Here is a 72,089-nt window from a genome sequence, read left to right on the forward strand (position 1 = left end):
GTACATTGTGGAAAATAAAAAATATGTTGTTCCCCTTTATATTGCTAGCTGTGGTGACAATCTTCCTTACTCATACTGAGCCAAAGAAGTTTAAGGAGTTAAATTAGGGTTTAGTTAGAAAACTTAGATTTTAGTAGAATCTTTGATACTTATTTTCTACTTCAAAGGTCTTCAGTCTCTGGTAAATTATTTCAACTCTCTGTAAATGGGGGACACACCTATTACCTTATGTTTTTCACATGTAGTCTACAAAGGAAAATAATATATACTATATGTGAGAGCTGTTAGAGCCAAGAGATGTGGGGGATGGTAAGGATGGAGTTTGGAGGGACTTGGGGTTTGGGGAATCAGGAAGGAAATGGCAGATAGGGATGTATCTGTTGTTTATGGGGGAAAAGAAAGAAAGAAAGAAAAAAAAGAAAAATCTCACTGTGGATCTAAAAGAATAAATCAGATCACCTGCCAAGATCAAAGTAAAAGGTCCCAAAACAACACTGAGGAAGGAAACTGGAATTAAATTAAAAAAAAAAAAAAAACATACCGTGGTATTTCCCCAGTAAGATTTGCTTTACAAAAAAATTACCTATGTGAAACAAAATATTCATATTTGGGCAAGAGAAGTAGCTGGGACCTCTTTCTTTAAATAATCAGTATTTGGCATACATTTCTTCATTGCTGTCTCTAAGGAAATGATGATTATCACCGTCTTACTTTTTAAATTTAATACTAAGTCACCACAAGTGGATGTCTTCAATGATGTGTTGTTTTTTTTAATTAAATAAAAAATTTCCCCAGGAGGATACTTAGAATTAAATAACTCCTGGTAGATTGTTCACAAGTAACTGAACAAATAAATCATTTGATCCAAATTGTCTTAGTTGCTCAGTATATACCAATTCGCTTGATTTAGGCTGCACCACATCAGAAACAAGAAAGGTCCTGCACAGAGGTTACTGTACTGTGAAGACAAATAGGAAATCAGGAAGGAGGTGGGTCATGTCTGCCATTCACTTTTGTGGGAAGGAAGGTTTTTGGTCTATGGTCAGGGTTAGGACTCTGTCAAAGCAATTTGATTTTCTTTTGTTCTGATATCAAGTTGCTATTTTTTTCAAGATCATGAGATTTAATTGTAGAGCATCCAAGTCAATAATTAAATGATAAGAGCAAAAAAAAAGTTAAACAATAGAACCAAATTTAGAATAGTGTGTATCTTCTGGGCCTTCTGCTTAGAGGAACTTTCCATATTTTTTTTATCAAACAGATACTTTTTATTTCCTACTTCTGGTCTTATTTTCAGAGCATTCTCTGGTTTTAATTATTTATTATTTTTAGTTTTAGTTTTCATTTTTATGGGGGGATACCAGGGATTGAACTCAGGGGCACTTGACCACTGAGCCATATCTCCAGCCCTATTTTTTATATTTTATTTAGAGACAGGGTCTCACTGAGTTGCTTAGCACCTTACTTTTGCTAAGGCTGGCTTTGAACTTGCAATCCTCCTGACTCAGCCTCTGGAGCCTCTGGGATTATAGGTGTGTGCCACTGCATCAGGCCCATTCCCTGGTTTTAAATGTCTTACATTAAAGTTTTTATTCTGCATATTCTAGAACAAGGTACTGAAGTCATGCCTAGATATCCTCTTGAAAGTATACATGGTTACAGAACTAGAGGAATGCCATTTTTTCAGATGCCATTCAATGTCTGCATTCTACAGGTTGAAGTAATTAATAACACACTTATTTTAGTTCCCCTCCCCAAGTTATTGCAAAATTATTACTGCAATGGGGAGGCAATGATCAGGCTAGTAAAATTTGTAACTATGTAATCTAACACCAGTGTTAAAATCCTCTGCAACTGAGTTTCCCCAGGTACAATATTGATAGAACAGTGTGCATTTCAATATATTGTTGTAAGGATTCATTGAGATATTTATGAAAAGTTCTGTGATCACAGACTAGCAGGTCTTTCTTGGTGGCATGAGATCTATCATAGGTAACCTACTTGCTTTTGTAACTCTGACATATAATCTGGGGAAACAGGTTTAGAGTCTCACAAAATTAGCATACAATGTGATAAATACCATAATGGATACATATATGCAATTTGCTCTGGAGAAAATAAAAGGATGAATCTGTTCTTTCTTGAATGAAGATTGAAATGAAGACATCTATGCCAGTTCTAAAATAGTTAGAGGTATTCCAGAAGAGAAATGCCAAACACATAGTTCAAGCAGAGGATATTGAAGGTCATGTGCTATTTTGAGTTGTCATTATTATACTTGCTGCATAACTATTGTAGCACATGTTCACGCCATATGGTGTATTTCTCAATATAACCAGCTCTCCCTACATCTCTTTACTTCCTTAATGTAAGGATTATGTCTACTCATTTTTGCATTTTCAGAAACTCACCCAGTATATGGTAAATGGCATATATTGTTGACTACTTTGCTATAGTAATAACTCTCCCAAAACCACAGAGGTTGGAAGATACAATTTATATTCAGAAAATAGTGATGGTAAAGCTGGCAAAGTGGTTGGAGATTGAAAGAAAACTGGGGAGGGTCATCAGTGCCATGATAGAAATGAAAAATCAGTCTTGTACAGTATTGACTAACCTTTGGCAATTCTTAACCAGAGGGAATTAAAAGCTTCATCAAAGCAAAGAAAGTATAAAATGCAAACCTCCATTTGACCAAACTGCCACTTTATGGAATTTAAAGATATATTGGATCAATTTACAAAGCTCCACTTTTTATTTATTTTTAAAATAGCTCCACATTAAAGTGCCTAAACAATGTTAAATGGTTTTAACTTGTATCAGAAAGTAGGGTGGCTGGCTTGGACTAAATTGTTGGCATACACATATGATATTAATCTTTTATATAGGACAAGTTTAACTGAGGAAGGAGCACAAATCCAAATTGGACTCTAATTAGGAAGCAGGGAATATGGGACAAATGCACCTTTGCAATTATATCCAAGGTGTGCTTTAATTACACCCTTTGCTCATATCAGACCATGGTGGTGATAATTTTCCTCCTGCACTCCTAATCCTTCAGGTGTTCTCAGGGAGCACATAACTAACAAAACTAAAACACATCTATGAAAGATCTAGCACAGCTTTTCTAGGTCCAGAAGAGGGTTCTAATGATTTATCTTTTGTTTCCTATAGAAGAAAACATTGATAAAATGCTCCTTTGTAGGAAATATTATATTTTAATTCTTTTTTAGCAGAAAGAATGCTGATAGATTATAAAGTTATTCTTATATTGGTAGTACAATTTGTGCAGTTGCTTGATGTCTCTGACATTTTTAAACATCTATGCATTTACAGTGAATAGGTTAGTTTATAGTTGTTAGTGTCCATAATTAGACAAAGTTACATAGGAAACTAGGTCAAGTTGTTTATTTATAAGCAAATCAGTTACAGAGAATGACTTAGTGTCATTCAAAACCATCAGGTATTAACACACCCTGAAAGGGGTAAGCGTTAATGCTATAACACTTTTCTTCTGACTAGTCACTTGTAGGATTTTTAAACAATCAGACTATGAAGTGTTAGAATAAGACATTTCTGCAAGCTGGGATCCTTGAAAGACAAGGAAAGAATATTGCTAGGTGTTGCTTGAATATAGATATTTTTGTTTGTTTTATTTAAGCAGGTCTAAAGCTCTGAGAGTTTGGGTTTTAAATAGCTGTTCCAATTCTGAGGATGGCAACATTGACTAACTATACATATCTGCAGGTGTGGAAAGCTACAGTAACATAGTGATAGGCTCAGAAGCAATATTTGAGACCAAGTTCAGATCCCAAGTAGATCAGGCATTTCATTTAGAGTTTTTATAGCCTTTGGTCATTCAGTTTCTGACTATGATGGAGGAACTTGCTTCCACCACTTCATGGGGGAGCTTATTCCATCTTAGGAAATGTTGAACTGTGAACAGTGATTTTACAGTCTGGAGGGAAACACATTGAGCCCAAATAATTGCTACATTTGGCTAGATGAAATGAAAGTGCAGGGATTAGATATGATACTTAAAAGGGACTTTTGTTTTAAAAATAACGTTGAATATTTTGAATCCACTAATGTCATGTATTAATCATCTGATTAAAATGGATTTCCAAATAGGTTAATTCTTCTGTTGATCAAAATTATTCTCCATTTATGTCCTTATAGTTTGTATTTTAAAAATACACACACAAGTATATGGCCATTTCAAAATAACAGCTGTACAAGTATATAAAAATAATTACATAACACATTAAGAATATTTCCAGGACAGATATTTTCTTTCCATTTAGTTATTCTTTATATTTACTAAAACAAATATTCATATACTAGGCATAGAACATTGTTTAAATAAAAAAAATTGTGTCCAAAAAGATGGATATAAAATAGAAAGTTATAATAAATATTCTAAAATATTTAGGAAATAAATTTTTTATTATTTATAATAATAAATAAATATTAGTAAAATAATAAATACAAATATTTATTATTTTACATAGGAAAACTGTAAAAAAGGCAAAGACCAAAGACCCCCCCCACCCATCATCTGCTGGTTAATCAGAGAAGATGTCACCAAGAAGATGATACTTGCAGAAGTCACTGAACTAAGGCAAGAGCAGTAGCAACAGATTTAAAAGAAGGCTCTGAAAGTTGACAGGAATTTGCGACTGAATAAATACAGATAAATGAAAAGAAGAGAAAAGCATGATGGGTGGATGATACCAAAGGTAGTTTCTTATGTGGAAGAGCGTAGACCAAGTATTTAATTAATTGAACTTTGAATAGGAAAACCATTCGTATGGTTAAAATGCACAAGTTTTAAAAAGGACCACAGTAAAATCATCCTTTATCAGTGTGCCTCAATTCTCATTTTCGTAGGTGAGGGGAATGCTTTTACATTACTATGAAAACAGCTTGTTGAAATTAATTGGATAGAATAAACTGTAAGATTTAGCAAATTGTGCCATATGCATACATCCATGAAACCATCAACACAGTATTAGAAAATGTTGAGCTGTGAAGTGTTGAGTGATAACAAATATGTAAGGTAACAGGTAACAAATATGTAAGTCACCCTCAAAATTTCCTGGTTTACTCTATATTCCCTTCTGCTCCTCCTCCCTGCATTCTCCAAAACTCAGGGAATCCCTTATCTGCTTTCTATAACTTTGTATTAGCTTCCACTTTATATAGATTGGATCATCATACTCGAAGTATTCTTTTTTTTTGCCTGGCTTCTTTCACTTGCCATAAGAACTTATTCATCATGCCTTTGGACTTTCTCATTGCTGAATAATATCTCGTGGTATGAATATACCACTTATCCATTAAGTACTAGGTAAATAGGCACACACATTATTTATAAGTTTGGACATTAAAAATATAGTTGCTATAAGCTTCCCTATACACATTTTAATGAACATTTGTTTTTATATCTAAAATATATGTGTACAAGAGTGGAATGGCTGGGTTTGATAGATGTTATATGTATTATTTTTAAAGAAAGTGTCAAACATTTCAAGTTTTCAAAGTGGTTGTACCATATGACATCCCCATCAGTATGTACAGAGTCCTAGTCACTTCATATCTTTGCTACCATGCAAAGTGGTAAATCTTTTGAATTTTATGGTTTTAATAATGGTATTGCATTGTGGTTAGAATGTGCAGTTTCCTGATGAATAATTATGTTGAGTAACTCTTCCATATACTTTTTTTTGACACCTGCACATCCCCTTTGGTGAATTTATTGGTCATGTCTTGTGCCCTTTTCTTTCTTGAGTTTTGCACATTTATTATTGAGTTGTGAGATTTTTTCTTTCCCTTCTGAAAAATGTTCTGGATACAAAGCTTGTATCAGATATATAATTTTCAAGTAGTTTCTCCAAGTATATGGCTTGTCTTTTAATTTTCAAGTGTATTTTTGAGGATCAGATGATCCGTTCTGATGATATCTGGCTTATTAATTTTAAATAGATCTTTCTTTTGGTCTTTTAGTTAACAAATAATTTCCTAACAATTTTAGCCTTTGTTTTTCTTCTAGAAGCTTTACAGGTTTTTGTTCTTGAACTTAGGCATCTAACCTATTTTCAGTTAATTTTCATTTTAAAATTGTACTGTTTTACTTCAGTTTTAAAATAACTCCTGAAGTCAGCTAATACAAGAATTCTCAACTTCTTTTCTACATCAAATTCATTTTGACTGTTCTAGAGCCTTTCTGTTTCTACATGCATTTTGGAATTTAGCCTTTTCATATTTTACCAAAATGCCTCTTGGACTTTTAACTGGGATGACATAGATCAATCAGACAAAAATGACATTTTATAAATATGGAATTTTCCAGAAGATGAATGATCGTCTCTTTCTGCACTCTAGTTATTCATATTTCTATTAATTTTTTCTCAGTGATTTTTTTCCTTTTAGTTTTCAGTATGCAGGCAGGTCTTGCATATCTTTTACCAAATTTCTAGCATTTCTCTGATAATAGTGATAATGGCCAAGAAATTATGACTTTAAATTCCATCATCATTTCAAAAAGCAGTTTGTCAATGCTGGAATCCAAGGACTTGATTACAGTAGACATGTGACATCTTATGAATTCTCATCTTAGATGGAGCTAGAATCACCTCTTTCTAAGGCTTAATTTTTTCATTCCTGTTTTAAAAAGAAGAAGGAAAAAAGAAAGCTAGGTTGCATATCCTATACCTTGAAAGTTAAAGTACCAGCATGAATGCCATGTAAAACTTTATTTTAAATTAGATTTCATATTTCATTGAAGGCAGAGGATTTGAGGAAATGGGACACATTAAAGATAAATACATTTTATATGTGAATTACCTTCAACTGTAAATATCACAAGACAATTGTGAGAAATGTTGAAAGCAGTGAAACAGAATAAGCTCTTTGTTTTGATAAGTGTTTGCAAAATCAGGGAAGAGGCCCTAAGAACATAGAGAATAACATTAAAGGATTAATAACGACTCATTGATCAGGGAACACATTGATTAAATCCACAAGAATAATTAAGGGTGAATTACCTTGATAGAATTTTTCTAAGCAAAAAATTTCCTTTGAACTTGGGAAAATGTTCTCTTGATCAAGAATTTTCAATTGTGCATGGGAGATTTGTGTTGACAAAGAAAGAAAATACATATTAACAGATCAGCTATTATGAAACACAGCCCTCCTCCCTAAACAAAAAGCCTAGTGACTACAGATCATACCACACTGTGATTGGTAACACACAGAAAATGATTAAAAAGTGTTTTTATTAATGTTGTGCTTTTTATTCATTTAGCTATTTCTTACCTTAGCAATATCCACCATGAAGACTCTTTGGTATTTTGAGCACTAACCTCTATGATTTTTTGTGTGGTTATGAACAAAGTTCCTTAATTAAGAATTGAGTGTGCACAAGAATTCACCTCTGTATACAAAGGAAGCTTCGAAGGACAGACTTAAATATGATTAAAGTGTGGAGGATTTTTTCAAATTAAGTCCTAAGAAACTTTTTTTTATACTTTATTATGGTCTATATTTTAAGAAGTATTTTCCCCCTACATTTGCCTTTTAGTATTATGCACAAGAAATTTATGCTAGAATCTAAACATTACTATATTATCTGTTTATAACATTTTTCATGCTTATCTCCAAGTGAATTTGGCGAAGCTGAAGACATACGTAATAAAACTGCCAAATCAATCATAGATTATTAAAAAATGTGTAGAAAGGGAAGGAAATGCACTAAAACCTAAACAATAATTAAGGATTTAAATAAGTTACTGGTCTCCTGGAAGTCTTATGGAAAAATCTGTTCAACCTTGAGTCAGTTTTCACCCAATATTAAAATATCAATCACTTGGGAGGTTGAGGCGAAGAATTATAAGCAAAAATGACTGAACTGGGAATAGACCTCAATGGATCAGTGGTGCCTTCTGTTAAGCAGCAGAGTCAATCTATCAGGCACCAGAGGGGCACATTTTGGGGGGAGAACAAGGCAGGGGGTTGCAAAAAATGTCAGAGTTGTATAGGGCATTTCCAGAGCCGGCTACCTTTGTCAGACTTTTGGCAGGCTGGTGAATTTTGGCTGAGGCATAGCAGGAGAAATTTTGGCTGTGGCAGGGAGAGAGGCACTGAGTGAATGGAGGACTGATTACATATAAGGGAAATTGTATGTGCTTAGAGCCCGTTGTCCTTCCTAGGGGATGTGATTTTCCATATCCTTCAATGATCACAAGTTCAAAACGAGCCTTATGGCTGGGGATGTGGCTCAGTGGTTAAGCCCTTGGGTTCAGTCCCCTAAAAAACAAACAAACAAACAAACAAAACCAACAACAATAACAAAACAAACACAAAAAACCCCAAGATGCTTAAAACATTTGGATGTCTAGTGTTCATATGGGGTTTATATCAAACTAATAAATTGGTGCTGGTATTTCCTGAAAAATTCCTATAGAGAGGCTGCTTTATTATTGTGTGAGAATTTCCTGTTAATTTTTTCCATGTTCTGTGCCATACTTTTGTTGTTTTAAGCACATGTGCTCATACACATACCATACACTTGATGTGAACAATACTTATCTTCTTATCCTGTGCTACATATAATTTATTTTTCAATCAATCTGTAACTTTACTGTCATCTTCAGGAAAATGTGGCTGTAATCAATTAAGAGTTTGTAGAATTCCATCAACTGGAAGAAATGCCCATGTGGACAAATGATGCATTTTTAAACTGAAGTTTTTGTTGCTGCCATATTTTGGGGACAGTTCACTCATCTGATTTCTCTGCCAACTGCATTGGCCTGAATGGAGGAAAAAAAAACTTTATTGGTAACACTTTTAAATTCACTTTTCGAAGCTTTGATTACACCTAATTTCAAAACTGTCTTTATTGTTTGAAGATTGAAATAAAATACATCTACTTTAAAAAAAAAATTAATCTGCCCTGATTATGTACACGGGTTAACATCATGAGATAATCACCCTCCTACTTTTGCAGGGTTGAAAGAACCTTACTTTTTCTGTTGTTCCACTGTCTTCCTGTGGAGATGTCTCACTTTTTAGCCTCTGACCCTTGGGCTGCCTCTTAATGGAAAGGTTGACAAGGCTAAATCTTTAAAATAGAAAGAGGAGAAGGAGAATTTAACTCCACGATTTCAATATTGAAAACTCAATCTGGAGCATGAGAGAATAATTTGACAAGTTTCTTGGAAAGAATACCCTGCTAACATTTGAAAACAAAGCAGAAACAAGAACACACCCAGAAATAAATATAGTCCTGGATTTCCCAATTCTGTCCATAATAGAGTTCTGGAGAATGACATGCAGGCAAGAATGGAAGCCTGTGCTGTGACCAGCAGCATTGTGATGTTTCTCTGAGCTGCCTTATAGACAGCTTGTCACATTGTGACAGATTTTCATTATAGAGGGAATAATAAATGCTATCAACAGGAAGAGATAAGCAAAATCAGAAGACTCAAGAAAGTTGGCTGGCTCTGCATGTTAATTTCTTCCACTTGCATAGCATTTTATTTGCAAGATGCTTCTACATAAACATTTTCACTGTTGTTCTTTCTACATAGAGCCTGATTGAGCCTCTTTCTGAACCTAAATGTATCTGTGAGCCAGCTCTAAAAGCCACAGCTCTGTGCTACTTTGTTTAGATAGGATTTTTTTCAAAGTTATCTTTATTTATTTGTTTGTTTATTTTTTTGCAGAGGGGTTGGGGAGCAGTGAAGATTAAACCCATATTAAAAAGGGTGAGGATATTTTACCATCCTCAACCCTTTTAATTTTTATGTTTTTATTTTGAGACAAAGTCTGCTAAGTTATTGAGGGTCTTGATAAATTGCAAAGCCTTCAAGTCTACCTTCGATTCTTTACTTTGGGTCATTTTTCCCTAATCCAGACTATGGATCAGTGGAAAGACATTAGGACATTTTTAGGTAAAGAAAAAACAAAATCTACTTGAGAGTGCAGGCAAAGTACCAGGTAGTTTTCCAGATGCTGAGATGTAGTAGACAGAATTCTCAAAAACATCTCCAAGATTCCTTGACTAGTAGCTGGCCCATGCAAAGGAAATCTACGGATGGCTGGATGCATGGGTTGATATTCTTGCTTTGATATGATGCTGTGATTTCCATTGCAGACTTTGTATCTAGGTTGTCTCTTTTTTTCCTAGGCCACTAAGATGATCCTTTTAGATCAAGATATTGCCTCAATTTCTGCTGAGAAATTCTTTTCTCCATTGCCTTCTTTATATTAGCTCTTTGCTCTGAAGCTTAGCTCAGCATTTTCTGCATCATTACTCAATATAGACATTGTGATGGTTTAGCTGTGAGGGGGTCCCTCAAAAACTGACAATGTAAGAATTTCTAGTGCTGAAATGATCAGATTATGAGAAGTATAACCTAATCAGTGGGTTAATCCACTGTTATGGATTAATTGGGAGGTAACTCAAGACAGGTAAGGTGTGGCTAGAGGGCATAGTTCACCGGGATGTGCTTTTGGGGTTTATATTTTCTCCTTGGTGAGTGGAGCTCTCTCTCTCTCTCTGCTTCCTGGCTGTCATGTCCTGAGCTGCTTTTTCCTCTGCTGCCCCCTTCCCCATGATATTTTACCTCACTTTGGGTCTACCATCCATGAATTGAACCTCTGACACCATGAGCCAAAAATAAAATTTTCCTTCCCTATGTTGTTCTTGTCAAGTCTTTTAGTCACAGCAATGGAAAAACAGACTAAAACCGACACAGACCCTTGCTTCTACTTTATGGGAGGAATCTCTGGCCACCTCTGGATACAATCTGGTCTAGTGATGAGAGAAAGGATAGCTGGAGGAAAGGCAAAAGTGGAAGTTGAAGGTCCTTGGAAAAGCTAGAGAGGAAATTGCAGCATGAAATGGGAGGATTGGAAGTGTAAACCATGAAAAATGAGAAATTTGAGTAGAGCTCAGAGATGCAAAGCTTCAGAGAACCACGGAACATGGGAATAGAGTTGCTAGCAAGAGCTGGATCCTAAAAGTGGGAGAAAGTGTGATTGACATTGAAGTTGGCCCCAACAAGTAGGAATGTACCCACATGCTAGACAACCCTGAAGCCTTTTATCTTAAGGAGTTCTCCTGTCACGTAGGAAAGTTTAAAGTGAAATAAAGAAAAGTACTACGTAGGGAATTTCTTAATTCCACCAAAATGAAAAATTTCTTCCAGGCAATCTGCTATTTCTTCAAGATCCACTGAACGTTCTCCCCAGAGGCACGATCCTAAACCTGAGATGGCTCCTGCCTCTCCATTTTAGGATAGCTTCTCTAAGGTTTTTTAAATGTGACCTGAAAAAAAATGTCATCTAAAATGCCCATTTTTCTTTTCCCCTTTCATCCTTTTTCTGTGGGTCATGATACCTTTCCTACCGCAAGCATCTCCCATTTAATCCCATCAAAGTTGCATCTTTAATTACTTTGCGGTTCTTTAGTTTTATGTCACCCCTTGGTGCTATATTAATCTGCATGTGCTACAGAGTGCACTGTAAATGTGAAACACATAAATGGTGCTATAAATGAAGTTACCCTGTGGTTGCATTCTGAGCTGTCTGTGGAAATGTGTGCTATAAGGAAAAGACTGGTTTTGGATTCAAACTTTTCTGGAATAGAGTCTTTACTAAAACTGACTTAAGGTAAACCAGGTGTCCTCTCTGAGCCTTTGTTTTCTCATCTGCATGAAGGCCAGGTATGCATGCATGGGCTGTTAGGAGATAAGATAGCGTATCCAAATCCCAAGTCCTTCCCACATGAGCTGTGTCCCTTCCACCAGTTAATTTAATCTTTCAATTTTACACCTGTAAATTGAGAATTTTAATCATGCCTTTCTCACAGGAATTGTTGTGAGGCTTAAGTGAGATACTGCATGGTAAAGCATAAAACATTTCTAATATTTATTAAGATTGCTGTGGGGAATTTAATAACTATCTGAATGGATTTAGAGTCAGAAATACGGTGGGATTTTGAAAATTGAATGCTTCCCTTTAAACTTGTCCTCCCTTCTCAATCTCCAATGCTGTCTCTCATTGCTTTTAACCTATAATACCACAGAATTGATCCAGCAGTGTAGTCTACTTCCACAGTGAAATCTTTTAGGAAACAACATGTGGACATAGCGATAGCATGCCTTGCTTTGTTTTCATGTGAAAAACATTTATCGGTAGTGTAGAGTTACTGAAAACTCATGCAGGAAGTTCCATTTTCTTATTTCTTGATCACCATCGTTTCTTTTCTTTTTTTTTTAATTTTTATTTATTTATTTTTTATTATTTTATTATTGGTTGTTCAAAACATTACATAGTTCTTAATATACCATATTTCACAGATTGGTTCAAGTGGGTTATGAACTCCCATTTTTACCCCGTATACAGATTGCTGTGTCACATCAGTTACATTTCCATTGATTTACAAATTGCCTTTCTAGTGACTGATGTATTCATTGTTTCTTTTAAACCCAATTCTCCATATAAAATAGTGCTTATTCATGGCCTGAGTTCATAAGTTGCATTCCCACTAACTTCATGATATCTACCCTACCTGTCCTAACCTGGTACAGGTTAGAGGAAGGAAGACTACAGGCAGTGCTATAGGTCATCTGCTTCTGGCAACATATTCCCTTGGTCTCAGGGAAGTCCTCTTGTGGTCTCACCCCTGGAGGCTACAGGAAGACCTGTACTCAGACTTCTCATTGTTTTAGGATTTGAAAATTCCATTTTTTTTTTTTTTTTGAGACTGAACCATAACCAAACCTTTCTGAATTATCTGAGGACATTGTACTAGTTTTTCAGAAGCCAATGAATGAAGAGGAATCAGAGCCTCCAATCTGGATAGGTGGTGGCTGCCCATCTTTCCCTTGTAGAAAGCAAGGGGACCAGAAACAACTAGGCAGCTTTAGTGACGACCATCGTAATTCAAGGACAATGCTCTGAACATCTATTAATGCTGCTGGAACACACTTCAAAATCAAATCAAAAGTAAATATGATTGTGCTACCGAAAGCCTTAAAACCCATGAAATCTGCAGCATTCTCCTATATGAACCATTCTAGGCAACACAATTCAAATTATGCTGTTAACAAGAAATGTAAAAATGGGTTTATAAACTTATTAGCTGCCTTTGAAACTATAGCCTCAGAGAGCATTGCCAAGTTTCCTCTGAGGAGCACAGAGGGCCACCAGGGTGGTTTCCATCATTGTTTCAGGAGGCTGTCATCAAACAAGTCATGCAGTCCCACAGTCTACATTTTATTAACTTTGCCCAGGTTTGGCCTGCCATGCATACATAATTAGATAGCATGTATGAAATAATAGGCCACAAGGACTTCATCTTTGTATACTACTTAATTTTTTTAAAACTTTCACCATGGTTTTGGCTAGTAGACTTGGCTCAGTTGATAATTATAAGAAAAAGATAATGTTTTAACTAAACAGGCACTATAGCATAATTATTAATTACTGGTTAATGCTGTAGATTTTAGTGCCAGACAAACTAGCATTAAGATTAAGATTCCTATTAAAAACTGTGTTATCCTGTGAAAATCACTCAACATCTCTGCACTTTAATTTTTTCTATGTATAAACTGAGAATAAGACTACCTTTGTGGATTGCAAAACTTAAATAATCTTATGAGGCAGGGGCTCAGTAAACATTCATTGTTATTTAGTTACAATAGGATTTAAAGTCATGCCATTTGTTTCACTAAAACTACAGTAAGAAACTATGGCATTATGAGAAGTTATTGACAAAAGTAAAATTGGTCTGAAGTCTCAGGTTCCCATATTCTAAGCAATAGTAAGAATTTAAGTTTCTCAGCCGAAAAAGGAGATGTATGTTCTATAAAGGAGGTTACGTTCTGAATCTGATTTGGAAGTACCAGTGTGAATTTGTATTTCTGGTACATGTTAGGCTTATGGGGAAACATATTTCTTAACTCTGCTGAACAGATTTAGAGACATTTATCAGCTCAGTAGAAATGAGCAACCATGGTGCACATACTACAGTCTCCAAATGCCATCTCCCACTCAAAGGAACCAGGGCTCTTTGCAGGTGTGTCCCAAGAAATGCGCAAGATGAGCCTGGTTTATTTTGTAATGGCCAAAATGCAAATAGGTTATGACAGTGTGTTACGGTATCATGAAAAGAACACATGAACCCTGGGAGGCTTCTACTGGCCAACCATAGGGCAAAGTAAGCACACAAAGACTTATAGCCTGAAACATCTCCAGGACCTTAAGACCTGTGAGATTGCAATGATAGTAAAAAGGGGAGTGAAATTAGTTAATAGTAATTTATTACTTTAAAATTGACAGATATGGAAAAATGTCAAAATTTTCCCCCGAATAGTTATATGTACTCTTCTACTGCTAAGCAAAACAGCAGGCAAGGAGATTTTCCCCTTTAATGTTACATTATAGCTAATAAAGGAAGAAGGAATGATGTAATTAAAATACCATCTCACCACTCCAATGAGTGAATGAATCCAGGCATTTATCAGCCATGGCTGAAATCAAAGAAGACAATGTTTACCCTCTAGGCAGGTCTACCTTCCGACAGAGGCAAAAGCACCACCTATGAAATAAATATCTTTGCCCAAAAAAAGGAATTAATAAAACTCAAAACTGATCAATTTTCTATATTTAATTTATAAGAAATAGAGAACAGAGGCTCATGTTAAACAATACTGCAAGATGTTGGAAGCAAGGAAAAAAAGATTTTCCACAGTGTGGTTGGATCATGCTTCATTTCATTATATATATATATATATATATATATATATATATTATATATATATATATATATATAATATATATAATTATATTTTATATATATATATATATTATATATAATTATATTTTATATATATATATATACATATAATTTTAAGGGGAAGGGAAAGAAAATTCATTGAATGCTATCTATATGCCAAACCCTTGTATGCTTATCTTAATTCTCAGAGCAACAGGAGTGGTAAATGGCATTTTATGTATTTGACAGAGTGGACATAATGGTGTAGGGGTGAGGATGATGGACTCATTAAATGTACCTCAAATGTGGTGAGGTAGGCTTCACACTGAGCTACCAGACTCTGGGACTGTATATACTGTCTGTGTTCCTCCTTTCTAATAAAGAGGTCATATTACTGTTCTCATTCAGAGGCAGGTCAAAAGGATCTATTAACAGAGTTCTTCATGCCAAATTAGAAGTCTATGTGTGACAGAGAACCCAAGGACACTTGGGCTGTGTTTCAAAGAAAACTTCACCCAAAGAGGTGACTCTGTTTCAGGTAGTTTATAGCCACGGTTGACCATGATATCATTTTTTCTAATGTAATTTTTTTAAGAGAGAGAGAGAGAATTTTTTTAATATTTATTTTTTAGTTTTTCGGCGGACACAACATCTTTGTTTGTATGTGGTGCTGAGGATCAAACCCCGGCCGCACGCATGCCAGGCGAGCGCGCTACCGCTTGAGCCACATCCCCAGCCCAATCTAATGTAATTTTTTAAAAATCACAAATGGTGTTGCTATATGAATATACAACCAGTATAACTCCACATCATGTACAACCACAAGAATGGGATCCTAATTGGAATGGGTTGTACTCCATGTATGTATAGTATGTCCAAATATACTCTACTGTGATGTATATCTAAAGTAAAAATAAAATAAAAATCATGAATGGAACCAAGATATATATATATATATATATATATATATATATAGCCTTTCATGCAGGTAAGTGGATATATTGATCTCTTAAAGTCAACTTTTTCATGAACAAATTGGAAAAGTGACCTTATAGAGAGGCATATATTTTAAAAGTTTTGTTTTCTAACAAATATCTGACCTGTTCACAGCATACATGGTATTATTTGAACACACTCTCTAATTAATCATCTTGTCATTTATTAGTTTACCTAACTTCTTATTTCTCTGCCTTGTTTGCAGAGGATTTGGGATGTTTTTGTTAAATGCTACAGTACTCTCTCTATGGCAGATAAAACAGCTTCTGTTTTTATCGTCCTAAGGCAATGTTGATTGCTGTGAAGCTGTCTCTGTATTAAATTCCTTTCATACTAGAGAGCTCCATGGTCTATCGAAAGGCTTTATCTATACTCATTTTTGTCCTTTGTCCATTTCTCTATGGTGCCATTAGGAAATGCAATATGATTACAGTGTTTTCTCTATTTTAGTGTTTCTGCACAGGAAATATACTCGTTTCTTTTTAACATATGCTTAACAGTAATATTGTTAGTTGCTGAATGTCTCAGCTTGAGCAGGAAAATAAAGTTCATAGTGCAATAAAAGCAATATTCTTAATTTAAATCTGGGGTCCCTGGGGCTGTGTGTTATTGTTCTCAGTTCTGGATACAACTTTAAAGGCTATTTTTTTAAGCCTTGCTCCTTTGGTAAATATCCAAAGATTTGATCTTCCAGAACAAAACAATCCCACATTATGGCTCAAATAAGATAATGCATGCTGTGAAAAGTATCGTAATGAATAATTTGTAATCTCAAGTGTCTGCTCTGTCCTTAGAAAGGCTGCTTCTGTTTATCAACCTGTTTATGGATTGAGCTGTGGCTCAGGTAGAATTCTAAAAAGAAAATGCCATACTAAGCTGTCAAAGGAAGCAACGTTTAAAAGCTAGAACAAAATAAGCCTTTCCTAAGGGTTACTTAATCTTAAGTGACAAGTTAATTTGAAAGGGTTAATTATTTGACAGTGTGGACTTGTTTGACTTCAATTAAAATGTGATTATCTGCACCTTTGCATCTGGAGAGCAATCACCTTCCTTCTCAAAGATGAGATATCCTACCACCTTACCCTAATTACTTCTCAAGGTCAAGGCCACAGGGCTACATTGGAGGGCCACCAGCTTCCAGAGTATTTCTCTGGTAATTGTGACAATGTGCCTCACTGGGAAGATCAAGCTGATGTAGATCAAGATGTCTTCATTTGGTTTCAGAAACGTTCCCAGAATTCCTCATCCTACTGGTGTTCACTTGTGCAGCAACGTGTGTCTTAAATACTTGACACCAGCATTCCTCTCAGGGAGAGAACTGATGAGGGACATTCCTTGACCAGGCTTTGTAACTGTGAAGGCATGATGCGAAAGACGACAGCATTAAAAGGCATAGTAAAAACAGCTCTGCGTGATAAGCTAAGACGATCCCAGGATGCACGCAGTGGTCTGAGGAGTTTTCTGAGAGGGAGCCTCAACTTGGTATGAGTGGGGTTCTTGACAAATGTCACTGAAATGAATTTAAGGACAGGGCAGCTAGAGATTTATTTAGGAAAGAAGAGACACATTCAAGGGAGAAATGGGGACCATTTTGAGAGTGAAAGATGCTTTGGGGACTCTCAGGCTCCTCCTCTTTTAAAGGAAAGTTGGTGAGGGGTGGGCAAGGGAAGGCATGTGGGGATGACACCAATCTAGTGATCACAAGGTGGCTTCTGGTAATCAGGCAATTCTCAGGATTCTTAGGCTGATGTTTTCCTCATTTTCTGATCAATAGATAACATTGGGAAAGTGCCCTGTATTATAGGCTTCATGTCTCCCTTGGCTTCATCTATTCTAGAAGTGCATGTGTTGGGGGACTCATTAATAGTGAACAGGGTAATTTTCATCAGTGGGTAAATTTATGGTAACTCTGAGATTTACAGGTTTCCCAGAAATTTAGGAGTGCCAGGGCTGCGAGAGAGAATGAGTGACAGGCCTAGGAGAAATACTGGCTTAGGAGTGAAGGCATAAGGAACTTCAAGGTTGGCTTTCAGATTGAAGTGGTAGATTCCTGTCCTTCCATTTGTCTCTTTCCTATGTTTTATTTATTTGTTCATTTTCTATCCCACCTCAATGTCTCTGTCACCTTTTCCAATCTGAGGAGTTCTTTGGTTTTTCAATGTCATTCATGACCTTGACACATTTGAAGAGAAGGTTGTCTATAGCATTCCTCTCAATTTGGGTTTCTTCAATTTTCCTTCAGGATGTATTCCAGTTTTGCATTTTTTTGGCACAATATAAAGGCACTGATACTGTATCCTCTGTGCATCCTTTCAGTAAGCAAATGACGTTTGTGCATCTCATTATTAGTGCTAAATTCTTTCCTTTTTTTGTGTGTGTGGCGGGGTGAAGGTGGTGTGTACTAGGTTTCCTACAAAGCAAGTAATTTCCAATTTGAAAATGATAATTTTATGTTGGGGAAATAATTTGAGATTATTCAGGTGTACTGTTTCATTTCTTCCTACTAATTTTAGTATCATGTTTGATTCTCATTGGCAACAATCATAACTGTGGTGTTTGTCTTGGACATATTCTGAAGTTAGATCATGAATGTGCTCCTGGTGGATTTAGATGAAGAGTTTGAGCCACAGGAGACTCAAGGTCACCTTAAGATTTATGTTCTGAAAAAGAAGAGGGTGTGAATTATCATAAAGTGAGATATGGGAAGAAGTGGGACAGGTTTAAAGGTGCAGTTTATGGATAGAATCCTGGCTATGCTATCTTTGAGGTAACATAGGTATTAAGATAGAGATGTGAACAAGGCATTGGATAAATGATCCTGGAGTTCAAGAACAAAAGTGAGATAGAAACTGGGTGTGGTGGCGCATGCCTATAATCCTAGCAGCTTGGGAGGCCAAGGCAGGAGGACTGCAAGTTCAAAGCCAGCCTCAGCAACTTTACAAGACTCTGTATCTAAATAAAAAATAAAAATGGCTGGGGATGTGGCTCAGTGGTTAAACATCTCTGGGTTCAATTCCTGGTATAAGAAAAAAAGAGAAGAAAAATGAGGTAGAGATAAATTTGAGTACCTGCATAAACAGGGATATTTAAATGGTTGGGATTGTACCATATCTCAAAAGAGTATAAATGGAGACACAGTAAATCCAATGACTGAGCCATGGGGTGACTCAGGGTTAAGAGATGAAGAATTTTTGGAAAGTCAAAATAAGAAATGGACACAAGAATTTAAGATTCTTGGAAAAGAAACCTTGTCCAAAGCATTGGATTTCAAGAAAAAGAGGGTTGGAGCATTTAAGTCAAGTCTGTTAGACAGGTAACTTCATTTGATCTCTTGCCCCTATGAGAATGATACGTGAGGTCTGATTCGCGCGGCCTGCCCCGCGGCTACAGAAGGCGTGGCGCTGCAGAGAAGGGATTAACTGGTAAGCAAGAGATAAGTGGCTGCTACATGGTGGTATCCCAACAGCCAAGCCCGCACTGACCCCCGGGCTGAGTTCAGGATTGCAGACGGGGAAGGAAGCGGTACAGCCCCATCCCCCACAAGGGACACTCCACTAAGGCAACCAGCGGCCACCATCTTGGAGAGCTAAAGTATCCACCGCCACTCTCAGACAGATTGCAACAACAAAACAGGAGAAACCAAGACTAACAGGAGAAACCAGGAGACTAGAGGCAAGGCCCTCACGACTGGGCAGCTGTAAACTGCAGGCCCGCCGGCGAGAGTTCACCCACTGCCCGCGTAACTGGGCGGTAGGAGAACGCCCACCCGCTGGCGACTGATCACCTGCCCGCGGCCTGTGATACTGGGTGGCTGGAGACTGCCCGCCTGCCGCGACCGGGAGCTGACACCAAACAGAGACAGTCCAGTCACACCCCCCCATTAGGGCACCCCGGCAAGGAGACTGGGGCCCGTCATAGCAGAGTAGTGTCGTCACTGGAGCTCGGACGTCGGAATTCCTTCCCAGCAGAATCCACGTTAGCAGGCATAGTTCAACAACACAAAGGAGAGACATCAGAGTAATACAGAAACAAAACAAATCTATAGAAGAGAGCAGAAACACGACAATCAAAAAGAGCTGGAAAGTAACGTGGACAACATGAGAAAACAAGGGAAAAAAGGATTACAAACAATGCAAGACAACTCAATTCTACAGGAGGACATAGAAACATCAGAAACAGGGATAGGGAAAGAACTCAAGGCATACCTAACTCGAATGGAAAGGAATATTAGAGAAGACATGAGACAGCAAGTCCAAGAAATAAAAGTATATTTTGAAAATGAATTAAACAAACAAATTCAAATGGCAAAGAATGAGCTCTACCAGGAGATAGAGATCTTAAAAAAAATCAAACAATAATCCTAGAATTGCAGGAAACTATAAACCAAATTAAAAACTCAAACGAGAATATTACAAATAGACTTGATCAAGTAGAAGTCAGAACATCAGATAATGAAGACAAGGTTTATCAACTTGAAAAGAATATAGTCAACACAGAAAAGATGCTTAAATCCCACGAGCAATCTATTCAAGAGATATGGGATGTCATAAAAAAACCAAATCTGAGAGTCATAGGGATAGAAGAAGGCACAGAGATTCAAACCAAAGGAATGGACAGCATATTAAATGAAATAATTCTAGAAAACTTCCCAGAGATGAAAGATGGAATGGATTGCCAAATCCTGGAAGCGTACAGGACCCCAAACATTCAAAACCATAATAGACCAACTCCAAGACATATCATTATGAAGATAGCCAACGTACAGAACAAGGAGAGAATACTAAAAGCTACGAGAGAAAAGAGGCAGATTACATTCAGGGGTAAACCAATTAGGTTAACGACTGATTTCTCATCACAAACTTTGAAAGCGAGAAGATCCTGGAATAATGTATTTCAAATGCTGAAAAATAATGGATTCCAACCAAGAATACTGTATCCAGCAAAATTGAGCTTCAAATTTGACAATGAAATTAAAATCTTTCACGATAAACAAAAGCTAAAAGAATTTGCAAGAAGAAAACCAGCTCTGCAAAGCATTTTGAACAAAACACTACAAGAAGAGGAATTGAAAAATAGTGCCCAAAACTAACAGCAGGAGGTATCTCAGTAAAGGGGGAGGAAAATAACCAAAAAGCAAAACTAGCCAAACTAAAATAAATAAATAAAGAAGCATGATTGGAAGTACAAATCATATCTCAATTGTAACCTTAAATGTTAATGGCCTAAACTCACCAATCAAGAGACATAGGCTAGTAACCTGGATCAAAAAAACAAATCCAACAATATGCTGCCTTCAGGAGACTCATATGATAGGAAAAGACATACACAGGCTGAAGGTAAAAGGTTGGGAAAAATCATACCACTCACATGGCCCTCGGAAGCAAGCAGGAGTGGCCATACTCATATCAAATAAAATCAACCTCAAACCTAAGTTAATCAAGAAGGATAAAGAAGGTCACTATATACTGTTAAAAGGAACCATCCACCAACAAGACATAACAATCATCAATTTGTATGCACCAAACAATGGAGCTGCAACGTTCATAAAACAAACTCTCCTCAAGTTCCCTGAGGACCTTAAAAAAGCGCTGTATAGGGATACGGCTGCATCAATGATTATAGTGGCACAATTCACAATAGCTAGACTGTGGAACCAATCTAGATGCCCCTCAATAGATGAATGGATAAAAAAATGTGGCATCTATACACAATGGAGTATTATGCAGCACTAAGAAATGACAAAAATCATAGAATTTGCAGGGAAATGGATGGCATTAGAGCAGATTATGCTAAGCGAAGCTAGCCAAGCCCTAAAAAACAAATGCCAAATGTCTGCTTTGATATAAAGAGAACAACTAAGAACAGAACAGGAAGGAAGAGCATGAGGAAAAGACTACAGTAAACAAAGACGAATGGGGGGAGAGAAACGGAGAGAGAAGGGAAAGCACATGGAAATAGTAGGAGACCTTCAATGATACATAGAATTATAAGAGGTTATGAGGGGCAAGGGGGAGGGAAAAAAAGGGAGAGAATTGAACAACAGCAGGGGAGGTAGAGAGGGAAGATGGGAGGGGAGGGGAGGGGAGGGGGGATAGTAGGGGATAGGAAAGGTAGCAGAATACAACAGTCACTAATATGGCATTATGTAAAAATGTGAATATGTAACAGATGTGATTCTGCAATCTGTATTTGGGGTGAAAATGGGAGTTCAAAACCCAATTTGAGTCAAATGTATGAAAGATGATATATCATGAGCTATGTAATGCTTTAAATAATCAATAAAAAATAAGAGAATTATACGTGAATTCATTGCTAGAGTTTCTTTCCATACCAGCCATTTGAATTCAATACCAGTGGGATGGATACAAATTGTTTGTGTTAGTAATCCTGCGTTGAAGTTAGCAGTGGTTAAAATACCCCCAAATGCAAGAAAAACACGAATTTCTTAGCATTTAGAACATATTTTGTTTTTTATCAGAAGAGCTAAAGATATAATTTACCAAGGAAGAAGAACATTACTTGCTGTTGACCTGGGTTAGGGCTAGATAGCTCTCATCAATTTGGTTTTCTTTTCATTTCTAAAGTTAAATGGCGGGGAGAGGGGACCCAGGCTCAATGTTTCATATAATATATGACTCCTACTGGGTTTCAGAATGCTACAGAAACGACGAGGTGCTACTGATTTCACTAAAATTTGCTGTCATTAGTTTAGCATTAATGCAAAAGTTTTCAATTTATAATTCTTAGGGAGAAAGGAATGACTCTGATTTATGTAACGTGGCGAGTTAATAATCTGACTGTTATTCAATTCTGGCAATTACATAATTTTAAACTCAATTTTTGTTTCATTGCTTTAATTCTTCTGCAAGATGTTGTCATACCTCAGTTAAAGGAAGATGAAATAATTTACTTTGGAATAAAGCACGTTTCTAGATTAAATATGCAAAATAAAAAAATCTTTGCTGTTTGAGGATCAATATTCTTGTAGGCAGAGAGATAAGTTAAAAGTGTCCTGGGGAGATCATAACTTAATCAACAGGACAGGTAAAATTATTCCTTTTTTGTTCAGAAAACACCCTCAACCTTAAATTGTTTAAATTTTCCCCTAATTTCCCAAAGGAAACCTAGGGACATGACCATTATTAGTTTCTAAAATTACAGAGCTGAAAATAAACATATTTTACTAGTTTATGTCTACTTTATTCTACATTTAAAAATTCACTATATTATGCAGACTTAGCACAAAATTGTTTTCTGCAAACATAGCTTAACATAAATTCATACATACATGCTTCTTCTAATTTCCTCTAATGTATGAAATATGATATGTCAAGAGCTTTGTAATGTTTTGAACAACCAATAAAAATAAAAAAAAATAATAAAGTAGCAGGTCAGGCAGATTGGTGAGAAGATGAAAATCTCACTTGAAATATTTTGCCCAACCTTATTTTATCCAAGCTCTTTGTAGATAACTGCATTGATTCAACCAGGTTTAGATTGGTGGGAAAGAGCTGGGCTCTGAGGAATTAGCTGAACCATTAATTAAATATGGCTATGGTTTGTTTTATTGCTCTGCGTAAATTATGTCACACAAAAGTTAGAATTCTATATACTTTAAAGTTTTTATTATGACATCATTTTAGACTTAGATAAAAGTTGCAAAATTGGTACAAAGAATTCCCATGTACTCTTCACCCAGATTATCCAAATATGTTATTATAGTTTCTTTATCCTTATCATTCTTTCAGATATACAGTCCTTTGCCTCTAAGTACCCCAATATATTTATCCTAACCACAATACAGTTTTCAAAGGCATAAAATTAATAGTGACAGAAGGCTATTATCACAGATCTTATTTAAATTTCTCCAATTGTCCTACCAGTGGCCTTAATATTTAATTTTTCTGGTCCAGAATCAAATTCAGATGACACTCAATGTTTAGTTGTCATGTATTATATGGTATCTGGAATATTTCCAAAAGCTCCTGAAGCTTGGAAGCATGAAGCATGAAAATGGAAGCATGGTACTCATCCTATCAAGGTTCAGAGTGGGATTTGGGGACATGATGGAATCATGGGGGCTATGAATTTATTAATCCACAGTTAATCCATTGGTAGCTGAATGGACTAATAAGAGTTGGAACCTAGTTGGAGGAAGTGGTCCCTGGGGCTGTGCCTTGATGGGTTTATCTTACTCAAGCCATGGTTTTGTAGGGTCATCCTTCTTTGGAAGGTAGCACATCTCCAGCTGATTGGCTCTGTGTCTGAGGACTGGTCTGGTCTAGACACTGCACTTGATTCTGGCTTTCTATTGGGCAGCTGATCTCAGCTGTCTGCCCAACTCTTCTTTGATTTCTTTGGATTCTACACATTAACATCCTTATTGGCTGTACATAGGTCATGCCCCAAAGCAGCATTTTGGATTAGCCATTTTCATGTGTATCTGTGGGTCAGATCTTCTAACTGCCACCCTGATCTTGCCCATGGTGAGTATACTATCTATTGTAAATATGGGCACCTTGTTCCTGATGATTGAAGACTCCTACCTGGCCTTCCCTCATTCTGTCATACCTATCCACTATTAGAGAGCCCAGTTTGTAACAGCATATGTTGCTGTTAGTATTACAATCATAGACCAGCCATGCTGGGTCTCTAGATGACGTTCTAATGCTGGCTCCCCTTTCATTAGCATATTCTGTATGATTTTTGAAAAGAGGATAAGACCTTTCTAAGAAATATCGCTGGCTGATATTTTGGTGTTTTTGTTTTGTTTGGATATGCTATATAAGCAAATGTGGTTTAATAGGTCTACTCTTTGAGCCTTTGGATTTCTTTTCTTCATGGTATACTATGGCAGTTGTGGCTTCCAAGAGTCACTCATGAAGCATGTTTGAATACTCTCTTGGGGTTTTTGCCCTGTTGTTCAATGGTGGCCCCATATTAACACTCTTTATTCAGTTATATATTTTGACCCCTTTGATCCAGCATTCTCAGACTCCTAGATGTAATTTTTCAGTTCCTCACAGTGTTTTGGCTGGACCCTAGTACTCATAGGGTTATATCACTCTTCATCATTAGCAGGTGAAGGCAATGCTGAAGTTTGACCCTAGTTATGATTATGGTAGCCAGGTGGGGAACTAGGAACCTCTTGAGGAAGGAGGGAATATTCTGTAAGTCTGTCTCACTTGAGGCTTTAGTAACAAAGAGGAGTGTGCCATTCCTACACACACAGAAGGATCAGGTAATCAAGGATTCAGGTGAAGTGCATCTATTCATGTCTTTATCCCTGGATTAGTCCCCAACCCTTCTCTTCCTTATGGTAATCCTGACTTTGGCACAGGAGACAGACTTACACAGGCAAAAATTCTGGCTTCTCTGCATTTCTATGATTAAAAAAATGTCTTGTGCCTATCCTTTAGCTCTGTCTGTTCCTCAAGTATAAGAGATAAAGGGTCTCTATAATGAAGCTGAAGAGACACTTCTGGCTATCATACTTTACTTTATATTGCTCAGTACTAGATCTGAAATTTCATTCACACTTAAAATGAGTGGACAGTCCTTAGGTACACTCAGTGGCATAATTCATATACTCCTTGCACCTCTGGAATGAAAAAGACATTCTCCGGAAGGTACATTCCCTTCCCTCCTTTATCCAGTCTCTCTTCAATGGGAGTGAAGTGATATAGCATGCAATGGCCCATCCATACCTCCCCCTCTATGGCTGGTAATGGGGTTCTCATTACGCAATACTGATTTCATCTTTTCAACCTGCTTCCTAAAATCAGCCCTGGTCCCAATTTTATTAGGTCAAGTTCTTAGAGACGGAGACTGAGACAGGGATTCTTGTGTAATTGATTGATTGAGAGTGTGCTCTTATAAGAAGCTGTATGAGAGACACAAGACAGAACAAGGAAGACGAAAGCTAAGCAGCCCCCTCTGTGTTTTCAACAGGCTGAAACCTTTCTCTGATTCCACTGGTGCAGCACTAATTGCCCCATGGAGTTGGTTCCATGAGGGGAGAAGGAGGAGATTTTTTTTCCTTTTGTAAGTCAGTCATCACCTTTTGGCTGCCCTTGGGGACATGAGCATAACTTTCTTAGCAAAGTGAACTCTGTTTGGGGCTGAGCACAATCCCATAAAGTAAGGGCAATGGTTGGCAATGCATAACTGGAGGATGAGTGTTCTGTTTCAATAAATAAGACTAGGAGGTATACATTTGGGATCCATGACTTAGAGGAATACATATAACATAGGGCAAGCAGGAACAAGGCACTGAATAAAATTTGACTGAATATTACTCCCACAATTCCATCTTCTGTCTGTTCCTCCCATTAGCTCATTGCAGGTGCATTCAAAAAAGAGGGCTCCTACTGATGCATTCCCAAGAGATCAGCATCCCAGGACACAGAGAGGGCATGGAGGTGAAAGAGCCCGACTCTAGAGAGATGAACTAAAAATGCCTGCTTCCCCAAATAACATTAAAATCAATAACCATTTGAACATAAGTTTTATTCTAGTAAGCAAATGCTTGATGATTCAAAGTGAAATTTAAAGTAGGTATTTTCACCCTTCAAATGACTGATAAAATTAATATGTAGGGAACTAAGCCTTCTTATACACCAGGGATGGAGAAGTAAATTTAAAAGATATATTTTCTTTGAAAAAAATTTTGTCATCTCCTTCAATGTTTTAAAATGACACTAACTGTTGAACACAGAAGTTATACCAACAGAAATTAAACCTACAAAAATATTATAAAATTCCAAAATTATTCATACAGTATTGCCCAAGAAAAATATTACAGAAGTTGACAAAGATTTATCTCTAAGAGGAGTCATATAATTCACATTATTGTTTGCAATGGGGAAATAATTCATAGTATGAGTTTTTTTGAAAGTTGTAGGTATTAAACAATCTTCCTAGAATCATCCAATTCCATGTATATCATACATGATGATTGCTCTTCAAAATTTGGTGTTTTGCTTCCTTTTACAAATAAGGAAGATAACTTGGTTTTCAGTGGGCCAACTTCAATATTTACAGATGGGAAGGATGGAAAATAAATGATGCTGACATAAAATAAATTGAAACATAATTTCTAAGGTCACTTGTGTTCAAGTTTGAATGTCCGGTCAACTCTCTCTTACAACATATGACTTGAAAAGAAGCTCCAATCTACACGAGTCTCCACATTTAGGAATACCTCCATTAGAATGTGAGCAAATAGGACATTCTAGTCTCAGAAGACCGAAAAATACTTCCATCTCTTTCAAATTTTCAAGCTATCACAAGCACAATGGTATTTGTATTTTAGTCAGCACTATTTTCCCAGCTGTGCTCAGAAATCACTTACACATCCATCCCCTGACCACCCTGATCTTGTTATTTATCTAGTGGAGGTGCTTGACAACAATCAAATGGACTTTAATTGGAACTATCTTTGACCCATGATATCTGACGCGTGGTACGAAAAAACTTCAGGTCTACAGAGTTACCATTCATTCAGGCCCACATATATTTAATAAGTGTGACCTATGTGCAAGTCACTGCCAATATATCATGAAAACTTGGAATTGGCCCAAGAGATTATTGGGTGTTCTTTTGGTGCAGTATAAGTTTTGCCCTTTTGATTGATTTTTTTATTGACTGGGCTAGTTTGCAATATGGAAGGGGCAGAGATTAATTTATAGATTAACATCTGGTAGAGATGCAAATAATTTCTTCTTAGGAGAGTTGAGAACCACAAAGCTTAGTTTATTAACCTGTGGACATTAACTAGTTTTGTATCTCATTAAATATTTTTATCCTACACAATCCTTTATTAAATTGTCTATAAGTAGCTAGATCCTTAAATTCTCACTGGAATCAATTTTAATATTGCTTTTCTTGTTTGTTTTTTCAAGAAGGTGGCTATCTTTTTTTGTGGTGTGGCAGTGGCTCCTGGGGGCTGATCTCTGGGGTACTCAACTACTCAGCCACATCCCTAGCCCTATTTTATATTATATTTAGAGACAGGGTCTCACTGAGTTGCTCAGTACTTTACCTTTGCTGAGGCTGGCTTTGAACTTGAGATCCTCCTGCCTTAGCCTTCAGAGCCGCTGGGATTACAGATGTGTGTAACACACCTCTTAACATTGCTTTATTATTAACAAGTTACATGAGATCTTCGACATGTCTTCATTTTATATTTTTATGAGAAGAATGTTATTTACTTTAAAAACTCATACAGTAACAACACTATCTCATACACCTCATGTATTAAAATTGAGAAAGTTAGAAGCTGAGTGATAATAAACAACTATCATTATGCTTAAGAACATGGTGGTAGTATTGATGATGGGTATTTGCCCTTCAGGTAGAAAATAAAGAAAAAAATTATAATTATTGAAGGTTTCGAGAAAATACTCCAGATTAGTAAAAGTAGTACATTTCTTCTTTAAAAAAACTATAAGATGTAGTGGATATTATTTTTAGAGTTGTACATATGAGCAGCATTTCATAGTCATCATGGATTTTTTACAAGCTCTAGCTCATGTTTGTTCTTACAAATTTTCCTTGGTCTTTCTTTCCTTAAAAAGTTGTAAGAACAACTTACAGGAAGAAAATAATTACATCTGCATGTGGTAAGTCAACCAATGTAATGATATATTGTCTTTCCCCCATGCACAAGAAGGAAAATTCTGTAAAAAATAATGCTCTTCTTAAGTCAACACAAGTTATTTTGAAAGGAAAATCATCACAATTAAATTGATCAATGGGAAGTGACTGAATTACTAGATAATTTTAAAAACAACATCCAGAATTAAAATTGTATCCATAGAAATCAGCTCTGAAATAAATGCATAGTACTATATCCAATGCAACATAACAGAAATATGAACCCGAATCTAACGATGCCAAATCTCCACCATGGGTAGCAGACTGAATTTAATGCAGAGGATTTTACTACATCATCAGCAGGTCCACTTTGCCAAGTTTTTAATATCAGAGATTTTTTTCAACAAAGTGATTACAGCTGTGTTTCAGATTTATATTTTTGTTTCTGGATAGTTAACTATCAAAATTGCTTTTAATTTAATGACCTGCCAATGCCTAGATACTGCATTTATTCTTTTCTAGGAAGAGTACATCTCTACAGACTCATTTTTTTATTTTAATAATTCTTTCCCCATAAAAGGATTTTGCAAACATTTTCTTGAAGATGTACTTGATTAGACTGTTTTAAAATTCTTATCCTGCTAAGGTATTTTTTCATAACAATTTTAACTTCTTCTTCCTATTAGATACATCTTATTATATGATCAACCAAGATGTTTTGATACAAATATTTAATAATTTTCTTCTGTGTGTGTCTAATTTTAGACTTCAGATCTAAAGATTGAGTTTTATGATTAATGTCACAGATTACAATATTATGAATTTAGATTTTACCTGTTTTGTGAGACCTATTTTCCTTATTGGACTTTTCAGACATCGGACCATGGTAGATGTTGACTGACTGACAATTAAAACCATGCAAAGAAAATGTCATTGATGAAAGGCTGGTTCCTTCTAGGGAACCAAGGGTGAATGAGAGACATTTAGGAGACAACTGTTATCAGATGCATTTCTGAAAGTTGTGTTACTCACAACAAAAGCTGTCAGGTAGAAAAAGATTATTGAGTTCTTCACATCTAAATTTAAGAAGCACAATCATGACACAATTTTTGCCCTTTGCAAAACATCAGGAATGGATTCACCTTCCTCTCTGGAAACAATGAATAATTAAGCTTGATAAGGTAGAAAGGAATAATAAATGATTGGAATCTCCTGTCTATTTTTTGGCACTTGCATTATAAATTGTAATCTTTGAAGAAATGCCAGCCTATAAGCTTGTATGAAACTAAATAATAATATGCCAACTTGTGATGTTTGTAAAATAATTCAAAATACTTAAAAATTCAAATTTTATGATTAAACCTAAAGATCTTGCCCTATGCATGGATCTTATGTAAACAACCCTAATAGTACTTTTTTTTTTTCATATAGTCTTTCTTCTGACCCAAAGTCTATCTCCTTGTAAACTCTTTCCATTATTTCTGTTTCTTCCCTCTAATTGCTCTTCTAAATTGGTACCAGAGTTGTGAATCTCAGTGCTTGCTTGGTTCACAGCAGCTTTGAAAGAAAGATTCATCATCTATGTACTTACTTAGGAGGTCATCTGCACGACAACATCTTGAAGGCTTCAATGCTTGCATGCCTGATCACTGAGCAGTCAATTCATAACCTGAACTGATGACTTTGGTCTTGTACCAAAGGATGAGCTGAGTCAGTGAAATTCTCACTCTTGTATACTTGAATTATAAAATATAAATCAGCTGAAGTAGTTGGTAGTGAGCCTGTACATAAAAATACCCGTGGAGAAAGGGTGGAACTTAGATTGACTAACTTAAGTCTAACTTATGGAAAGAAAGATACTTTGACTAAGCAGAAACGTGATGGTAGAGAAAAAAAATGCACAGAGTCGAGGTCCAAAGGGCTGGTGATGTTGAAATGAACAGTAAGAAGATACCCAAGGGTAATAACAGGAACAACACATACACACACACACACACACACACACACACACACAGAGGAATAATAATTAATTCTTAATTTATTTATTGGTCATATAGATTGAACCCAAAGATATTTTACCACTGAGCTACATCCCTCAGTACTTTTTTTTAAATTTTTATGCAACATCTCACTAACATCTTATTGGTTAGGGCCTCAGCATATTACTGAGGCAGGCCTCAAACTTGTGATCCTCCTGCCTCAGCCTCCCGAGGTGCTGGGATTATAGGTGTGTGCCACCATGTTCAACTGGGATAATAATCTTAATGTTAGTTAACCACAGATTGAAGGGCAATGAAATCGTGTTCTCATTTTTGGATTTTGTTTGAGTTTCATTAAGGCCCAATGGCATATTAATACCACTTTTTCTTGGATGATTTGTATGTGATCTTTGTTTCCCATATTGACTCTGATAATCGCCAGTATTTCTATTGTACCCTGCTTCATTTAAGAAAGACTGTTCTTTTTAATCACAAAGGCCAGTCTAAACCCTGAGCATTACCATTGGATGCTAACTTTTATGTCTCCATGGATTTTTCTTTTCTGTCTCCTACTAAATATTTTCTGTTACTCTAATCATCAAAGATGGTTTGATATTCATTGAAATGATTCCTCCTGGGTACTGTTTGAAAATATCAATGAGAGCATTGTAACAAACTCATTAAAACATGACATTTCCTATAACACGCCACAGACCTTTTTATTCCCCGAAGACCAAATTCTTGCTTGCAATTGTGATACAAAAGTAAAAGACATTTATAAAAGTAAAAGAAAAAAGATGTATTTAGAGAGTATAGTATAGGGAATGAGAAAGTAAATTATAAACTAGACCAAGCAAGTCCTGTTGTAATACAAATCAATAATCAAGCATCCTTACTCACATTTCTGGCCAAAATGGAGTAACAGAGGCCCAGGGTATTCTCTCATCTCAAACAACAAAAATATGAAACAGTGGTTTTCTGACATGGGACATGGGACATGGGTCATGCCAAAGGACAGTGATAACTGGAAGAGAAGAAATGAGTAAGGTAAGTTCTGTGATGTCACAGGTTGTTTCCTGGATGTTTCAAGCAATAACACGGTAAGGGGAATGTGGTCAAAATGTAGCATCTCCTTCAATTGGAGGAGACAGTTTGGAGTCCAGGGCAGCTCAAGGTCATAGGGTAGTGTATTGAAGAGAAGAGAACTGTACAAAAAAGAGGGCTTCAAAGATATACAAAATGTCTCAGGAGGGTCCTTAGCAGCATGTTGCTAAGTGTCTGTGTGTGTGATGTAAGTACCCAAGACTCAGGAAAGAGCCATCCACAGGGGAGACTAGGAAACAGTCCTCAGGGTTCATGCAACACCAATTTTATAACCAGCCAGAGTGAAAAACGCTCATCAATTCAGAGGCAATGGGTGAAGTACTTTGAAAGATATTACATCAACTGTGGAGCAGAACTAGCCCCACACTTAATTTTCTCTTCTCTAATGTCGTCTTAAAAAGCTTAAAAGCAAGCTGTGGAATAATGAAATTGATTCCATGTAATTTAACCAAGTCTTGGAACAAAGCTCAGGGCACTTATAGAAATAAAAATTATCCAGCACACAAAAAGGTAAAAAAATCACAATGTTTGTCATCTAGTCATCAACTTGCAGGCAGCAAAGAAGGAGGAAGCAACCCTCCCACAGAAGTAGGAAATTCCATCAGTAGAAACAGATGCATAAATGAAAAAGGTTATAGAATTAGCAAACACATAAAAATAGTTATTTTAACTTTATGCATGTTCAAAGAGATAAAAGAAAGGCTGAATTTGTTAAATAGAGACACAGACGATGTTAAAAAGATCTAAGACTAATAAAAATAAAAACTACAATGGTTGAGGTGAAAGATGCATTGGAAGCTATTAGTGATGTATTAGACACTGTAGATAAAAGATTAATAAGGTTGAAATCAATAGAAATTATCCCCCAAAGATCAATGCATGAATCCATCACCAAACAAAAGCACATTATATATCCTTTTCAAGTGCACATGGAACATTTACCAAAATGGGTCAAGTTTTCAGTCACACATTAATATCACAGTTTATTTAGGAGGATGGAAATTATACAACCATTTGAAACTTAATAGAATATTTATAAATAACCCATAGGACTAAAAAAAATAGCAATCAAGGAGAAACTACTTAGTATTTTGAAGAATAAAACTTAAAACAAAGCATATCAGCTTTTTTTGTAGGATGTAGACATAGTTATATGCAGAACAAAGTCTATTATACTCAGTGCCTCTATTAGGAAAATAAATAAATTACACACACACACACACACACACACACACACACACACACGAAAACCTGAAATGATGTAAGTTTTCATCTTAAAAAGCCAGGAACCACAGGAAAAGTTAAACTGAGAGTAAGCAGCAGAAAAGAAATTTATGCAGAAATAAATGCAATCTAAAATAAGAAATAATATAGGAAAATAAAACAATGAAATTACAAAGGGTGTGCTTGAGAAGATATTAAATTTATAAACCCTTATTCAGATAGATTGAGAAAAATGAGAGGAAACACAAGTTACCAAATACCAGGAATAAGAGGTATGATATTGCTACATATCCTATATATAAGTATATTTTAGTATTTATATACTATTATGAGTATTATAATTATGAATTATAAGAATATTAGGGGGATATTATATAGAACTTTACATTAATAAAAATGAAAAATTATATGAAATGGGAAAATTCCTTGAAAAAGAAAACCTTAAATTCAATTGAAATGTATAACTTGCAAAAATATATGTACATATTCCAAACAGCATTGAAAAAAAATAAGTATCACTGAGTTTAGGAACCCACCATCATGGTGATACTGACATTAGGTAAATACAGAAACAGAATAATCCAGGTATCAAGGCTACATTTGTAATTATAGCTACTCAGATTGTGGATGCAGAGAATCACAAATTCCAAACCAGCCTGGGCAACTGAGCAAGACTCTGTCTAAATAAATAAATAAATAAAATAAAAAGGACTGGAGGTATGGAGCATTTGCCTGGCATTTGTGAGATGCTGGATGTAATCCCTTCTGAAAGTTTAGAAGGAGGAGGAGGAGGAGGAGGAAAACAACCCAGAATAAACACAAATACAAAGAGTACAAAAAAAAATCAGAAAATTAACTCCAACAACATATTAAAAAAGGATACTATTTAAATATTTTCTTCAAGAATTCAGGGTTGACTTAATATTGAATACAATAAAGGTGATTTGTTTTGCATTTAAAAATAAAAAAAAAAAATACGTATTTCAAATCACAAAACCATTAGATAAAATTTAACAAAAATTCCTTGCTAAATCTCTCAATAAACTATGAATAGAAGGGAATATCCCCAACGTGATGAAGGGCAAATAGAAAATAAATTTACAGCTAACTTAATCCCTACTGATGAAGACTGAATGCTTCCCTTGAAGATCAGAAGTATGGAAAGGAAGTACATTTTCACGTTTCTAGTCAACATTGTAACCGAGGTTCTATGCGGATCAACAGGGCAAGACAAACAGTAAAATGCATTCAGGTTAGAGACAGTGAAGTAAAGTGGTTTCATTAGAAAATGATCATCAATGTTGAAAATCTTAGAGTCTGTAAAATACTACCATCTGCAAAACTCTGGCTATTTGTCATAGCAATGAATGCTTAGAAACTGAAAAACACATTCAACTAACCCAAAAAATTATTAAATACAAAGAGGTACATTGGATAAAAGATGTGTAAAACGTATGCATTTAAAACTATAAAACCTTATGGATAAAAATGAAATAACTAAATAAACAAGGGATAATTTGTGTTCATGATCAGAAAACTCAATATTTTTAAAGTTTTCTATTCTTTTTAAATTGACCTATATACCAACACAATTCCTTTCAAAATTATAATAAGTTTCTCTTTTTATATATAAAAGTAAACATTTATTTGCATTTAGAAGCATCAAATTTCTTTAGAGTCTTTTGGTTTCTCAGACAGTGGTTTTTATGGAACTCTCCTTTGTTTGATAGTCTTTGAATTGTCAAGAAACTAAGGAAAAATAAAATACTTTTTTTTTTTTTTAGGATTGAAACAGATTCTAATTTTAAGAAAGAAATTGACAAGATCATTTCAAAATTCACATCAAATTGCCAAGGACCTGGAACAGTTAAAAAATTAAAAATAAAAGTATGAAGTTGGAGGCCATTGTTTTTAAACAAGCCACAATAATTAAGATGACATGACACCAAAATAGACAATATTAATGAAACTGAGCAGAACAGAGATTACAGAAATAAACCTTCAATGCCATGGTGAACTGATTTTTGACAAAAATGCTAAAGCAATTCATGGAAAATATTTTCAACAAATGTTGCTGAAACTGATGGTTGTCCATATGTAAAAAATGAACTTTGACTTAAACCACATTTCAAGTGTAATAAGTAATGAAAATACATTGTTCGTGTATTCATTCACTTATTTCGTGATGTTGGAATTGAACCCAAGGCCTGTGCTTGCTAGCAAGCCTCTATCACTGAGCTTCATCCCCAGTCCTTGGATTATTCACTTAAACACAGGGCAAAATCTGTAAAAACTTGGAGATGAAAACAGAACAAAAAATTGAACTAGTCAAAGGTTTCTTAGAAGTTTTATAGTATAAAGGAAAAAGCTAATAAATTGAATTTTAGCAAAATTAAAAACTCATTTTTCAAAAGGCATTGTGAAGAAAATGTAAAGACAACACCAGTCTTTACATTCATATATCTGACAAATAACTGATATTGTTAACATAGACAAAATGTAAATAACTCAGTTACAGGCAGACAAAAAAAAAATAAAATAAGTACAAAATAATTTAACAAATACCTCACTATGGACATTTGCCATAGACAGATGGCAAATACCAAGAAAAGTGTTCAATACCATTAAGCATTAGGGAAATCCAATTTAAAGTCACAATGAGCTATTACTATAATATCCACAGGAGTGACTGAATTTATAAAGACTGACCATAAGAAGAGTTGATTAGAAGGGAGCACCTGGAATGCTCATACATTGATAGGAGTAAGATAGTACAGCGTTTTCCAGGTAAGTTTGGAACTTTTAAAAAACTTAAATATCCACTTTCCATTAGACCTAGTCGTTAAATACCTAGGTAAATATCAAGAGAAATAAAAGCACATGTCTGTGCAGCCCCTTGTACATGAATATTTAGAGAATTTTCATGATAATATCCTAAATCTGGAAAGATCAGGCATTCATCAAAAGGTAAATGGATAAGTAAACTGTTGTATATCCACAACATGAACTCATCCTCAATTAAAAAAGAAAAAAAACTATCTATTGATAAATGCAAGAACATAATCTGAAAATCATTTTGGTGAGTGAAAAAAGACAAACTAAAAGAGTATACACAGTCTTTTCCATTTATACGCAATTCTTTAAAATACAAAGTAATATGTAGTGATGGAATATAGATCAATGGTTGCCTGAATAGGGAGGGGAGATAAAAGTAGGGAAAGTTGTGAAAGGGTAAAAGGAAACTTTGAGGATAAGGGATTTGCTCATTCTCTTGATTGTGGTATTGGTTTCACGTAGGTCGACATGTCAAAACTTCTCCCAGTGGACACATTAAATGTATGAGGTTTAATGAAACTATAAAACAAAAACCCGTCATTTCTAAGAACAGAATATTTAAGATAATGTTCAGCTTCAGCCGTTAATTTTGCTTTGGTTACTTAAACTTTCCTTTGTAGGGTTTCTCTATATGTCTTTTTCTCTAGGCCTTATACATTCTTACATTGAGTCATATATTTAAATAGTCAACATTTACTACATTTTCTGTTGTAGGCACTCAGTAAATATTTTTTGAAAGAATGGATGAATGAATGAATGAATGACTACCTAAATGGACAACCCCCCCACCCCCCAGTATTCACTCATTGTGTATCTTTATTTTTGGTGTTTAAGTACTAGTTTTCATATTAAAAGGATTCTGCACAGTTATCCCACCCCTCTGTATATGTCAAAAGGATTTAAAATCAGTGTACTACAGTGACACAGCCACATCAATGTTTATAGCTGCTGAATTCACAATAGCTAAGCTATGGAACCAACCTAGGTGCCCTACAACAGATGAATGGATAAAGAGAATGTGATTTATATACACAGTGAAATATTACTCTACCATTAAAATAATGATTTTATGACATTTGCAAGTAAGTGAATGGACCTGGAGATGATCATGCTAAGTGAAAGATGACAGTCCCCAAAAGTCAAAGGTCAACTATTTTCTCTGATATGTGGAAGGTAAGCCACAGTAAAGGGGGGAGGGGAAGAAGAGAAATTTAGTAGATGAAACTATGGGGGGGGGTGGAGGGAAGGAAAGGAGGAGAGGAAAGGGAAAGATAGTGGAAAGAATCTGATATAATTTTTATATGAAAACATCACAGTGAATCCAACCATCATGGACATCCAAAAGAATGGGGTTCTAAATAGAGTAAGATATATCCTAGGCTTGCATAATTATATCAAAATAGGTTCTACTATCATGTATAACTAAAAAGAACCAACCAATGGAGAATCAACCAATCAATCCTTATGGGAAGGGAAAAAAAAATCAGAAGAAGAAGGATTCTGAAGAAAACTGCTCTTTTTCCCTGACTAATTATCTAGAATAAATATTGCCTTTTGTTTCCCCTTCAACATTCCCTCAATAGAGAATATTGGATTTTTATTATGTAACCCATTTTCTTATTTGTCAAGACATGGGTATATAGCTATGGCATAGATTTAACATGGAAAAGAGTTATATTCCAACAATTTCAGATTACTGGGAAGTCCTGAATGACTGGTATAGGTTTGGGTCTCAGCAATTACAAAAAAAAAAAAAATACACACTTGGATGTCTCATGATAAATAATTTATACCTCATCTTCATATAACCCCTAGAGAACCAAGGGAAAAAAACTGTTTTTCTTATTTTCCAACTTATTTCCCTTGTGGCTCTGATATAGGAAACAGAGCTTTCAGAAGTTTTAGGCTGTCTAGAAATTGTATGTGTGGTTTTTGAGAAAAATGTGAAATATATTTAAGAGGCAATAGAGTAGCAAGAAATAGTTGTAGTTTCGTTTTCAGAGGTGGCACTCTAATAAAAAGGTTGTAGTGGGCATTTCATTTCAACAAACATTTGTTGAGTGACTATAAGTACGGGACACTGTGCTGTGTGCCATGGAGATTACAAAGGTACATGCAGATCTTTTTACTGTCCTTAAAGATTTACAATCCACGGGGGTTAGGTGAGTGATAAAATGAGGTTGCATGACAGAATAAAACCAGCCCGGGTTCTGGAGTGAGAATATCTGGGCTCATGTCCCAGCTCAAGAATCCAAACAGGCTCCATTTTAGCGTAGAGGTGCATTTCAAGGAAAGTTGATAGGTCTCCTCTTGAATCATGTCACTTATCTTTTATTTCCAGGGAATTAAAACTGAACACAGGATTAGAACTCCGAACACCAGCAGGGCACTATCACATGGGGGTAAAAATAAAATCCATCACAAGCCCTGATCCATGAGTTATCACTTAGACATTGATAGTATACCTACTCCTGAACATGTATTTGTTTAGATCAAAGCAGTGTGAGGTGACAACTTCATACTGCTGTTTGTTGCCTGTGTGATTTGAGAGTGGGAGGCAGAAAAGAGGATGACTATGTCTAGCTACATTATCTTTTGTTTTGTTTTGCAGTATTGGAGAAAGAACCCAGGGACACTACCACTGAGCTACATCCTTAGCCATTTTCATTTTTTTTTTTAATTTTGAGACAGGATCCTGTTAAGTTGCAGAGGGTGACCTTGTGCTTATAATCCTCCTGCATCAGCCTTCCAAATTGCTGGAATTATAGGTGTGCACCATAATACCCATATAGCCACATTGTCTTATTTAAGAGCATGAGATTAATAGATCATACTGTGATCATTAAATTGTTGATCATTGTGTATTTTGAACTGAAACATCTTCCTTACAGAAATCTCGAAATTCCAACACATAAGAGACTCTGCTTCACTTTTTTTTTCCCATCTCACAAGGTGGAATAACCAAACAAAAACAGAGCAAACATTTTACCACATACCTTTTATTTTTCTCCACCAGAAAATATGAAACTCTTTGAGACCCGTACACCTGTCTGTTTTGTTGACATTTTAACACCAGTTCTTGTTAAGGCAACTGACTTAAGAGTAGAAAGTCAATAAACGTGTTGCATTAACAAACAAATTGTCCAAATGAAGGAGACATAAAGTGACATACGATGGGAAAGAGTTTCGCAAATTTTGTAGTGCCAGGCCTATATTAACAAAAGTGATAAATAGGAATGATTAAATCCAAAGAAGCTTTAGAAATGAGATACTTGAGCTTTTTTTTTTTTAATGTAGAAAGAAAGTGAATAAGCAAGAAAAGAGAAGAAGAAAGAGGAATTTCACCGCTGCAAACAAAATGGGTACAGATGTGTGGACAAGCAATGGGACTTGTTCAAAGAGTGGCGGAACTGAGACAGACCTGATGTCTCCAAGTGTTCATTCCAGAAAGACCACATTCCAGAACTTACTCTTAATCTCTCCAACTTGTATTCATTCCTGAAACCTGGAGGGTTTCACATTAAATCTTGTTTTTCAGAGTAAATCACATGCATATATGATTAAAAAAAAACATATAATTACCAAAGCCTTACAGCTAATCATTCTTTTCTGCCCCATCCCAAAACCTGACTCCACAAATGAATTGATTTTTTCATTTTCATTAGTTTCATTTTGTTCTCATGTTTACTTCTATTTGCATCTAATAATGGGCTTACACAGTAACTTGTTAGCTTTAGACCGTTATTAATTTGAAGTTTTCCAGAACTGACAGCCTAGTTGTAGAAATATGGGTAAGTATTTAGTTCCTTTACCCATCTCCTCCCTAAATTTCCCTTTCCTATTTTTTTTCCCATCTAGTTATGTCTTAGCTTATTTTGTATGTCAAAACTCAATGGCTATCTTATGATAACTGCTGCTTATCCATTAATCCCCAAAGTATGCTATCAGTAAATTTCTTTTCTTCAGTAAATTTCTTTTATTATTACTTCTTTTTTCCTTGTTATTGTGGTACTAGGGATTGAACCCAGCTTCTCATATATATGACAGGCACGCCTCTACCACTGAGTTATATCCCAACCCTACACTTTCTTGCTTTCTTTTTTTTAACACTGTTTTTTTTTAAATATTGCTTTTAGTTGCAGATGAACGCAATACCTTTATTTTATTTACTTATTTTTATGTGGGGCTGAGGATTGAACCCAGAGCCTCATATATGCTAGGCAAGCACTCTACCACTGAGCTACAGCCCCAACACTGCACTTGCTTTCTTTTGAGGATATCTATTACTGTTGTCCCATATGTTTCAATAGCTTCATCCAGTAACTATCAATAATTTCCTCTTACTGGGTAAGGTGGCTCACACCTGTAATCTCAGCAACTCAGGAGGCTGAGGCAGAAGGATCACAAGCTCAAAGCCAGCCTTAGCAATTTAACGAGGCCCTAAACAACTTAGGCAGACCCTGTCTCAAAATCAAAATGAAAAAGGGATGGGGATGTGATTCAGTAGGTAAGTGCTCAATCCCCCATTACTACTCTCCCACTTCCCCCAAATTTCTCTTCCTTCAAAGCATTCCTTGAGAGTTTTGTCTAGATGCTCCTTCTTAGTGACCTCCTGTTGTCCACTCCTACTTGAAACAGGTGTTCTCAGCTTGGTTTAACGAGCATTATTCTAGAAGTTTTTTTTAATTTTTTTTTATTTTGTTGTAGAGCCCTGGTATCCATAATTTTGTGTCTTTCCGGGGGGAAGTAATGGGAAGTAATGAAGTTCATTTGTACAAAAGACAGGACAGGTGCAAAGACTTTAGAATAAACCTAATCCTATTCTTTCATTTAACTGAGGAGAGAATTGAGGCTTATTAAGACAAAGTGGCCTTCCCACAGTCTCCAAATTAGGTGGCAGGGGAGGAACTGTAGCTTGTCCTGTCTCTATGGCTGAAGATTTTTGAACACAGATAATCTATTATGAAGGCAGGGAAGGTAACAGATATTCTCTGTCCAGTCTAGAGCATGGAGGTTCCAGCCTCTTCTATGAGATGCATTGCTTTCAGGGTTAGTCTGATGGATATCATATCTTAAAGAAAGTGAGCAACACTTTCCCTGTATTTCCACAGTAAATTTCCTGCAATACAATGATAAACCCTCCTTTTGAGTGAGTTGATTGTACATTTCATTAAACATTCTGTTGGTGTTTGTGATCTCAAACATGCCTACAGACTGATGAACTGAGATTTTTTTTATGTGCCTTATCCCGTTTCTTAAGCTTTTGAATTTCTTATGTTGTAAAGCAAGGAAATATACAATGCAACCATCTGAGTCAACAATAGATACTCCTGAATTGGCCTTTGTAGTGCGTCTTCCCCATAAGCATCATTGCAGCGTGATTAACAGAGCTAGAACTGTTACAAACAGCTGTGCAACCATTACAACCACCAATTAAAATGTAGCTCCAGATGTTCCACACTCAGAAATACAGCCCTACAAGGTGGCTTCTGCATGGAATTGATTGCATTAAAGCTGTCAGCTTTAGCATGTCTTACAAGCTTTTATTCCTGGCAATGGTTAGCTCACATACCTAATAATGGTGCTGCCCAAGCCAACTGCAATCACAGCTCATATAACCCTAAGAGACTCTAGTGGATCCACCCTCTCATGATACTTATCAAGCTTTTCAACAGTGAAACACTGGGGAGCAGCTTTTCAACCCCTTGATTGGTTTCCTGCATGCCTCACCTTCTTTTCTGGTCAATCTCATACATGATTTCAGAAAATAAACAAACTATACCTCAGAAGTTTGTCACCATGCTGTTTATATCTGCAATAATTCACCTACAGAATTGGAAAGATTTTATACTGCACTCTTCTTTCAGCTAACAGTGGGGTTGTTGATGAGGAATTTATATGACTTAAGAGAAAAAATGTCAATCTGAAAAATGTTGTCCAATATTTACCAAAACATCAGTGGATACACATTCTGACACTGGCAGGTAACAGAGCCCATTCTCATATTTGGCAAATTTACAGAGGGTCAGGGAAGGAGATGTGTGTCTGTTAGAGCTACAGGGGCACTGGGAGCTCTCTGGATGGTAATATATGTAAACCATGATTCCTATTGTGAAGAGGAGGTTAAGTACATCCATGGCATACCTAGTACCTAGATCATACAGTTGCTGAAAATTCATATTAGTGTCATGCAAGCTAATTCTGTTTCATTCAGTACTTTCCAGCTGCATCATCACAAGTTGTTCTTACTCCACATTTCTAAGGTGGCAGAGCTTGGTTGCCCACGTCCAGCCTTGGACCCTTCTGCTCACACCTTGGGTATTCTTCTCTCTCCTACCACCTTGCCTGGCATTGGTATGGATGCTCCATGGCACCTTGGGATTAGGTCCAATGGCACTCTCCTTCCTCACCCTCAAAGCCTGTGCAAGCAGGTTGAGTGCTTTTCATACCACATGGTTTCACCTTCCTCATCTGCTTTCTTTTTTCCTCAAGGACCTTTGTCTCAAAATAAAAAAAGTGCTAGGGATGTTACTCAGTGGTTGCATGTCCCTGGGTTCAATCCCTAGCACAATAAATAAACAAAATGAGACTCTTAACTCATTTCCAGTCTCCCCTCCCACAGTCCAGCCTGTAAGGTATCTGTGTCTGTGCTGAACTTTAGATGAATCTGTGGTTAGAATCCCCTTCTGCCTTTCAGAGGGGCTGCAGTGGCAAACCCTCAACCAAAAATTCATCATCTATCTACTTTTCACTTAGATTGAACTATAAGTTTGTCGCCATGCTGTTTACATCTGCAATAATTTACCTACAGAATTTGAAAGGTTTTATACTGCACTCTTCTTTCAGCTAAGAGTGGGGTTGTTGATGAGGAATTTATATGACTTAAGAGAAATTTAAATATTTTCACTCTTATTTAATCTTGCAAACTACAGCACTAGGTATGCTTTTCATCCCTATTTGAGGCCCAGTGAGATCAAAGACCTTCTCCAAGGTCATCTAGTGCCCAAGCACCAGAAGTGAGTCAGAGCTTTTCATGAAGGGTTACTGCTGTTTGCATAACTACCTTGGTAGCTTTATCTTCTACTGTTTCACTAACATGAGCCCTCATGTGTACCCAACTTTCTCCAAGTTTGCAATTTTATCCTGTGGTTCATGGTATTTTTTTTCCCCTAGACTTCTTTATCTTTAAATCATTCCTGCTTTCTAAAATCAAGAACATTTATAAGACTCATTTCATAAATTGCATGAAGTCTCTGGTATTTGCTCTTTAGTCTGATACATTCATCCATCTTTCTTGGTCTGTTCTTTTGTCAAAACTTATTGAGACTTGTGCTAAAACTGTTTAGCCCCTTGACTTAAACCATCATTCTCTTTGTTGGCATCCACTGTACCAATCAGCACATTGACTTTGGAGCCAGACTTTCTAGGTTTAAAGCCTTACTTTGTCTCTTATTGCATGTGTAATCTTCATTAAATTCATTACTATTTCTGTGAATCATCAATAAAATGGGCCAGGTGATTAATACCTATTTTGTGAACTGTTGTGAGGTTTGATTAGGCACTTAAATTATGTACCTGACTCAAAATAAGCATTCAAAAATGTAGCTTATAATTATACTAGTAATACCATTTCAAGTCCTTCATCACAACTCTGTCCAGCATATAGAACAGTAATTTCCTTATGGCAAAAAAAGGTAAGTGCATGTTATGTTTCTCATTTCACATGAAGTATGAATGTGATTTTCTTGGAATATGTTTCAATTAAATTTGAAAATATAGAGGGCACTTATATAGAGAAAGTATAAAATGTTTAAAAATATAAAATTTTATTAGATCTCATTGAGCTGTAGATATGAGGTGTCCCTAAAATTTCATTTTAGAGACAATGCAAGAATGTTCAGGATAAAATGCAATGATTGGGTCATGAGAGCTTTAACCTAACCAGGAGATTTACCCACTGATACTGATTAACTGGGTGGTAAGTGAAGGCAGGTAGGGTGTGGCTCATGGAGACTGGTCACTGGGGGTATGCCTTTGGGATTTATATTTTTTCTCCAGTGAGCAAAGCCCTGTCTCTGCTTTCTGGTTACCATGTCCTGAGCTACGTTCTTTCCCAGTGCCTTTCTGCCATGATGTTCTGTCTCACCATGGGCCAGAGCTATGGAGTTGGCCAACCATGGATTGAACCTCTGAAATCCTGAGCCAAAATAAACTTCCTTCTCCACATTGTTCCCTGTCAGGGCTTTTAGTCACAGTGACAAAAAAGCTAACTAAAACAGATTCTTTTCTTGTTCTTGATTTCTCTACAACTGTACTACTATTGTGCTCCAAAATTCTTTTCTCAGTCTTTGATTCTCTATTTACTGTTAACATGACTCTTTTCTGCTAAGTTTTGATGGAGATAAAAGCAACTGTAATTTTTTTTTGCACATGACAGAACTATAGGAAGGTTAATCACTATGAAATAAAAATTAGTCCAAATTCAAAGTTATCGTTTTTTTTATTGGTTGTTCAAAATATTACAAAGCTCATGACATATCATCTTCCATACATTTGATTCAGGTGGGTTATGAACTCCCATTTTTTACCCAAATACAAGTTGCAGAATCACATCGGTTACACATTCACATTTTACTGATCAGAATCCAATACAATTTTTTTTAAATGAAGGAATTCAAAGTCTCATGGTATTTGTCCTATTATCAAATTGTAAACAAATAGGATGAGAAACCTTGGCTCAGAAGAAGTTTGGGTAAAAATTAGATATCTAGAAAATTAAAATGATGATTGGCACAGGCACTCCTGATGCATGAACTCAACACCCACCCCTAGTCCTTTTTTCTTGTTTTGTCAGCCACCCTTCTGTTTTTAAATAAATGCAGGACAGATTTCTGGCTCAGGAAACATGAATAGAAGTCTTCTAGGGAAGGGGATCCTGGTACATATTTTTTTTTTATTAATGAAACAGACACTGATGGTGACATCCATTTTTTCCCATTTTTTTTTTCTCTCTTTAACCTCTCAGTGGTTTTGGTGCCTGGAATTGTAGAAATAATCTTGTAAGCATGATGGACTAAAAGCCAAGAGTATTAGAGGGTTGGAACTAATACTTTGGAGATGTTGAATCAAAGCTACCAGATGTCTATCTCTATACTTCTTGCTATGCAAGGGGGGTGGGGAGGAAATGTCTCTTTTTAATGCCATGTATCTGTTTACTTATCTGTTATTTGTTGCTGAGAATATTTACAAATAATAGAAGCATTAAACTCAAAATAAGCTATCGTCATCAGCTTCTAAACATCAAATATGGCCTTAGGTTATGTTGGTGGAAGTAGAATATACAGATCCTTGAAATAAATGTTACTATAATTGCTAATTACCACCTCCTCTTACCATCTGCAACATTAAAATATTGAAATGTAAGTTTCCATATGTAGAGAGGTAACTATAGGAAGTCAAAGACTTCTGTTAGGACTTAGTATGTTTTTCTCCTTTATACATTTTTTTTAGAATACAGTTTTTATTACATTACTTTTTTAAAAAAACAACCAGATGTGAAGTATGTTTTAAAATTTTTCTAAGACTCTCACACGCCCAAGGGAACATGTAGAATCATCATGCTTGGAGTCCTATAGGTTGGTTTTGAGTGCTGATATTTTCTAGTGATGACTTGGGGCAAGTTATCTCTTTTCTCGGTGATTCAATTTTCTCTTCTGTGAAATAGGAACAAGAGTAGTAATTAACTTACAGTATTCCTGTGGAGATTAACCAAGATATGTCAGTTCAATTCTTGGTAAGTAAGATGTTAGTGAAATGATGCTTGTGAGTGTGCTAACCTCCTCACCCTCTGATCCCATGAACAAACTATCTATCACACCTCTTCCTCTCCTCACACCCCCCACGCACTCCACCTTCAGCCTGAAAACCCTGCTTCCTATGCGCTGAGAACTTTGAAATAATCCCAAGAGAACCTTTACACACTCCCTCAGCACGTCTACCCACCAGCATGTGTTTCCACATCCCCATCATCTTGACTTGATGTAAATAGACTATCCAGGCTCCTGTATAAAGTCCATCTTTCTGCACTTATACCTCACGCCATTTCTTTTACACCCTCTAGGATATTGTACTAGAAATGCTTCCTTCTTGCCTTTGGCTTCAATTTTCACCCTTTGCTGCATTATTCTTAAAAACATACACTTATAGTATTTTCTATCATGATAAAAAAAATCAAAATACTCTTTCAATGCCAACTAATCTCTTGATTATTTGCTTCCTCTGGCATACTTTAACTATACTTGTGGTCTTTGAATCTCTTCTCCTATTCCTTCCCAAGCAGAAATTTGTCCCACTCCACCCAAACAATCTGGTGATGGTCACCAACGACTTCCATGATGCAGAATCCAATGGTTGATTATCAGTGTGTTCTGTCTGCTACTCTCTTCTAAAATATAAAATGAAATTCTTGAGGGCAGGGGTCTTTATCTGTCTGAAGAATGATGTATCCCAAAGAACAATGCTAATAATACATAATAGAGGTTCAATAAATGCGTGAAAATGAGCAGGTACCTGCTATTGCTACTAAATGACTCCAGCAGGTAATAGGTTTCAGGAATCTAGCTTTGTTTCCCACTAATTAAGATTAGACCTTGCATCTATCTGCAAGTGTTCAAAGAAAAAATTTCAGATATTTGATTTTTTTATAAGTAACTATAGGGAGAATCTAAATCATGAAAATTGTTACTTTAAAAGAAGCCATATTTATATCATATAACTGTTTAACTCTGCTGAAATAGAAGGCAAAGGGAATTTAAATGCTGGGGTAAACTAATGGAAAGTACCTGAGGATACTGGGATGGGAAAAGTTGGTTAGTATGAATAGGCCACCTGCATCTGCTAATTTGTCACATAAGTTTATTTCCTACCATCTCTCAGAGACAGGGGGAAAGGAGCCCCAATCTTTCATGGTTATATTTCCAAGAAAGATATTCCCTGGTTGTAGATTCATAACTTGAGGAGGCAAATAAAGAATTTATGTCAAGAGCTTTGTAGTTTTGAACAACCAATTAAAAATATTAAAGGTGAAAAAAAAAGAATTTATAACTGAAGTTTTCTAAAGTCAGTGCTCTAAGAAAAAAGTGGTCAGAGGTCATTATCAGGAAGTAGAAAGTTTAGCCTGTCTGAGGGGATTTCAGGGTGTGTTGGTCATGGGTTGTAGAAGAAAGCCAGAGATGACTTTGAATTTTATACAGTATAGCTTTATTTAATAGTTCAATTTCTATTAGTTACATAATAAGATCTGTTTAAAAGTTTATATTCTTTTACTCATAAAGACTAAGACTCTCAGAGGTGTATCTGCTTTGATTTTATTTATTTATTTATTTTTATTGGTTGTTCAAAACATTACAAAGCTCTTGACATATCATATTTCATACATTAGATTCAAGTGGGTTATGAACTCCCATTTTTACCCCAAAAACAGATTGCAGAATCACATCGGTTACACATCCACATTTTTACATAATGCCATATTAGTAACTGTTGTATTCTGCTACCTTTCCTATCCTCTACTATCCTCCCTCCCCTCCCCTCCCATCTTCTCTCTCTACCCCATGTACTGTAATTCATTTCTCTCCTTGTTTTTTTTTCCCCATTCCCCTCATAACCTCTTATATGTAATTTTGTATAACAATGAGGGTCTCCTTTCATTTCCATGCAATTTCCCTTTTCTCTCCCTTTCCCTCCCACCTCATGTCTCTGTTTAATGTTAATCTTTTCCTCCTGCTCTTCCTCCCTGCTCTGTTCTTAGTTGCTCTCATTATATCAAAGAAGACATTTGGCATTTGTTTTTTAGGGATTGGCTAGCTTCACTTAGCATAATCTGCTCTAGTGCCATCCATTTCCCTGCAAATTCCATGATTTTGTCATTTTTTACTGCTGCATAGTACTCCATTGTGTATAAATGCCACTTTTTTTTATCCATTCATCTATTGAAGGGCATCTGGGTTGGTTTCACAGTCTAGCTATTGTGAATTGTGCTGCTATGAACATCTATGTGGCAGTATCCCTGTAGTACGCTCTTTTAAGGTCTTCAGGGAATAGTCCAAGAAGGGCATAGCTGGGTCAAATGGTGGTTCCATTCCCAGCTTTCCCAGGAATCTCCATACTTTGATTTTATTTTAAAAATGATTTGTGCTCAAACTTCTTTGCTTGAACACAAAAATATAGACTTCACAATATGTTAATATGATCAGCCTGTATATAGAGAAGCTCCTATAATTAAGAATTTGGTTGGTCTTGGACATATCAAGTAGACAATTGTATGAATTAAAATATAAAAGCATGAGATACAGCATACTTAGGGTTTTGGGGGGTCTCCTGCTGCCTCACAGCACAGCATGATGTGCTTTGTAATGTAAATCGCATAGATTTGTTGAAAATTGCCATGATGTCAGGAAACATTTCAATCATTTTTTACCTTCTTTTTTGGACCAATTGTCCCAAAGGGTCTAAAATTACTCATATTAAATTGAGCTATTTTTGAGTAACCCTTTCAAATTTTTTTTCAATGTTTATTTTTTTATTATTTTTTTAATATACAAGACAGTCTGTTTTTTATTGGTTGTTCACAACATTACAAAACTCTTGACATATCTTATTTCATACATTAGGTTGAAGTGGGTTATGAACTCCCAATTTTTACCCCAAATGCAGATTGCAGAATCATGTCGGTTACACATCCACAATTTTACATAATGCCCTATTAGTAATTGTTGTATTTTGCTACCTTTCCTATTCCCTACTATCCCCCCTCCCCTTCCCTCACATCTTCTCTCTCTACCCCATCTACTGTAATTCATTTCTCTCCTTGTTTATTTTCCCATTCCTCTCACAACCTCTTATATGTAATTTTGTATAGCAATGAGGGTCTCCCTTTATTTCCATGCAATTTCCCTTTTCTCTCCCTTTCCCTCCCATCTCATGTCTCTGTTTAATGTTAATCTTTTCTTCCTGCTCTTCCTCCCTGCTCTGTTCATAGTTGCTCTCATTAGTTCTTGTAACATTAATGCAAATTTGAAAGGGTTATGCTTAGTGAAGCTAGCCAATCCCTAACCCTTTCAAATTTGCATTAATGTTACAAGAACTAAATCTTTAGGGGTATAATTGTCCACTTAGTGATTTGATTCCTCTTTATGGAGCACATTGAAAAAAAATTACATTTAAAGTTATTGTACCATTTTTTGGCTTTCTCCTCCCTATGCAATAAAATTCCAATCTCTTAGCACAGGCTACAGGATCTTTCCTAATACTGACCTCAGCCTTTCTTGCAAGCTCTGTTCTCTAGTACTTCCCTCAGTGTTTCCCCAACTCCATCCCAATAGCTTACTTCTGTTTCATGCCTCAATCTCTGCTTACATATGGTGGTACCTGTTGTTGTTAGTTTTTGCATCACTGTGACAAAAATAACTGACAAGAACATCTTAGAGAAGGGAATGTTTACTTGGTGCTCACAGTTTAAAATTCTTCCTCCACCGAGGAAGTCAGACTGCTGACTCCATTGGTTTGGTCCAAGGTGATACAGCACATAACTCATGAGTGGCATTAGAGAAGAGCTACTCAGTTCATGGCAGGCTCAGGATGCAGAGGGAGGGAGGAAAGAGGCTTCAGTCAAGGACCTGCCCCCCAGGGTCCCACCTCCTCTAGCCACACCCCACCTGCTCACAGCTACCAACCAGTCCATTTAAACTAGGATGAACCGAGTAAATTATAGCTCTCACAAGCTAAACATTTTACCTCTGAGTCTTTCTTCATTAATGAGGGTTTCTGGGGGATACCTCATGTCCAAACCATAACATGTCACCTCTCTCCCTCAAAAGCTCATGCTCATCTTACAATGCAAAATGAATTTTGTTCATCTCTAAGAGTCCCATAGACTTAATAGTTTGGGCATTGCCCGAAATTTCAAGTCCAGAGTCTCATCTAGACTCAAGGAAATCTCTTGCTAAAAGACCCTGCAAAAATCAAAAGCAAGTTACATATGTTCACTATAAAGTGGCACAGAGCAAACATTCCCATTCCAAAAGGCAGGAATAGGAGGAGCAGAGAAAGAAGAGATTGGGCCAAAGCAAGATGGAAACCCAATTGAGCAAACAGTTCCCATAACTCCACTTATAACTCTGTGGCCCGCATCTAGGACACAAGGCTGTGTGTGAGATGTGCTCTCCAGTTGGTTGGGCAGCCCCACCCCTCTTACCTCACCAATTTCAGTGCCCATGTTTCAGCCTGGCTGTCTCTGCAGCTAGCAGTTTCTCTCAGCAGACAGTCCATGTTACTAGGGTTTTCATTCTGGCTTCACCTTACAGATTTTTGGATCACTCTCTCATTGGTAGCTCACAGAAACTCTGACCTTGCTACACTTTTCCTGGCCTCCTAGGCCTTCCTTTGAAACCTCCATGGAAGCCTCTATGATCCTCTAACTCCAGTATCCTGCAGTCCTGTAGAACCAGCACCAGGTGGTAGCCACCAAATTCTGCAACAATACCTGGACCCTCTGGAATCCCAAATGAAGTGACCTCTGAGTGCCTGCCTGCATCAGCATGGTGAGTCAACTTTCTAGACCCCACTGTGAGAATAGAATGCCCCATGATTCTCAAAGGAATTTTTTCTTCTGCATGCTGGAGACTTCAGTGGGTATTTTCTTACAGATTCTTGAGACACTCCGAAGGCATCTTTTTTTATTGTATCTGGGTAAAGTACTTAGCATTTTTTTAGGGGATATAATCTCCTCAACCAGAACACCTTCCTTGGCTTCAGCTTTATATGCACTTTTTGGCTAAACTGCAAGTTTTTAAAATCCCTTAGCTCTGCTTTATGCTCCTGATTCTCACAGTAAACCTGGATAAAAGCTGCCGGCAAATTCATGCTGTGCTACCTTAAATGTTTCTCCACCAGATTAATTATTCCATCACTTTTAAATTCAACCTCACACAAAGTCTGAGATTGCCAAGTTCTTTGCCAGAATGTAACATGAGTGACCTTTCATCTAATTCATGATAGAGTTTTCATTTTACTCTGAAACCTTGTGAACAATATCCACATTCCTATTGGCATTTCGGTCTTCTGAGCTCTCACCAGAATCACCCATTAAACTCCACTTACCACATCCTAAAGCTTCTCTAGGTTGCATCTCCAAATGTGTCAACATTCCTCCCTCAAACTAGCTTCAAATGCTTCTGAACCACATGGCCAGGTTAGTTACAGAAACCATACCGCTGTCAATACCAATTTCTCTTTAAAAAAAAATTATTTTTATTTTTTTTATTAATTGCTCATAACAATACAATGATCTTGACATATCATTCATTTGAATCAAATGGGGTATAACTTCTCATTTTTCTAAGTGTACAGGTTGCAGAATCACATTGGTTATACAGCCATGTATATACATACAGCAATACTAGTGTCTATTTTATTCTGCTGCCTTCCAATTTCTCTTTTAATTAGTCTCTTTTTTTTTTAAACTCCTTCCATCTTTTTTTTTTAAATATTTATTTTTTAGTTTTTGGCGGACACAACATCTTTGTTTGTATGTGGTGCTGAGGATCGAACCCGGGCCTCACACATGCCAGGCGAGCAAGCTACCGCCTGAGCCACATCCCCAGCCCCTAATTAGTCTCTTTTAATTAGCCTTGCTGTGACCAAAATACCCAACAAGAACAACAAAATACCCAACAACAACAAGGAAAAATTTATTTGGAGCTCACAGTTTCAGAGGTCTTGGTCTATGGATAGCCAACTTCTTTGCTGTGGACCCTAGGTAAGTGTTAGGGTTTGCATATGAGTTGTTTCTCAAAAGCTCTTGATCATTCATGAATATTCATGGGTGAAATACTTGGATTATGTGATCTGTAACCTAATCAGCCTGTTTTACTCAGCTTTTTCATTGCTGTGACTAAAGAACCTGACAAAAACAATCTTAGAGGAAGGAAAGTTTATGTGGAGGGGTTCACAGATTCAGAGGTCTTGGTCCATAGACAGTGGCTTCATTCCTCAGGGCTCAAGGTACAGCTGAACATTATGGCAAGAGAGTGTGGTGAAGGGAAGCAGCTCATACGATGATCAAGAAGCAGAGAGAGAGAATCCATTCCCCAGATACAAAATATATACCTCAAAGGCATGCCCCCAATGACCCACCTCCTTCAGCCACACCCTACATGCCTTCACCTACCACTCAGTTAATCCATCAGGAGATTAATTTGCTGATTGGGTTCAGACTCTCATAACCCAATCATTTCTCCCGTAAACCTTCTTGCATTGTCTCACACAGGAGCTTTTGGGAGACAACTCACCCCCAAACCATAACACAGTCCATTCTAACTTGAACGGACTGGCTGGGTGGTACCTGTTAGCATGTGGGGCATGGCTGGAGGAGGTGAGTTGCCGGGGGGCATGACCCAGAAGCATGCATCTTCCCTGTGGCCCTTCCCCATCTTTCTGCTCTGATTCCTGATCATCATAAGCAAATCATCTTATGATGATCATGAATCAGGGACTGCTATTTGGCAAACCCCTTGCTGGCAATGGAAGTGAGCATACATGATAGTCATTGTACAGTTGGCTGGTAAAGGCCAAAATAAAGAATGGGTTCGTGAGCATGTGTAAAAATAATAAAACCAACAAAACCGGAAGGAACTCGCCATCTGCAATGTGAACAACAAGGCATGTTACTGTCTGAAGGACGATCAGGTTCAAAGGAGTGGCGGAGGGGTGTGTATGGGAGAAGGGGCCTTGGCAAGTGACACTATCTGTGTGACCTTATTTAGGCTGTTTAACTTCTGTGCCTCAGTTTCCTCCCCTGTAAATAGAGTTTAATAAGACCCACCTCAAAGGTTGTGGTTAACTAAAAAAGATAATATTTGTAAAGCACTATGAATAGTGCCTGGCCTATGAAAAGCACTTAATATGTTGTGAAGGAGCTCAGGAAATGCTACCCCAAAGTGTGCTGCTTTTCTGTGCAGATTACTTCAAATTGAGGGCACTTGGGGAGCAGCAAATGCAGGGAATGGTTTTTACTGAGCATCCCTTATGTACTTAAAGAATCTTCAAAAGGAGCTGAAGTGTCGTGAATCCCCTCCCCTGGAGTCTCCTCAACCAGGAACTATCAACTCGTGTCGCAAGAGAGTGAATTGGAAGTGGACACAGGGCCCAGACAGACTTTGTCATGGGCCATCACCTGTTCTTCTGAGGGTCCATTTATCTTTCCAACAATCACTTACTTCCCCCCCTACATTGCCCACATTTTTTCTGTCCTCCCTGCTTTGAAGAGGATATAAAACAAGCTTCTAGGTCTCTTGGGGTTGTTGAGAATTCACTTCCTTCTCCCTTGATGTCCTTGGGCACATAATAAATGTGTATACCTTCTCTCCCGTTAATCTGCCTGCTGTCAGTTTATTTCATGGATTCAATTATCAAATCTTCAGTGGGTACAGGAAAATTTTTCCTTCCCTTAAGCTATAATAGTAGAATTTAATAATTCTATGAATTGAAAGAAGGTCATTGCGGCTGGGTTGTTTTTGGCCATTTCAAATGTAGTTTAAATTCATATCAGAGAGGTAGGAACCAGCCAGATGATGGTTAGGGATTCAGGTCCTAATCATGCAAACAAAGGGAAGTTATTAAAAAGTTTTAATGTAGATTTACACTTTGAGACTATCATATTGATTATATGGGGAGTGTTCAGTAAAAAAAAAAATCAACAACAGTATACCCCCCCCCAAAAAAAACAACAACCATGAGTTTATAAGAAAATGAACCAGCCCCTAGAGTTATATGAAAGATTAAACAAGAAAATATGCATTTAAGTGTAGCATGGAGAAACTTTCCATTGGGAAATTTAAAGTCAGGCTTGGTCTTTTATTATCTAATCCAGATTTTTTGGCCAACACAAATTTATTTATCTATCTACCTAGGTATGTATGCTCAAATCAAAATTTACAATATAACAAATGAGTAATTTTTAAGCAAGTCCCTTTAATCTGTTCTGCAAAATTGGGATAATAGGGCCAAATTCCAAGGTCAAATAAGGTAGTTTGTATATACAATTGTTCTTGCTTGTATTTTCACTACATGTTATCACAGTATAAGGCAATACTCATGAACTGTTAAGTTTTTGGTAAGTTTTATTGCAGTTCAAAGAAAGGAAACCAAGGAAATAGTGGTTGATCTGGGACTGGGAGGATGAGTAGAGTTTTGATTGGGGAAGAATAAAAGGAATTTTTTTCCAGATAAAGAATATATGGCAAAGTAGAAAGTAAATAGATGTTGAATTCAGATATACCTGCTGTGAATCAGGACCCCACCACTTAATGTTTATTATGACGTTTTGCAAAGTTCTTTATATTATAGTTTCTCCATGTTCTTACCTTAAAATGGTTCTATTAGGGACTCTCCAATATTATGTTAAGATGTTTTGTGTTAATATCTGAAATGTAGCTTGACCCACAGAGGAATTTTGGAGGCATCAGTAGGGATGAAAGATAAGGAATTTGGTTTGAGTTAGACTTGGAATCTCATCTTAGTTACATGCCTATGGGTTTCCTATCCATTATTCAAATAGAATCTGTTTCCACATGTATGATTATCTCATTTTCCCTAAGATTTATTTATGATATAATATGTGAAATACTATGTGTAGCAACTGATGCTCCAAATAATTGGGGCCTCAGAAAGGCTGGCTACATGTTACCAGCAAAAGAACAAAAACAAAAACAAAACAATAAACAGAATAATATGGCACTAATGCTATCTGCCTCTTAGGTAATGAGGAACAATGAAATATTTAAAGCAGCAGCCGAAAAGTGGTAGCTTCTCCTGCCAAAATTGGAAACTGTGAAAGAAAAGAAAAAAACTAAACTCCATTTGTGTGAATCTTAAGTCAACACTTAATGGTTCAGCGCTGCAACATCTGATACAAAAGCCATCCACTCAGATTGGAAATGTCTTATTATTTCACCAGAGCTCACTGTTACAAAGTGTCATTCCCATTAGTTATCTCTGGAGAGGAAATCTCCAGACAGCATGATGAGATCCAATCAGTATGGGCACTTGGAACATATTAAAACTGACATTTTCACTTATTTTATACCATAAATGTTTGTCTTTGGGCATTTCTCACATTCAAAGAGCGTCTTTGAAATAACATTTCAGGATGGAGGGTTAATGATCAAGAGCATACTAGTCATAGGTTACTTGCTATAAGTAAACCATATTTTAACAATTACTTCTTTATATCCCAGATGGTGACTTGCATGTTTCTGAAAAAATATTTTCCAAATAACCTGTTTTTTTTTTACCTCAGTGAGGCATAAATCAAAGAATAAAACTCTATAACACCATGGATGGGATATCATTAATTACTGCTAACAACTGTAATATATCCTGTTCAATAAAAGAGAGTTCAGTCAACAGTTACAGGGAATACCTACCATGAGCTGAGTTTTAGGGAATGTTTTTTCCAGATAAAGAATATATGGCAAACTGGAAGTGAATAGATGGTGGATTCAGATATACCTGGTGTGAATCAGGACCCCCACCAGCTAGTGCTTGTTGAACTATACATTTGACTTACTGTAATTTATTGTTTAATGGTTATTTTTCATGTTAAATCATAAATAAATGATAAGAGAAAGTAAATAAGGCGTTCAAAAGGGACACAGGACAGGGATATAAAAGGAGTGGCAGTTAATCATGTTGGGTTTCCTGTTTATGTCCTCAGTACATACGGATAGTCTGCTTCTGGTACTTTCCAAGCTCTGACTGAGGGATTTCTCTAGCTTGCCCAGCCTGTTCACGCTCAGGCTGGAGAACTTACTTTCCTTCAGGGAATGCTCTCAACTAAAGAGGAGCATGAACTGGACAATGGGTATCCAGCTTCCTTCCTTCTCTGCTGGGGCTATCTTGAGATGTAGTCTACATTGTATCCCAAAGGGTCCCAGTAAGATTGGGTTCCCATTACCCATAGTGGTAACAAGTTCATTCACAAGTTCCTTGCCTTCCATTCCTTTGGTCTCACCCATTCTCCTACCACTTCTTCTAGGATCATCTCCTAAATAAATTTCCTGTCCTGAAATCCTTGTCTAAGGTCCTAAGAAAGCCTGAGCTAAGCCTCTCTGGTAACAAGAAGAAAAACTTATTCCAAGTGGAGTGAAGATTATGAAAACAAGCACAGAGGTAAGGAAACGCAAAGCCTAATTGAGAAGCTTTCGGTATGACTGATGTTAAAGTACTAAGGGGCACAGCTGGAGGAGAAGCTGGAGTGGCAAGTGGGGACCATTGCTGAAGATTCTACAAATCAGAGGAAGTTTGGCTTCATATTAGATAATTCAGGAGGAGGATGGCATCTGGATTGGGGAAACTGAACTAGAGATTGAGAGGAGGATGGATTTGTGAGGGATTTAGAATTGACTAGAATTGACAGAGATAGGATCTCATAGAGAGAAGTGTCTTATTTGATGGCCCTGTGGTATTCATCCAGGAGTGAGGCGCTTTCCAAATTGCATTTTTTGTAAATATCTCTCCCCTGTCTACAATACGGGGTGTCTCTCAGAGTTCTTTGCTGCAGGGTTCCATTGGCAGTGCTATTGAACACCGAGATAGGATCTAAGATCCTTGTGAAAATCATAGTCACTGAGTTGATCTGGTAAAGATAGATTTCAGAAAAAAAAAAAGTTAAATAATCAGCAAGGTCTGGGGGTGATGAGATCAGAGAGAATGTAAAGAGTGAGAAGTGGATTTAGTGTAGTATAAAACTCTGAAAAACACTGGCATCTGACATTTAAGAACATTTAAAAATATTAAAATGAAAGAAAAAAAGCAAGCAGGAAAATAGAAACAGAAGAAACTTGCAAAATGTACAAAATGCATTAAGAAGAACTGTGTAAAAGGTAGAAAAATATTCAGTACAATTTTGCAGAAACCAGAGAATAGAATATTGCATAAAAATTAGGAAATTATTAGGCATTTCAAATGTTACTAAAAGTCAGATAAGAAAGACTGAGAAATATCTGTTGGATTTAGCAATTGTTTAGGCAAGAGCATCTGCAGAACTTTGGACACATCTACCAGGTTTATGTGTGCTGAGTAATAGAAGTAGAAATTAGGAAGTGAATACAACTTGGATTAATTCTTGTTTGGGGATGTTTGGCTTGAATAATAATAATAATAATATTGACAATAATATTAATGATAATATTATTGTCATCATTATTATTTTACCTATGACTTATTAAGCCCTTGACATTCTAGGCACTTACAAATGTTTCTTATAGATTAGTACTTAGTCTAATCTCTGGGGCAGGAAGAATCCACAGTGAAGTTAAATGAGTTGTTAAGGTTGCAGTAATTATAATTAATTAGTAAGTGTAGATGTGGATTCTGAACTCCAACTGTCTGATTCTAGACCCTATCTGTGAGAGAGCGAGAGAGAGACAATTAGATGGGACCTGGGGTCAAGAGAGACATGACTCTTATTTACCTGCTAAAGGAAAGAAGATAGAAGCAGGGGACTCTTTGGAGGGGCAAATGAAGTCCAGATGCTGGCTGGGGGGATGGCATGTGGGCAGGAGAAGGGACGCGCCCCATTTTCACAGGAGAGACAGACAGGATGGGTGGGAAGCTGGTCATTTTGGTAGAAGGGAATTGGAAGACCTGTCAGTGGATGAATTCCACTCAAAGAAAAGAAACTAGCTGATGAATGAGACAACAAGAGTGAGTGGCAGCTCTTAGACATCAGTAGATACATCTGATACAGTTTCTGTGGCAAACAGGAAAGGAACAACTGAAGGAGTGAAAAACTTATGTATTTAACTGAAACTTCCCGGGAAGTTGGGAATCACAATGCTATCAGCACACATCTAGGGAGGATGCTGCTTTGGTACTATGCTTAGCATCCTGGTGCAGAGAAGGCAGACAGAGGGAAATTGACCATCATGTTTTGTTTTATGTTGGTAGGGTAGGGCACAACAGCTCAAATAAATGATATTTCTGAGGGTATTGACAAGAATGTTGTGGAAATAGAATTTCTGTTACACAACAAGGGAGATTTGGTCAGAAAGAAAAAAGTAGAGAGCATTGACGTAGGAATGTACTGGAAGTCAAATGACTGAAGACCCAGGAGCAGTTTAGTAAAAGAACAGAAAGTTGTGTTTGAAGATGTCGGTACCTAAATTTATGATTTAAGAGGAGTATGCCAAGTTATATCAAAAAAAGTAGTTATGGAAGTGAGTGACAGATTTGAGGAAGCATAGAAAGCTATTATATGAAACAATAAGTCTTTTAAGATATTGATAACAAAGTGGGTAAAGAAGAAGCCTGCAAAGCTGGACCATTTTTTTTTCTTAAAAATGTGAAAGAAAGATAGGGAATTGTGGAATGACTTGTGTTGTGTCTTTATATGTACAAACAAAATGGTTTAACATAGTTTTGACTATACAAAGGTCCTGGTATAAATAGGATGATAAGAAAGAGAACACTAGAATTTCCTTTTCATCCATGATCAAGTTCCTAACTCTATATTCCTTTTCCTACCACAAATAGTCAAAAATCTTGGCAAAATATGTGAAGCAACTGATGTCAGACATGGAACATTCAGATTGCAGAGATAAGAAGAAAGTCTACGTGAGGAGAGTTTACAATTGCATCGGCTTCTGCCTGGAAGAACTGAGGACTTCAGTGTAAACAGGCAGAGTCTATGTTGGGCAGAGCATCCAGCTAAGCTGAGTGGACAGAGATCAGAACATGGAGTGATTAAGGAGCCTGGGGATATCTATCTGTAGGGTGGCCTGCCAGATAGGAGGAAACTGCACAGAGAATGGGATCCTGAATCTGCATAAGATTTGGTTCTTCCATGACACACATATTTATAATAAAAATAAAGTTGCCTGTTCAAGTTTCCCTTCACTGAAGAAATTGTTTTTAGCCACCATTGATAGATGACATCACTTACTTGATTGGCTCTCTGTCCTCTATAGCCTATCACATTTCCCTTGTAGAACTTGCCTCCACCAACCTATTGTGATATGTATTGGGTGAGTCCACCCACTAGGATGAGAGTCATGGGAAGGGATCTCATCTGCTTAGTCCCTGCCATGATTTCAGTACTTAGATCAGTGAATTGTCCATGCCAGGTAATGAATATCTTTTAAATGAACTATCTATTTCGTCTATGTAAGAATCTTACTGTGCAGGAATCACAGTAAAATTTTGCAAAGCAGAAAGCCAGTTTTAGAGAAGTTTCCTACTTTGTTCAGCGTTATACATCTGTACAATGCACTTCTAGAACTAGAACCTGGATTTTGGATGCCAAATACAAACTACTCTCGTTAATTTGTGTGAAATCGACAAAGCAGACTGGTGAGTTGGAACAAAACTAGGAATTTAAACCATCAAGAGTGTTTTTCTTGAATGAAGTTATTCCTTCTGTTCAAATAGGCTTCACAAGATTCTGCTTTAGGTTTGATTACATTTTAGTTGGGGATCAGAATTAATTCTAGAGTTATTTGTTTTTAGAACTGGGTTCAGCCATAACCTATAGTAATGTACATATGTAGTCTTGACCAACATCCCCAAATCAAAAAGAAATAGATTAATTTAAATTAAGCCCATAGATGAGTTTGGTTTTTAAATCACTACTACTTTCAAATAAGGTATGGAATGAAAACTAGGAGGAGATAAGAAGTCAACTAATACTATGAAGTTACACCTGTTTGTTCATGTATATTTGAGCCAGTTGTCTCAGGCCTTGTAATATCTTAATTTTGCCACCTCCCTTTTGCTTCCTTATTAAATATAACATTTATGAAGCCCATTATACAGCACACATACTTTTAAAAATAATAAAAATTTTGAAAACCATTCATCTGGCCCCACTTCTGTACTTTAAAGATCAAGAGAATGAGTGCTAGAGAGCCTGTGACTGGTTTTAGGGTCATACACTCAGCTAGTGAAAGGCAGGATTGTGACCAGAACTCTCTGGCCTCCCATCCACTTTTCCTCTTACTAAATCATGCTGCTTTACAGATCTTTTGCTTTCTGAAACTGAAAAGAAAAACTTGGGGCACCCACACTTGCCTGGATTTGGAAAAATGAAAGCCCATTCATGGTCTTAGCCACAGTCTCTTACTAAGGAGTAGTGAGATAATCTCTTACACTGGACCTCATAAAAAGAATCAGGCAGTCCACCTTTAAGGCAAGTGCCTTGATGACACAATTCATTTTGTTTTCTGAGATCTAAGGAGGAGTGTTTTCAAACCTTAGCACCCTTCCATATAACAACAGAGACAAACTAAAGCCTTTTCCTCTCACTGAATCCCATTCTGATTTCAACTGTTTATTTTTGTCTTGCTAATTTCTTGTTCTGCCTCAAGCCTTTCCTCTCATGAATCTGCCTCTGTTCCAGCATTAACCTCACCCCATCTCATGCCAGCAACAGCATATCACAACCTTCTGCATGTTGCTCCATCTGTGCTCCTCTCTGCCTCCTGCTAGCAGTTATTCTCAGTCCCCTCAAATTTTTAGGAAAGCTCACCCACATAAGTTACCAGTCTACATTCCTGAACATTGTGCTGTCTGCTCAGGAGAAAATATTTTCTTTGCTGACCAAAGTGGCTGAGGACAGTTATTAATAACAACTGCTTTTCCTTTCACCTACATTAACAAAGTAATTCTTCAATACTTCATTGGTTCTTTCCTCCCAGGAGATATTTGCTTTGCAGTATGGATCAGGGTCTTAATTTAAAATGATTAAACCAGATGGGAGGAGGTGGGGACGATGGTGACACCTTTTAACTTATGGTCTTGGATTCTTCTATGACCCTGAGTTCATAACAGATAGATACATTGATGATATGTTTATTTGTTACAATGTATTGTTCCTAAATGGTAATTTCTCAACCACAGATATCTACCCACTTTAACAGGAAGGATTCCAATAGAAGTTCAAGTGTATCCATGGTCGCTTAATAAAAACATGAAATTGAATTTCTTATTGGGAGTGAATCCTCTCTTAAAAGTGAATTTACTTCCAAAGCTGTCAAGTATGTTAGAGAATTTAAAAAATTTATTAAGGTCTAATGATCTTCAAGATATATCCCATTATGTTATAACAAATCTTTCTTAACTATAGCCCTGTGGTTTTGTGGAATTCTTCGTCCAATTCAAATATGTCATTGCTGTGTGACCCTTAAACAATCCATTTAACCTATTCATAATCAAGGTTTCCTCATCTGTAAAATTAAAGGATTGAGCAAAATTAACTCTTAGATCTACTCTAGCTATTTGGAATTCATGATTATAATTGATTTATAATTTTTGAGAGGGTAGTTAGAGTGCTAATAATTATAAGGGTTTGTACTTGCACATCTATTCCACAAATTTAAGCACTTCAATATTCACAAAAGTCTCCAGATGCTATTTAATATTTGCAGTAACTATCTGAAACAGAATAATATTTTAAGTTTTGAAATAGGAAATAGAGTTTCTGAAGCATTGGTTGACTAGCAAGAGCTCATGGGATAAGCAAAGAGTGGCAAAATTGGAATTTGAAGCCAGTCTGCTGGGGCATCCACCTGGTTTTCTGAAAATATGATTTATTTTCCAACCTAAGCAGTCCACCATGTATTGTGACTCCAAACCCAAAGACAAAGAAACAAAATGCTTCAATGCACTCAGGTGGATGTGTGCAACTGGCACAAGTGGGATGTGGATAAGACCAAGGCAGCAAAGACAGAAATGTGCCTGAATAAGAATCCAGGAGGTGCACAAGATGGAGAAGGGCATTGCAAGTCCAGAGATGAGCAGATCCTGGAGGCGCAGAGTCACATCCTAGCAAGGCAGCTGTATTAGAATGACTGGTGGGATCAGGGTACACATGGCGCAGTGGCATGGAATAAATTAGGAAAGATCTTCTTGGATCTGACGATTGAAAAGTTATTTATATCCTATTGTGTATTTGAACTTAATTGAGTCCAACCTTAGGCTTTCAGCTGAATGGTGACAGTGACAGGTTTACATTTCAGAAAAGATTACCTGGATGGTGGAATGAATGGATGAATGTGATGGACAAACCCTGGACACACGGAGACAAGTTAGGAAAGATATCATGATCCTGTATGAGAAACATATACCACTCAAAAATCTGCACACAAATGTTTATGCAGCTTTATTTGGGATTTCCAAAACTCTGAAACAGCCAAGATGTCCTTCAAGAGGTATGTGAATAAACAAACTGTTGATGCATCCATGTAATGGAAACTTATTCAGAAATAAGAAGAAATGAGCTATCAAGCTGTAAAAAGGCACAGAGGAAACTTAAACATGTATTGTTGAGTGAATAAAACCAGTCTGAAAAGGCTGCATACTGTATCATACTGTGTGATTCCAATTAAATGAAATTCTGGGGAAAAATGATAAAACAAACAAAGACCCCAAAACATACAGGCAATAAAAAGATTAGTGGTTTCTAGAGGCTTAAGAGGGATCTGGAGAGGAGTGAATAGGGAAAGCACAGGGGATTTTTGCAGAACTATTCTGTATGATACTATAATGGTGGATGCACAGCATTATGTATTTTACAAAATCCATAGAATTTATAACACACAAAGAGTGAAATTTCATGCAAACTATGAAGCTTAGTTAATAAATCAGAACTGGTTCAGTAAGCGTAAACATGTGCCATACTAATCAAAGGCATTAATAATAGAGGAAACTATGGGTATATGGGGAAAGGAATTATATGAGAATTCTTTATACAATATGCCAAATATAGGGAAGCAGCAAGAGGGCTAGGGGGCTATAATCAATTTGAAAGGAATTTGTAAGGAAAAATTAGATTCATGTAGAGAGAGCAAGAGGATTATAAAAGTTAATACAGAAATTGTGGCTTTTGTTCCTACCACCAATTTTAACTATGCATAAAAGTACATGTAAGAGTATGAATGAGTCAATAGTGACTGACTCAGAGAATTAGTGGAAATTTCTTTGTTAGTTATATTTTCCTGTGATAATTCATGCTACATCTCACGTAAAATCTTTTTCTTTTTTCTATAAGAGCCCATTATATAGCATTTTTGTAGATTATAATATTTTGCCTCATACCATAGTTCCATGATCAAATAGTCATGGGTATTAAGAAATTACTATCTTTAAGAAAATGTCCACTATGCACCAGATTTGGAAAAGACTGGGATATATGTTAGATATAGGCCTATTGTAGATTTTTAAAATTTTTAAAAAATTTCTTCTAATTAGTTATATATGACAGCAGAATGCATTTATGGGGTTATAGCTGTGTGCCACCTCACCCGGCTTTGCATTTGTTCTGATGGCAGCCTCTTTCTAGTATAGACTTTTGAACTTGAATTTCAAAGTTGGACCAGGAATACAAATTTAAGCCTAAATGAATATATTATACTATTCCCAAAGTGTGTTTTAGGTGCTGTTTACAGAGCTGAACAAGATGAAAGAAAATGCTGGATCATGTGGCAAATACGATAGGAGCAAAACAGACAATGAATGCATAGGCAGATACAAAAGATAATTTCAGACCAGATCTGATAAGCATTTGTGAAGGTGTGTGGGTTGGGTTCTTTGGAGAGGGTGGTTAGAGAAAAAGTTCTCTAAGAGGAGTCACTTAGCTAAACTAGCAAAGATTATAAGTAGATAGCCACATACAAATGGAAGTAGAGTGTGTGTGTGTGTGTGTGTGTGTGTGTGTGTGTGTGTGTGTGTGTGTAAATGCTGGGCAGAGGTCACAGCAAGTACAAAGGTCCTGGGATCAAGAAATCCTTTCATAGTCAAGATGCCAAATGAAATCACAATATCTACAGCATGATAAATAAGGGACAGAGTTGGAAAGGGAACTCATCTTGGTTACTTGTGGCTGTAGTAAAAATACTCCAATTGTAGTGGAATAGAACCACAAGTACTTTGTTATGCTCACACAGATTTGCTGGGTCAAAGTCTTGGTCAGCCCATAGAGAGGACGACTTGTCCATTTGCACCACATCTGGTCTCATCTTGAATCATCTGGAGGCATCTCACACTCTTGCCTGGCACCTGAACTGGGAAGACTTACCCACAACTTAGACTTTTGACCAAAGCACCCATGTATGGATTCTCTGTATGGGCTCCAGCTTCCCACAGCATGGGGGCGGACTTCTGAGGCAGGTCCTCAGAGTGAATAAATAGAGGGTGAACGTTTGAAAAGATCTAAGCAGAAGAAGCACTGACTTTGATGCCGCAGCCTCTGAGGTAGCACAGCATCACTTTATCCATATTCTATTGATTGGGGAAGTCATCCAGATCCAAGGGATGGGATGGATGTATACACACACACACACACACACACACATATATATGAGAAATAGCATATATATATATATGTGTGTGTGTGTGTGTGTGTGTGTGTGTGTGTGTACACAGATATGTATATATCCTACAGATAAATATGTTCATATCTGTATATACATGTATATGAGAAGATATAAAAGACAAGCATGTATGTGTATTGAGACACTCATGAATTCCTTAAAATCAACCAAGCTTCATTTCTAGATAGATGACTTCTTTGGGGCCACTGAATGGAACATGCATCCTATATCATATAATAATCTATTTGACATCTCTTTTCTTTCCAGCTAAGATTTTGACTCTTCAACCATGATGCATCCAATTGTCCATCTTTATTAAGCTCTCTTGGCCTTTCTAGAGAAATTCTTTTTCAGGTTTGGCCTCCTGGACCCAACTAGTTTGTCATGACCTTATGGATAGAAACCTAACATTAATTTTGGTGCAATGTAGTAACATGGAAATGAAAATTGGTGTTCTTATTTAACTATTTCTTCAGTGTATGCCTTTTCTCCATAACTGCAGGGTTTCTATTATTTTCAAAATACCATGTGAATGGCAACATGTTGAGTTTAATGTTCTTGTCAATTATAATTAACATCTCTTAAAAACAAACAGAAAAAAATGTCTCATTCCACTCAATAGCAACATAAGGCAAAAAAAGAAATCTCTCTGATTCAATTTTACTGAAATCTAAGTTTTACTATTTTTTTTCATAATGGATTCTTCTTTGGCTCTTAATTACAAATCCTTCCTAAAGAAAAATTTCTAAGTAGACTTTAACTCTATATTTCACTGGAGGAACATGCAAAAAATGATCGTTAAAACTGTGGACAAGTGCTGAACATAGAATAGCTTCTTCAGTGACCAACACCCTACTCCCCAACCTGTTCCTAACGAAAGAATTCATATTATGTGATTGGCACTTAGGGTTACACACACTTTTTTTTTAAGGTTTAAGAAAAATCTTTAGTTACTCAAAGAAAATTAATGTGAAGTTGGGGAACACATTTTCTCAATTTGGTAGTGTGGAATATGATTTGTACTCTGTGATCTTAGGCTTATTATATTGAACTGACTTTGTGTCCCACTTATAATTTACCCAGCTTTCTCTCCTACCAGATGAAGTTGAACTTCATCAGTTTTCAAAAAGAAAAAAAAAAAAGTCTATGTCGTCATCTTTTTTGCTCAGGGGCAGACCTTCCCCTGAAGATAGCATGGATGCCTCTTTTTCCTTGTGTCCCTGGTTGTTTTTGAAGGACGGCAGCAGAGCAGGTTTCTATCCAGATGCCTTATGGATTTTCTTTAATGGTGACAGAACATTTGATTTACAGCTATTCCAACAAACTGCTGTACTCATTACTGTTGTAAGCTAAGTCATTTAGATCCTTTTGCTTTCACATGCCCTGTATTATTGTGACTTTCAAGAGACTCCAGTGATATATCATTGACAAAATCAGGACAGCATTAAATTTTTCATTTCATAATTATTCCAAACTGGATATAGAAGATGTTATGTCTCCAAGCTGCCAAGGTACTCAGACTGCACTGATAAAATCTTATGAATTAATCTAAAGAAAAGTTAGGCAACTGTTTCTCCAACAAATTTAATGGCAAATGTACATTGTCTAAAATATTTCATTTACGAACACTAGGAATAAAATGTGCTGCCTGAAATATTAAAATATTCTGAATGCTTGCCTACAAAAACATTGATCTAATGCTTTGAAAAATATCTGCATTCAGAAAAGAAATGGCCTCATTAATTAGTCCACATAAATGTTTACCTTTCATTAACTGAAAGGGTCAGAGTTAAGCCACCAGCATACCCAGAGATGAATTAATTCACAATCCAAATGATCTATGGCTAAATCTTGGAAAAATCTGATTGACTATTTTTAATTATCTCACCTTGCCTCCTCAATACATAAGCAAAATCATGAATCCACGGAATAGATGGATTGATTCAGATGGTGAGGTCTTCTATCATGGGCTGAGACAAAAGAGCATCCATTTCAACCAGTCTGTGTTATGTCTGAATTGAAAATATTTCTAAAAGTGGCATTGGTAAAGATTCCAATTTTAGTATCTAAATCTCAGTAATTTAATCTGACAGCATTTTATCAAGTTCTTTCTGTGTTATCAGATGGCACCACATTTTACAGTGAATGTTAAGCAGAGAGCTGGGTAAGAAGTGCTGTTATTTTGAAAGCCAACTGCAGAATTCTTTTATGGAATAGAATTCCTTCAGAACCTTGGTGGGATCATTGGGTTGTAAGGACAGAATACTCTGAGATATCCAAAATGGATTTGACATTTGACATATGGGTGTGGTGACATAAAAAAAAACATGCACTGGGAGGATGAGAGCAGCTAGAGAAAAAGATGGCAGAAGGTGAACCTGGTGGTACAGAGGATCAGGGGAAGGCCAGAAGAATTTAGAAGAAAATCCACCAGTGGTGGGTGTTTGAGCCCAACCTTTCCAAGCACAGAATGCCTCTTTGATGCAACCTTTAGTTATCTCTTGAATTGTGCTGTAATAAAATTTTTTCTTCTGCTCTCCAGTGCTGTTGACCTCAAGTTTTATTTAATGGGTATGTACACCTCAATGGCTTATGAATTTAATTGTGAGGGGAAAAGACAAGGAAAAAGGAAGATGGTCTTGAGATTACTTGTTTTGTTAACTCAGGGGAGAGAGAAAAAGAGCAGCTGTAAATGTTTCTTTCCAAACTTATTTTAAGTTTGCAAACCTTAAAATTTCTGAAATGTAAGTATAATGTACTGAACTTAACATTCTGGGAGACTTTGGAAATAAGTTGTCATGTTACCTCATTTTTCTGCATTATTTATTGCATGTTTTCTATAGATATTTCTATTGGGTAATACAGGTATTCTCTTTTTGATAGATAGTCAAAATAAGGAGATTAACATTATTATACTATAAGCCATTCATATTGATAAAAAATATGTCTTTTAGAGCAAAAAGACTCATTTTTTGTATCACATTTTAAAATTTTTTGTTCAGTTACCACATTGCTCTAATATTCAATCTGGGACAGATTTTCAGTCTTTCCTTGACTTCCATTGAAGCTTTTGAAGAACAGAGATTGTCATTTTGTGGATTATCCATCAGTTTGGCTCTTCTGGTATTTTCTTCACAATCATATTCATATTATATATACACCGTTGGCAGGAGTATCATGAATGTGATACTGCTTTCTCTCTCTCTTTGTTTAAAGGCTCTGTCAGATGCCACACAATTTTAAATTTGTTCCATTACTGGTGACATTAACTGTGATTCTTTGATTAAAGTGAAGCCTGAAAAATCTCCACTGTAAAAATACTCATCTTTTCCATTAATAAGTATTTTGTGGGAAGCATTTTGAGGCTATACAAAAATCCTGCTTTATAGCAAAATTGTAGTATATTAACATATCAACATGCAGTCATGGATTTCATTGATTTACAATAATTATTTGTTTTGATGTCAAAATGGTATCCTATTTGTGCAATGTGAATGTCTTTATTCTAGCTCTTTTGTCTTTAAATATGCCGAAAACAATATTTGAGAACCTATTTTTCTGTTATAATAAGATGTTTCAGGACCATTAATATTTTCTTTATCCCAGACTGAGACCAACTGTGTGTGTAAGGAGTTCCTTCTAAGGTAGCAATAGTGCTAGGTGTGCTTATTTATGCTAGGATATCAATATACTCAGGCACTGTGAGTGAACAGTGTCTTTATGTATAAATGCACACATATCTATCAATTATCTATCTATCCATCCATCCATCTCTATCCATTCATCTAACCATCAACCCTGTGAGTTAATACTGGTGGTAAAACTAATAACACTAAAACCATGACAACTTATTTCTGAAGTCTCTCAGAATGTTAAGTTCAGTACATTATACTTACATTTCAGAAATTTTAAGTTTTGCAAACTTAAAATAAGTTTGGAAAGAAACATTTACAGCTACTCTTTTTCCCTCCCCTGAGTTAACAAAAAAGTAACATTATTTTACCACCAGTGTTAACTCACAAGGTGGATGGATAGATGGATTTAGGGTTATTAAATACTGGTAAATCTAATAACACATTTCTAGTGATATATTCTACCTTTATTCTCTGTTCATATTTGTGACTTCCTTCATCAGAGAGAGAGGTAGCTCCCATTATTCCTAATTAGTGTACTTATTTTCTCAATCTATCTGAATATAGTAAATCTATTCTCTGGATCCCAAGACTCTGTACCCTCCCCCACTCTTGCTGACACCTTATTCTGAGTCACTGTGACTCCATCCTCCTCCCCCTTCTTTGTTGGGAGACCTAACAGCTCTGGACTTAATTGTTTAAGAAAGAAAACAGTGATTTCCCTTTTTTTTCTCCCTTTCCCTCCCACCTCATGTCTCTGTTGGGGAATGGGATAACAAACATGGAGGGAAATGAATTACAGTAGATGGGGTAGAGAGAGAAGATGGGAGGGGAGGGGAGGGGGGATAGTAGAGGATAGGAAAGGTAGCAGAATACAACAGTCACTAATATGGCAGTATGTAAAAATGTGATGTGTAACCGATGTGATTCTGCAATCTGTATTTGGGGTAAAAATGGGAGTTCATAACCCACTAGATTCTAATGTATGAAATATGATTTTTCAAGAGCTTTGTAATGTTGTGAACAACCAATAAAAAAAAAAGGTAGAGCTTAATTATCTACCTTAATCCAAATTAAGTCACGGTGGCTAACTTTTAATTAAAGGTAATAATTACCAGTAAATAAATAAAAAAGAAAGAAAACAGGAAGGGAAAGAAGAGAAGAAAGAAAGGGAAAGAGAAATTTAAAATTATAATGTTAAAAGTGAACTGGAACTGTAAACCTCATGAGAGAATATCAGGAAAACGAAGTATTTTTTGCAGATTTCCCACAAGAGCTAAGATACAAGAAAACTCAAGAATGTTAGTGAAACATTAAAGTAGAGGTGACCTCAGTTAATATAAAAATGAAAATCAGAACTAAAATGTTTCTATAGGGAGACATTCTTTAAAGCAATAGAACAATTAGATATTATTCCTAGGAGAGCTCTAGATACCAGTGTGAATGAAGTAGGGTTTATGTTGAGCAAGTCTCAATTATTTTTTCATGATTTCATTTAATCACTCATATATTTGTACAAATATTTGAGTGCTTGTGATTCATCAGTCACATCACAAGACCCGAGGAATACAAATTTAATGATTGTTTTTTTTTTTTGACCTTTCTTACTCCTCTAATTATTTTCCCTTCTGCCTATTCCTATCCCAATAACTTACTATTGGTACATATGCTTGGTCAAAAGGAAGACAAGATTTAATAGAATGTTCATACCTTAGTGAAGATTACTTTAGTGATTTACCTATCCCAAAAGGATTTGAATTTTATAACATAATGGCAGAGAGTGGATGTAGAAAAAACAGTGGAGTTTTAGCCACTACAGCATTATTTTTATTATAGAAAATATTTAACAATCAGCATAGCAAGGAATCAATCAAAAAGAGAAGTTAGTTAACAACTGGCACATCCATGGGCATACTGAACAAATATTAAATCTTATTTTGGCATAATTGAGAAAAGGAATTGAGAAATTTTAAAAATACAGTACAGATTGGAGAGCAAAATATAGATCTGAGAATATCTGAGTACTAAGCACATTGTTTGGGTCTAGAAAACACCAAAGAATTACAAACATGAGTCCTAGGGATGGCAGATGGATGAATGAAGGAGTTCTACTGATAGGTGGGTTTGCTCTTGGTGAGGTGAGTTTTGGGGCCCAGATAATAAAATGCCTACCTTCTTAGGGGCAGAGGAGAAAACAGATGTCAAAGTGTGGAATCAGGTAGAAGGTTGCTGTATGTCATTTCAAAAGAGTTGTTTGATAGATCATTTACTGTTCACTAGATCTCTTCTTTAAAACTCGTATTTTTTGTTTCTTGCAGGGAAAATAACATCCATGTCCCAACACCCTATGAATACCACCTGCTGTGGGTGGCATCAATGCTGGGGATACAGGAAAACTTCTCAAAGAGGTATTGGGATCTTCAGGCAGAGCTTTTTTTACCAAAGTAAAACATAAAAAGGCATCTGTGCATTCAGCAAATATTTTTTGAGTGTATGCTGTTTGCTAGGCTGAAGGGTAGATGCAGGTATGTGGAGGAAGATAATTGACCTCATATGATTTTATCTTGGATGAACTCTGCTCCCAATTCCAATCAACCTTCTCCTAGAAGTGAAGCTGCTGAGATCAGCAGGCAGGTGGCTGAGAGGGAGCTTCAGCCTCCCCAGAGCCGCATGGGGATTAGGGTGGTCAACTCATCCTCCTCGTTTGCTTGGGACAATCCTGAGTTCAACATAGTAAGCCCCTGTCTTGGAATATTTCTCAGCCTGAGGTAAAAAAGGACACTTGGTAATAGCATCAGGGGTTGGTGGGCAGAGTTCTCTATGGTGAGTCAGGTTGGACCTTGGAAGGCAAGATGGAGGAGCTTTCTGGATGAGTCTCTGAGGTGATACGCTGGGAACAACAGCCTGTCCTCGGGAGATGGATGTATCCTCAAGGGTAAGTTTGGCACATTTGATTTTATGCCAATTAAAAACTTTTGCATGATGAAGATAATCATCCACAGAAAGTCAGTAGGCAATATTAAACTTAAGGAAATCGTATGTTCTACTGACTTCCAAAGGGTCAAATGTTTGGCACTGGAAATAAACTTTTCAACCTGTGGTTTTCAGGCAGTCAGGGAAAATAACATGTAACATTAAGGACTAAACTAACTGTCATGTAACGTTAGTCATGTAACATTAGGAGCTAACTAATCTGAAAACCTGTATGAATGAAACACTGGGAAGGCTCTGTGACTAGATGGTAAAGTCTGGGCATTAGGCTGAGCTTCCCTGAGGAGACGATATATGAACTGTACAGAAGTACTCTGGTGAAGGTCTCTTGAGTGGGTTGGGGAAGTGAGGAGGAGACACTGAAGTTGATAGTGAAACATGACTGAGATCTGAGGAGTCCTATTCTGTTAGTAGTAAGATATATAAAAGAATATCACTTGGTGATCTTTGTGTAAATATTTCAGAATCATCAAATCATATTAAGTATGTGTAGTTTTTCCATAGGTCAGTTATTCTTTAATGAAATTGTAAAAAAAAAATGTTTATTAGGATGAACCTTGGGGTATCAAGGAGAATGCTTTAAGATGAAATAGAGGTGTTTGGATAATCTTTTAGATAATGTTAAAGATTTGGATTTGGAACCAAGAGTCCTAGGAAGCCATCAAAAAGGCTTTTAAGTATCAGTTCAAAGAGAGCTATCACTACAGTGCATATGCAGAGTGATAGCTCTCTTTTCACTGATGCCAATTGCCCAAAACTTCCCTAAACACTCAATTAATTCTTTTCTTTACCTTCAGTCCTAGGTAGTTCTAGTATTACCATTGTATAATTGGAGAAACTTGGGCAAAGAGGTATTTTTAAGACTACTAAGATTCACTCTGACTCTAGAACCCACAGACTCAGCCACCATGCCCATGGTCTCAATCACGATGTGGCTGAAAGGAGGATAAAAGTATACACAATTTACATGACACTTTTATGACATGATCTCATTTAATATTACTGGTGACTTAATCAGGTAGGAATTTTATTATACTCTTATAGTTGAACAAATTGAGGTTCAGAAAGAATTAGCTCTTTTGCTGGAATTCAAATGGCTTGAACTTTGATCTTATGACTTGGAGCTCAGTATTCTCTTTATAACTCATGCCTGCTAATGGTGATAAATAAATAAATAGTACCAGATGGCATTAAATAGGAAACGGGAAGTTTATTCAAGACTATTGAAATAGAGGCCCAGGGTACTGTAATAGAAAGAGTTCAGACTCACCTGCTTTGAAACAAAAGGCTTTAAGCATGGGGTAAGTTTGTGGAAGAGTAATTGAGGATGTTAGGTCAAGGGTGGTCCATGTGGTTAGGCCATCTGGGTTTGCTGATTGACTCCTATCCTCCTACATAATCTGGGAAGTAGGATATTATAGTTCGGATATAAGGCATCCCTGAAAGCTTTTGTGTAAGATAATGCTGCAATGTCTAGTGATAAAATGATCAGTGGATTTATCCATTTAAATGGGTCAATGGG

The 72,089-nt window shown here is 36.5% G+C and overlaps 1 long non-coding RNA gene across 1 annotated transcript; it reads left to right on the forward strand.

Moving 5' to 3' along the window:
• The first annotated feature begins 2,298 nt into the window (after positions 1–2,298).
• On the forward strand, positions 2,299–59,344 carry LOC308636764. The gene is made up of 3 exons (XR_014019473.1): positions 2,299–2,368; positions 55,616–55,749; positions 58,114–59,344. It is a non-coding gene; the product is annotated as an uncharacterized lncRNA (long non-coding RNA).
• Positions 59,345–72,089: the final 12,745 nt, after the last annotated feature.

The sequence above is a fragment of the Spermophilus citellus genome (genome assembly GCF_964194105.1).
Source record: "Spermophilus citellus genome assembly, chromosome: 17".
Lineage (NCBI taxonomy): Eukaryota > Metazoa > Chordata > Mammalia > Rodentia > Sciuridae > Spermophilus > Spermophilus citellus.